At 45.6% G+C, this 64,924-nt stretch overlaps 3 protein-coding genes across 5 annotated transcripts; 1 reads left to right on the top strand and 2 right to left on the bottom strand.

Moving 5' to 3' along the window:
- Positions 1-4,829: 4,829 nt before the first annotated feature.
- Positions 4,830-50,323, bottom strand: LOC144132254 (uncharacterized). 2 transcript variants are annotated; one of them, XR_013314735.1, is made up of 5 exons: positions 49,974-50,323; positions 44,623-44,731; positions 39,677-39,732; positions 38,816-38,919; positions 4,830-7,270 (listed from the first exon to the last, which is right to left on the bottom strand). XR_013314735.1 is itself a non-coding variant. In XM_077664512.1 (4 exons), the coding sequence occupies exons 1-4, from the start codon at positions 50,171-50,173 to the stop codon at positions 7,231-7,233; spliced, it is 405 nt and encodes a 134-aa protein (XP_077520638.1). In that variant the 5' UTR covers positions 50,174-50,323; the 3' UTR covers positions 4,831-7,230. The 2 variants fall into 2 exon arrangements, 1 of the variants encoding a protein (XP_077520638.1); XM_077664512.1 differs by lacking the exon at positions 38,816-38,919 and having other exon boundaries at positions 4,831-7,270.
- Positions 50,324-54,068: 3,745 nt separating this feature from the next.
- LOC144132252 (uncharacterized) lies at positions 54,069-57,081 on the top strand. 2 transcript variants are annotated; one of them, XM_077664509.1, is made up of 6 exons: positions 54,069-54,577; positions 54,644-54,787; positions 56,315-56,362; positions 56,433-56,477; positions 56,551-56,607; positions 56,693-57,081. In XM_077664509.1, the coding sequence occupies exons 1-6, from the start codon at positions 54,376-54,378 to the stop codon at positions 57,064-57,066; spliced, it is 870 nt and encodes a 289-aa protein (XP_077520635.1). In that variant the 5' UTR covers positions 54,069-54,375; the 3' UTR covers positions 57,067-57,081. The 2 variants fall into 2 exon arrangements, with proteins under 2 accessions (XP_077520635.1, XP_077520634.1); XM_077664508.1 differs by having other exon boundaries at positions 54,069-54,787.
- Positions 57,082-57,157: 76 nt separating this feature from the next.
- On the bottom strand, positions 57,158-64,757 carry LOC144132251 (uncharacterized). Its single transcript, XM_077664507.1, has 5 exons — positions 64,337-64,757; positions 62,571-62,686; positions 62,301-62,506; positions 62,007-62,064; positions 57,158-61,047 (listed from the first exon to the last, which is right to left on the bottom strand). The coding sequence occupies exons 1-5, from the start codon at positions 64,681-64,683 to the stop codon at positions 60,290-60,292; spliced, it is 1,485 nt and encodes a 494-aa protein (XP_077520633.1). The 5' UTR covers positions 64,684-64,757; the 3' UTR covers positions 57,158-60,289.
- Between the last annotated feature and the right edge of the window lie 167 nt (positions 64,758-64,924).

Raw genomic sequence — 64,924 nt, 5'->3', positions numbered from 1 at the left:
TTTGCTTGACCTGAACTGGCTTACTTTGGTTGATATATCACATGATGTAAGTTTGCGTGGTATTGCATCATTTTAAACTTGTACTGTGATAGAATTGGTCATTCCCTACATTCACAGATCCCTGGAGTCTTTTTTTTCCCTTGCTGGCGCAAAGGTGCAGCGGTTAAAAAGCTATGCACCACTGCCCAGTTATGGCAGGTGCTGCCACTGATGGGGTTTGTGAAGACCCACGTTGTTCCTGAGGAAACTCTCGCGACTTATCATAATTGAACTGCCATGGTGGGCTCACAGTCCGATGGGAAGCTTGTGATGAAGTCACAACATCACGTGACCAAGGTGGCCCACGAGCTAGAAGCAGGCTTCTGACAGACAACTGCTTTTCTGTGGAGTGAAAGCACTAATGCACTAAAATGGCAACCACAGGAATCGTTCACTCTAGACTTCGGGAGTTAGTGGTTACCATTAATCAGCCCAAATTCTGCATTTTAGCGACCCGTTTGATATTCAAGTGTCCTGAATAATGCTTTATTTTAAGCGACTGCATAAGGGCCTCACTGCACCGGAAAGTCGGCATCGCACCAAGGGAAGACACTGAAGAAATTAAAAACTTCACAGCTGGGGGAGCGGGATCCGAACACACGGGAGTGCTAAAAAATCAGTTCCTCTGGCTGCTGCTTCAGACCACTATGCCATCGCCACGGATTTTGTTTTTAAAGCATGGTATTTATTACATTGAAAATATATTATATTTACATTAAACAAATTATTTACAAAGCTTTTAGGAAAACCACGAAACAAATCTCAAACAAGGCACAGCAGCAAAGCACTAGAGTCGAGGTAAGGCTGAGCACATCACCAAGAGGGAGTGCCACTACGGTTTAAAGTCTGGCAGTTCATGCACTTTCCTCAGATGAACAGTCAGTTGGGAGTTATCTTAATATCCTGCCTGTATGGACTGCCAAGCTCTCGAGTTGTGCTTGCGATGTTGCCATCTTCGTCATGTACCCGCGTTCACGCGTGTTAAACTGCCAGTCGTTGTAGTTGTTGTTTGCCTCATAAAATGGCACATACCCACAAGGGAGATTGGTCATGACCAGACAGTGACTATCTGTATTGCAAAGTCTCTCACGTTGTAGTTTGAAAGCGTTGTCTTAATCATCTTCATCCGTGAGCGTGGAAGTGTCATAAGATGAGCATGCAGCAAACCACACAAAATGGTGCAAACCACACGAATTGGTGGGAGATTAGGAGCAGTGAAATTCAGAAGACCCAGTGCTATCGCATTGTCATCGGGTAATGGTAAATAAGCGACCTACAACCTTTCCTTCTGAGTCTATTCTGTGCTTAGCACTTAATGTAATTGCCGTGGTAAGCGCTACTGCATTGTTTTCTAAATATTCTTGGTGTACATAAGTTTTCGTACATAGACACAACGCACTGACTCGTTTTAGCAGTGCATACAGATAATATAAGTGCAGGTCATATGTATGCATGCGGTGTGTGCCAGAAGTAAAGGCAGAGTGATATATTGGGGCTCAACTCCTAACTGTCTCGGTTTTGTCTCTCTTATTGGCTCAAACACACACACAATATAAGCTTCTAGCCTATCTTCCAATAGTGCACTGAGGGCTTTTAATATATGCTTATTACCGTAAAAACCCGCATATAATACGAGCTTTTCTTTCCCATAATTAGTGTCCTAAATTTCCGCCTCGTACTATTTGCAGATCCGAACAAAAATTTTCGAAGTTGCTCAGAGTTTTGGTTTCTGTATTGCAGCGTGGCTACAGCTTGGCTTCGTTACTGTCGACAAACGGGCAGTGTCTGGGCCGGCGTTAGGCTGGCGTTATTGCGACCTGGTCGTAATAACGGAAAGCCAAGCCAAATCGTTATTGTGACCCAGTCGTAATAACGGAAAGCTGGCCCAAAGCGTTCTTATCACGCAATCCAAGTTTTCACCCATGGATTGGCTTGGCGTCATTTATCATTTGTGGATCGCAGTCATGCAGGTCTTTTGCATCGTTTGCTTGTTTGATCGTCCTCTTTGGATATGTAATGTGGCACATTTTGATATCATTGTGATCGCTTAGTTCGTGTGAAAGGACGCTTGTGTGCTCGCACTTGTGCAGTGCCTGTGCCTTCGAAGGTGCTCCAGAGAAACGAAAGTCTTTTCAAAGTGGCAACCAGCCCTCTCATCAAAATTGTTTCATAATTGACCGTATGAAAATACGCTTTCATTTCGCGTAATTTATGGATTGGGCGCGTGGGCATATGTGCACTCATCCATTTCGAGCATTCATTCTGATTTGTGCAGAGGATAGGCAAGTCAATAATATGAATTCATTACAATGTGTGGCCATGGTCAGAAATACGATCTAGGTGTGGTGGTTCTGCAGTCCCCGAGGCATTCCTCAGTCGAAGCTAGCAGCGGTTTCGTACATACTACATGCAGGGTTGTCCACCCTGAACATGCGAGTGCGTGGCTGCACTGTCTGGAGGGCCACTTCGTCCGGCACGGCCGCTCATCGCAGCCAAGTGGCGCAGGAGAAGTTGGACCTGGACGTGGTGCTTCGCATCATCTGCCACTTCGCTTCGACGCGCGGCCGTGTCTGACACAGTGGCCCTCTAAAGAGCACAACCATGCGCTCGCGCATTCGTACTAAGAGTGGATGGCTCTGTACAGACATAACCGAAGGGCACGAGTCTTCACAAAGCACTAGGTGAATATTTCCCATGTGCTAACTAGTAAATTGCACGGGGATCTTGCAAATGAAAGATGCTCTGCCTCATTCGAAGTTCCGCAGAATCGTTTACAATATACCCTGCGACGATTGTAACTCAGTCTACATCGGGAAGACAGGAAATCAACCAAGACGGCTGGAAGAGCACTGCAGTGATGTCGGCAGGAATCGAACAGCCTCAAGTGCTGTGGCAGAACATGCGCAAACAGGGCATGAAATTGCTCGGGAAAGCGTGGAAATTGTTGCCACTGAAAAATTCATAAACGTGGCTGGATCTGGAGTCCTTAATAATAGACACTATGCTGAATACAGCAATAAAATTTCAATAAGGAAGGGCGTCAGGCAAGAAGACACGATCTCTCCAGTGCTACCCACCGCATGTTTACAGGAGGTATTCCGAGACATAAATTGGGAGCAGTTGGGAATAAGAGTAAATAGAGAATACCTAAATAACCTGTCATTCGCTGAAAACATTGCCTTGCTGAGTCACTCAGGAGGTGAACTGCAAAGCATGATCAATGAGTCAGGCAGCCAGAGCAGAACGTTGGGTCTAAAATTTAACATGCAGAAAACCAAGGTAATGTGCAACAGTCTAGCAAGGGAACAGCAGTTTACAATTGGCAGCGAGAGCCTGGAATTTGTGACGGAATCCTTAGGGCAGGTAGTGACAGTTGATCCAGATCATGAGAGGGAAATAACTAGAAGGATAAGAATGGGGTGGAGCGCATATGGCAGGTTCTCTCAGACCATGAGTGGCATTTTACCAATTTCCCTCAAGAGAAAAGTGTACAACAGCTGTATCTTGCCGGTACTCACCTACAGGGCAGAAACATGGAGGCTAACGAAAAGAGTTCAGCTTAAGTTAAGAACAACTCAGTGAGCCATGGAAAGAAAAATGATAAGTGTAACGTTAAGAGACCAGAAGCGAGCAGAGTGGGTGAGGGAACAAAAGCGGGTTAATGACATACTAGTCGAAATCAAGAGGAAGAAATGGGCTTGGCCAGGCCATGTAATGCGAAGGCATGATAACCGCTGGTCCTAAAGGGTAACGGAGTGGACTCCAAGAGAAGGCAAGCGTGGCAGGGGGTGGCAGAAGGTTAGGTGGGCGGATTGAGGTTAAGAAGTTTGCAGGCAACGGGTGGATGCAGCTGGCAAAAGACAGGGTTAATTGGAGAGACATGGGAGAGGCCTTTGCCCTGCAGTGGGTGTAGTAAGGCTGATGCTGAATACACTCAACAGATCAAAGGGAAACCTTCACCAGGTCTATGCAAAGTCATTGCACTGGTTAGTTAAGGCTGCATAAGCTGCTTCTTTCATACAAGGAACCTATTAGGGCTCCGAAATGTAAACCAACGTGTTCGGCATGGACCCATGTTTCATTCTACTATTAACACAAAATGGAAGCTCCGCCACAAAGTGTGCCCCATGTGCCTAAGCTAGCAGAAAGTTGTTGGTTTTGACCAGTGTTGTAGGCGTTATGGAAAACAAGTAACTAAATACGTTACTCGTTATGCTAAACAAAAAGGAACGCGTTACCGCCCTACGTTAGCTACAGTAAAAAATAACGCATTACAGTTAGCGAAAAAAAGTATCGCACGTTACTTTGCCGTTAACTCCATGGCCCTAAATTTTATTCATTGCGTTTTCGCTGCAAGAACTTACCATAACAGTTTCGTAAAGCTCATATTTCACATAAAACTTCTAGCCCAAGCAACGATTTTGCCCGAAATCCTGATTTAACAAGAATGCTTTACACAAATGTGCAGGAGCTTAGCAAAGATATAGTGGCCTAAAATTGCCTGTAGAGTCACGTGTGATGGCTTCTAACTCTGTGGTACATGGTGAAGCCGTTTTCTGAATGTGACATTAAGCAAAAAATGACACTTCATCATCAATTCTAACTTCACAAAGAAAATATCGCTGAAATCTCAACAAATATACAGTAATTCCGAGAAATGTGATAATTCAAAATGCTCGGTATGCTTCCACTCTTTAGAGGGTTGTGTGTGTGAGTGGTTTGGAAAGGGGAGGTCGGTGAAGGCAAGTGTGTGAATGCATGTTCGGGCACGTGTCTCGTGCTTTATAGGTATTCCGTCTTTTTTTTTTTTTGGGCCCGTCGTCAAGGGCAGGTGATTTCGGCCATGCAACAAGGGTCGTCGAGAGCACCTGTGCATTTTGTTTATTTGCAACATCACTTTAGGTGCTCTGCATTTCCTTTTTTCTAAAAAAGGGGGCGCAGGGAGACAATTGGAATAAAAAGTAACGAGTAATGTGACACCTAACGTTACCGAAAAATGTTAACAAGTATTTTGCCCGTTACAGTTCCGAAATGATAACGAGTATGTTACTAAGTTACCGAAAAAAGCAACGTGTCACCGGTAACGCCGTTACTTGTAACTTGTTACCGCCAACACTGGTTTTGACCGAAACATACTGTTCTCACTTCGAGTTATCGATCAATTCGCTCTCGCCCCACCATAAGCTTGCCGTCCCGGTTAGCTCAGTTTTTAGAGCGACTGCTCCGGTGAAGCGGTGGTCCCGGGTTCGAACCACGGACCAGGATGAATTTTTAACTGCGAAGTTTCTGAGAAAGCTGTACAGCTTCCCTTTGTAGCCGTATGGCTGTGCTTCTCTAGATGCCAATGAGTAATTACTCCCTTATTGTAAGACGAAAAGCGCGAAAGACACACGGACGCAAAGAAAGACGAAGGACAAGCGCTAACTTCCAACTGATGTTTATTGGAAACATCGAAAGATATATAGGCACATGAAAGGGGGGAAGACAGAAACTAACCATGACAGCAGCATACAAAAAGTCATGTCACTCATACCCGCTCAGATACATCATCTCCTTTTTTGAAGGCCGATTGATGGCGTGCTTACGCAACCACTGCCCGTCCTATCAATCTCTAGCACTTCTAATATCTCCCTTGTGATTTGCGAAGGATGCCGGTCAATAATTACAGATTGTGGGAAGTCCGGAGCACAATGGCCGCCACACTCATATTGAGTCACGGCAGTGAATTGCCAAAGTTTCCCGCATTTTTTTCACATTGTTGGCATGTTCTCGGAAACGCTCGTTCACGCATCGTCCACTCTGACCGACGTAAAAATGGCCGCATCAAATTTGTATCAAAATAATTATTTTACTTCACATTGCAAAATTGTCCACAACTCTTGCTGAAATTTGGGAGTGATGTTAGGATGCCAAGATGTTTTTAACATTTCAAGTGCCCTTTGACGCCAAATTTTCATTACTTAGTATTGATATTTGTTTTCCGTTACTACAAATTTTTGCCTTTTCTTTTTTAACCTTTGAGTTTCAATACTACAGTCAGTCGTAATTTCTGTTTTACAACGTTTACTTATTTCCGCTAGTGCACTGATGTTCAGCTTTTCATGAACACTAAATCTGCCTTACATAGTATCACATAATCATCACGTGTTTAAAGTCTGCATTCATACTGATATATATTCCAATTAATTTTTTCCACACACAAGTAACGACTGGAACCACCTTTTTGCCTTCATCGCTGCGGTCGCCTTCACCTTCAAGAAAGCTGTAACTGATTTGTTGTGTTATTAATTTGTTCTGTTCACTCATTTCTTTTAATAATGGCCTTGAGTCATGAGAGCAAATAAGTAAGGTGATGAAACAAAATATTTTTATACATAGCTTTCTCAAATTCAAATTGAATTTTCTTTTGATGCAAAGAGGGTGCAGCCATAAAAAGCTATTGCTCTCAGTGGCTTGATGAGGGGACCCAACAGGTGATGACGAATGCAATGTATACACTAAAACACTAAATTAAAGCATGTGCAAGCCACCGTGATGGCTTAGTGGTTATGGTGCCTAGCTGCTGACCCAAAAGACGCGGGTTTGATTCTGTCCCTGTTGGCCTCATTTCAATGAAGATGAAATGCTACAGGCTTTTGTTGTGGGATAAGTCAGTGCATGTTAAACAACTCCAAATGATTGAAATTATCCGGAGCCCACCACTACAGCATCCCTCACACCCTGAGTCGTTTTGGGACGATAAACCCCATAAAGCCAAACCGTAGACTAGCGTGGGCTCGTTCAACTTGGACATAAACTGCACACACACTCTCATTGCTTACATATCGAACAGCAGAACAAAAGCAAGTGATCAACTGTCCTATGTACGGTACAAAAAAAGGAGTAGGTGAATGAGCAGCATTATTTAAAGTCATTAGACAAAGCAATAAATCATCCATCTAATTTATACAGAGGGAAGAAAGTTTGATAAATGGCATCCACCAAGCCAAAAAATAGACAAGCACTCCAATATAATCGCCAGTAAACAAAATATTTTGGGAGGAAAACGATGTTTCAGGCAAGTTGTTTTGATACTTTGGACGTAACTGCAGTGCAAACATCCACGCTCCAATTAAGGAAGACACGTATGGACGGATGCTGCAGCAGTCGCGCATGTGTGTCCTGGACGTCCGTGAACATTCTGTGCTAGGGTCACTGTTCAATATCAGCTTGTCCGAGGCTGTGGGTAATGCTGTAATCGAAAGGCAACGGGGCAGGAGGAGAGGGAACGTTCCTGGTTAGCATAGGGATTGGTGCTAATGGGGCATGCAGGGGTGAGAGGTGTATCGTAAATAGGCACTGAAGAATACGAAGTTGGGGGGCAGTGAGAGGTTTATCTGGAACAGGAAGGCTACAAAAGAGATCCTCTCATGTTGTCACAAGAAGATTACTTTGTGTTGTCTTTATTATTTATTTACAGATACTGCAATCCACAAGGGATTTTAGCAGGGTGGGAATATAACAAAGCACAAAAATAATCGCAGGCAACAGAACGAAGTGAAGAGCAAAGCACACTGCCTGGTCACTGCAGCAAACGTAATTTTTCAACGCAATGCACTGAAAAATAGACAAAAAATACACTGCAAAAAATAAAAAAGGCATATATGAGCTTTTGCACCATCAGCAGAGATTGGCAGTAAACAAAGAAAAGGAAAGTTGAGTCACTGTCGTATTATTTAGGTTATTTTATTCAGTTACTGTCGTGGGAAAAAAAGAATATTTAAAGTAATTATTTTTTACTCGGAATGGTGTCATAGTTGGTTGATGCCTCTGCCTTGTGGCACATCCAGAAGAAAATGTAATTATATCAGAGATATTAACGCTGTAGTGCCTGTTTACAAGCTGATACATAAGTTTTAGTCGGGAAGCTTGATTGCGCTGGGTTAGTTGCGGCAAGCTGGCTCGTTTTAAAGGTTCTGTGACTGACATGCAGGAGAAGTTGTAGATTAAGCGAACCGCATTTTTCTGCGCCCGTTCAAGCTTTTTTATCTTAGTTTATGTAAAGGGGTCCCAGTTGGGTTTCCCCTTCAGACTGCGCCAGTTGCAATCCCCTTCAGGTGGCGATGAGAGGAAAAGCCTTGTTGATAATGAAATTGGGGTTTCTTGATGACCCGGTGGTTCTAACTCGCAAACATTCATGTTATTCGAGGAAAGGAGAAGGCTAACTATTTATTTACAACATGACTAAACCATTGATCAGACGAATTCAGCCCTAGTTCAACCCAGAGCGCTTACTTTTAACCCCTCTGTCTCCGCCCTTAGCGGGGACAGCAACCAATAAGGTTACAAGCGACCCTCCTCACCAATCAATTTTTAGGGAAAGGAAAATAAGGTTTCCGCCATCTAATCCCAGACTGAGGCAAAAATATGGACTAAACAATGGTCGCGGAAAGGAAAACTCTGCAGTTCCCTCGACCAGCCATACATTTGGGAAAGGAGAGGTTGCAAACAAACAGCACAAACACCATTACCATTTCCCATTGCACAGAAGTTACATTTCCAATTTGTTTCTCTTTTGCACACGTGCATTGGAGACAAGCGTTTGCTGAGGGAACAGTCACTCAAGGCGGTCGGTTCCTCACAGAAAAAAAAAGAAGAAAGTCGTCAAGGGAATAATGGGCCTCATGGTCACTTGATCCTACCCAGAGATATCTCCTGCATTCCCGAAGTCTCCGCAACTCCTTGACCCCGCACACATGTTGATGGCCGTACCTGCATAAGCGTCTTCAAGACGGGTTATGCCCGTGATGGTGCGAAGAACATAAAGACACCCGCTGCACAGAGACGGGACAGGTGCTTTTGTCCCTTTGTTGGCAACGCACTGATCACAATACAGCCGCTGCCGAGTCCTTGTTGTGCATCCTTCTGAGTCTATCTGACTCCACAGGTGCGGAATTCCTCGCGAACAAAAGACCGACTGGCACCACGGAAAGTTCATCGAACTTCACAGTCCCAGATAATTGCCCCGTAATCGAGTACCGGAAGTATAATTGTGTTATATGCAAGTAAACTGACATTGATTGTGGACAGTTTTAAGGGTCTTCTGAGAAAAAACAATTTACGACGGGCGTTAGTGGTTACAATAAGGTGTTTGTCTGGACCAGTTGGTGCATGGTTCAGACTGAAGGCACAGCGCACGAAGGACGGGACTAAGAAAGAGACAAACACAGCGCTGACTTACGAGCCGCAACTCAGTGCTTTGTTTGTCTCTCCCGTCCTTCATGCGCTGTGCCTTCAGTTAGTGGTTACTTTATCAATGTGCAGATTCCATCTGAGTTTGTTAGTTATCCACAATCCAAGGTATTTGTATTCTGTTACTTCAGAAAGAAAAATAATGTTAGCTGAGTAATTGAAATTAAGCTTATTTTTTTTGTAAGTAATACACATATAAACAGTTTTCTCAAAATTTACCGACATCTGCCAATCCTCGCACTAGGCAACAACCTTCTGAAGTGCACTATTTAACAACACTTGATCCGAGGGACTTTCTAAGTATAGGACACAGTCGTCTGCATATAATCTTACAGGAACATCCTTAACAACATCATTGATGTAGAGGAGGAAAAGAAGAGGTCCAAGAACCGATCCCTGGGGAATGCCAAAGTCAACGGAAAGTTTTTCCGAGTCTTGAGACTTGAAACTAACAAACTGCTTAAGTGCAGTAAGGTAATCTGATATCCACTTAATGAGCTGAGGATTTTTAAGCATTTTGTTTAATTAATGCCATAGTTTATAATGAATGACTTTGTCGAAGGCTTTAGAAAAATGCATAAAAATGGCGTCTGTTTGTTTATTGTTGTTTATAGCATTTGCGAAGTCATGTATTGTTTGAACCAATTGAGTTATTGTTGAGTAGCCTTTTTGGAAACCATGCTGCTTAGTTGTTAGAAAGTGATGCTCCTCAAGGAATGCCAAAATACGTTTGTGAATTATGTGCTCCAAGATTTTACTAGTTAATGTTAAATTGGGCAGTAGTTCTGAATGTGCTGCTTATTCCCTGCTTTATGGAGTGGCTTGGCTCTGGCAGTCTTCCAGTAGCTTGGTACTTGACCAAGGCGCAAGGATTATACATACAGAACATGCAAATATTTTGATCCCCATTCCACATAGCGTTTAAGAAATACATTCGGGATATCATCTGGGCCAGAAGATTTTCGGATGTCAAGGTTAACAACCATACTGAAAAGATGCTCTTCAGTTATCTGAACAGGTATAGGAGGCAGGTATGTAACTTCAAAACATGATAAACTGCTGTTATCTTAGGTAAATACAGATTTAAAATGTGTATTAAAAAGGTTTGCTATTTCTTTGCTGTCATGAGTCAACTTGCCATTCACATTAAACACCTCACACTGCTTTGATATGGGGCTAGTACTCCTCCAAAATTTATCTGGTGCCGATGCGATGTAACCTGGCAATAAGTCGCCTTAATAGCGCTGCCGGTCTCCGCCTACTTGTTCTTTAAAGGGACTGTGAAGGGGCCTCTAATAAAGTTGCGGCATGCCTGGGATATTAAAGCACGCCGCTTCACGAATAGTCTCCAGCAAGGATTTTTTAAATCCGCTTTGTAGAATATAAGTTATCTGTAGTTAAAATTTGAATTTCAGCGCCTTCGCGCTTTTCCCTCTTCTCTTGTCACTTTTTGCACGCTGGAAGGTAGGCGCTCCTTCGCCGACCCCCCTCTGGGAGCGGAGCTTCCCTACCCGCCGGAGCTAAGTGGCTTATTGGCCGTGGCCACGGGAGCTGCCTGACGTCTGAAAGGATCTAACCAATGGCCACCCCTCGCCTTGTCTACGCAGATGCGGGGGACGGAGGAGGGTGCGAGCATGAAAAAGTCGCTGGGAAGGGCTCGCCAACTTTGACGCGTGATTGTGGGTCGCCTGCTCCGTGTAGAAGAGTATTATTTGGCTCTGGTTTTCATGGCAACACAGTGCAGTGATTGAGTTAATGTGCTCTCCTCGGAAAGCATTTCAGAGCCCCTTTAAGCTTTGAAGTTAAGTCGGAGACTTCTTTTTTGATTTTAGGCGAGGTTTTGAGTTTGATTTTTTTCTTTATTCGTTTCAACCATCTTTCTAACCTGAGTGTTTCACTAGATATCCATGGGTTTCTATGTTTCCTCTTCTTTTTGACTCACGGTAGAAAAGAATTACTACAGTCATTTACAGTATATTTAAAACGGACACAAAGCTCATTTATATCGCATTTGCTGTTTACAAACTCGTGATAATGAAACGCAAGCTTGTCAATAATTGAAGCATCATCTGCCCGAGTGAAATCAGGGAAGGATAAACGCTCTATTCTTTTGTCTAATGAAGTATTGCTGAAGGTTGGTACCACCGCATGGTGGTCTGAAATTCCTGGAAGTACCTCGCAGTCTGTCTGAGCGTTGATGGATCTGCTGACAAAAAACAAGTCCAAAACTGGTTTGGAAGATTCCTGAATTCTGGTATAGTCTTTAACAATTTGTAGCAAGTCATATGAATATGCAATGTTCAGCATTGCTTCACCATCAAGATCATGTTTTATGAGCGAGAAAGATGGTCAGTCTATATTAGGCAAATTAAAATCCTCTGCAAGGATTATTCGATCATTAGTTGTAATATTTTCATGGAAGTATTTCTCTAGCTCCTTGAACACAGAAACAGGTGAGTTAGGTTGATAACAACAAATGTCAAGAGCTTTCAACTTGACATCTTAGTAATAAGCTAATTATTTCTACTTCTATTTAATGAGAAAAGTTCAGCTTTGTGATGCCAAAGTAATCATATGACCTATATCCCGCATTACAGTTTAATCCCTACTGTATCTCTCTGCTTGATAAAATTTTCATACCTTTCAATGAAAATGAAACGGGTCTTGTATTACTACAGCACTTACTTGAAGGAGCTTTAAACCTATTTTTTTCTTTGGTCGAGAAGATATATCAGCTAGTTAAGGTGAAATATTATTTGCCTTCATTGGGTAATTGCCATCTGGATTTACATACATGCAAGGGAAGCATCCTAAATTGAGAATTTGACATAGTTGCAGCTCATATGAACCAAAATCACCCAGTCTGAACCAGAAACCTGTTGGCCACAGTTTGAAACAAAGAATCATAATTGTTTGCTAATATGTGATGGCACACCTTCTCTTCCAAAGCATTGTTCCAGCTGGAACTAAGTGAAACTATAATCAAAACAGGTGCACCTGAAACATCACGGCAAATAGTTCCAGTTAGCGACCTAATAGAAGCTGTATGCTTCTGTCTTGGACCAACAGTAGGTCAACTTCACAAGCATGGCAGGTTTCCAGTGGTCAACAGCTATGGAAACCACAGGGTTGTATATGGTCTCAGCTTGGATATGTCAGATTAAACTGTCTACATTTTCAGGTGATACCAGTCGAAAGCCTGCAGGCATGCATTGCAGCTGTGTTAAGGCTTCTGCTGTAATCTTTCTGTGCGACATGTGTCCTAGCTGGGATTAGTTCTTCTTTTATTAGGAATAGCTCTTAAAGAGATCTCCTTTGACACCGGCTGAACTTGGAAAAACAGTAACAGGGGATAAAGTGTATATATACTTTAGTGCCCGCGGCGGGAACTGCTAAAGGAGAGAGCTGGGTACGCACTTGTAGGCGTGGCTGCAAGCTCTTCTGGCCCATCTGGTTTCGCTTATTTGGGCACCGTAAATTCATTGCGCAGCAGCCGCAACGAGAATCGCATTTTAAAAAATCTAGAAACTGATGCAGATATTACGGTCAGCTATCATTAACCTTTCAATAAATAAGGCATGTTACTGTAATTGGTAAAAAATTAAATCTTATATATTAGATTGTCAGCCTGCTGGTTAAATAACACATGTTAGCTTTATTTTTACGCACTCTTTTAACACAAAAAAATCTGTTTAAAAATTATCGCATCTTCGGAGAAACACACTGTAGACCATCAATTTTGGAGTGATTATAGCATGTAGAGTACTTTCTAAAAGATAAATTAGGCTCGGCATATATATATCTTGCAACTGAAAACTCTCACATGCACCTGCTGAATGGCATTTATTTTTTGTTTTGCGCAATACATGCCTCATTTATTTTCTTCTTCCATAACTAGTACATATTTCACATCGCAGTAAAAACTAGTTCAGCTACAATTGTGAGTGCACATACTGGGATGCATTTCTCTAGTGATTATTTCTCTGTTGCAAGCGATAAACTTGCATCAGCTCGTCCTGTTACCCATTCTTCTGGCCGAAAACCTTAGCTGCAGCCATGGAGTCAGCATTCATGGGAATGCGTGACATCTGTAGTCATGTCGTCCAGATGGTGATGTACGTGATTTGCATGCATCTGGAAGAGGATGGCCCTATGGGCCATGTACACCGGGTATCTAAATATAAGATCTTTTGGTATGCTAATGTGCTGGATTGTATAGATGAAATTTGGTATTCCAAAGATGATTTGATTTCATTAGATATACAGCAGAACATTACTTATTCTATTTAAATTTCCAGAAAGAATATGAAGTTCAATTTTTGGGTTGCATCTACAACCTAAGGTGAGAGCTGAGTGTGCATTCGTGTTCATATATAATTGTTAAATGCACTAAAGCGTTGAATGCAACAGAACATTGCCGTCGCGTTTTTCATCGGACCGCGAAAGGAAAAAAAAAAAACAGAACAGCCAGGAAGCGTAGTAGATGGATGTTTAGCGTGAAAAAAATTGTGCAGCGTTGCCTGCAGTTCTTTTTATTATTGTGACATATGCACCATATATGCTTCTCTGGAATTAGCAAGGCTGTGTGCTTCTCACGATCGTTCTGCATGCGCAAAACTTCAGAAACGCACTGCGGTGAGTCTCGGTTAGCCTGAGCAGCTGTCTGTGGAAGGGAAGTAGCAGCGAAGAGGGAGCATGCCTAGAGCGTGTGAAGTTGTGGTACGCGTGCGCTTCTTCGCTGTTGTCACGGTGGCCGCATTAATCTATCATCACCTATTGGAATCTATAAATTGTGTATCTTAAGGTGTAGGTGACAAGAATAAAGCGGATGGCAGAAACAAAATCGTTGGAGCCAACCCACGCAACCGCATTTCGTACAGCGCTGCTTGTGCCGTCTACCGCGGCATAGTTTCGTTATTGCGGTTTGGTTGCTCGCGTTAGCGTCGCAGCGGTGATGGAACTGTGCCAACAGCAGAGACCGGCATCCTCACGAGGGCGAGCCCTCCTGAGGGCGTCCTCACTTCGTGAGGATTTCACACGGTGAGGTGAGGGTCAGGTAGGATGGGCACATGAAAATTCGCGAGGACGATGGTGAGGGAGGGAAGACATGGTGAGGTGAGAGCGAGGGAGGAAAGAAATGATGAGGTGAGGGAGGGCAGAATACATTGTCTGAGGGTGGCGGCCGGCACCGTTCTTTGGGCTAATATTTTTTTCTCTGTGCAGCCCGTTATGAATGCCTGTTTCAGAACACTATTTCTTAGGGTGAAGGTTCCTGGTGAAGACGTATAGTTTCTGCAGTCTAGAGGTACACGAGGGGAAGGGGAGCCGCACGTCATCTCCGTCGCCGCGATGTACTACACTGCTGTGAATACTATGCCTCAAAAAACGCTCTTATAACTCGAAAACCTTGTCTTTTTAGAAACTGTGTAAATACTTAGTGAAACACCCTTCATAGTGCGCTAACAAGGGGGCACTGGCTGGGCCGTGTGGGTGGCTGCCGTTCCAATGGGAACCATGGTACCGTAGTAAACATTTTCATTATCTGCCCCGAGTCTGTCAGATTATCGGAGTGTAGAGTAAAACATGTAAAAATTACACCTAGTAAGGCTGTTGAAATCCCAAGTTCTAAGCCTTGTTTCTCGGAACGAAGTCCGATTTCAGCTCAGTGAGGTTTCAAGGAATTGGCTGCAGCGGAAAAAATGCTCCTACGAAATTCCACTGTCAAATCAAAGCCGGTTGGCGGCATGGTTGTGGAATTTTTTATTCACACTGTGAGCAGTTAAGTACAGTAGTATCTTCTTTCTATTTTCGCTGGAATTGCGGTATAAGAAAGCGGTGCCGCAATGTGGTGGGCAAAGCCGACCATAATAGATATACTTACCATGGAAATAAAGCAGCAGCTTAACAATCTTGGTTTCAATCATCGCTCGCTTGGCCTTGCATTGTACAGCGTGCTAAAAAAGAAAAAGTTGTACTCGTCTCCAAATAACTGGAACATTTTTTGGTTTATTTCTGTCCGTGGTGAGACGTGTGACCACGTAATCGCGCTCCTGATTTTATGAACAATATTTCTTGCAGGCATGGTAGGGAATTGACACTCAACATTTGGGTAATGCGTAGACGGGCAAGCAAAAAAATGACGGGCACTTTAGCCGAGGGTTAACCATGAATTATCGTGTGCTAGCACCGTTAGTCCGTTTTTGGATGGTTTATCTTTACTTTCTATTCTTTTGCTTGACCTGAACTGGCTTACTTATGTTGATATATCATATTATGTAAGTTTGCGTGATATTACGTCATTTTAGACATGTACTGCGGTAGATTGGTCATCCTCTGCATTCACAGATCTCTGGGAGACCTGATTCCGCTCCTGAGTAGAGGTGCTACGTGCTACTGCCCTGTGATGGCAGGTGCTGTCATTGGTGGGGCTTGTGAGACCCATGTTGACCCTGAGGAATCTCGCGACAAATCATTCATTTAACTGCCACGGTCGGCAGCTTGCTAACAATCCAATGCGGTGGGCATCTGTGATGACGTCACCACGTCACGTGACTAAGGTGGCCCATGTGGCAGAAGCAGACTTCTGACAGACAGACAACCGCTTTTCAACAGAGTGGAAGCGCTGGGGCACTACAATAGCAACTACAGGTATCGTTTACTCCAGACTCTTGAGAGTTAGTGATTACCATTAATCAGCCCAAATTCCGCATTTTAGCGATCCGTTTAATATTCAAGTGGCCTGAATAATGTTTTATTTTAAGCAGCAGCATAAGAGCTTCAGCGGAAGGCCGGCGTCGCAGTGGGTGAAGACACTAAATAAATAAAAAACTTCATAGCTGAGGGAGCGGCCGCTCGCCATCGCCACAGCTTTTTTTAATGCACGCGGTATTTATTACATATTGAAAATATATCCTATTTACAATAAATTATTTACAAATGATTTAGGAAAGTACACAAAACACATGCAGATAAATGAGCCGATGCTGAGGCAGCGATCGAATATCGTGCGTTAAGACACCTAACATAGGTCCCTGGTTCGAATCCCTGCCGCCAGGTAGACCCTAACTTAAGTAGTAAATTTATGCTGCACGAAACGCCAAATCATATATCACCACCCCAAAAACTCTGTGACAAACGGTTGAGTCGCAATGGTCATATGAAGATTCCTAAAGATGTGGAATTGGGGGTACCTAGGTTGCCGGTTCGAATCCCTGCCGCTAGCTAGGCTCTAACTTAACTAGTCAGTTTATGCTGTACAAAACGCTCAATTGTATGACACCACCCGGAACATTCTGCGGCAAACGGTTGGCCCACAAATTTTACACGAATGTCGAGATCAAGTGACCTGACGCATGTTCATATTGCTCACAGCGCAACGAAGATGACACGAAGGATGAAGGAAAAGACTGACGGGATATATATACCGGATCGACATGGTTTAGTTTTGAGTTGGAGGGGTGTGCGAATATTTGGAAATTTCGAATGCCGAATCGAATATCCTCGCATTGGATTATTCGAACGAAAAACAGGAACCGTATACATGCCACATTACCATGCTGTTGCGACCGGTATGTTCGGGAAGGAGGGTTCAGCTCCTTGTGCGGTCAGTTCACGTGGCGGTGTTCGTAATTCTCATACATGGCCTCAGACATTAGACGACGCAGCAGAACCCAGGAAGATTCAGCAGTGGTGTTTACTAGCGCAAGAAGACGGACGAAGGAACACGGACAAAGACAAACGTGCGCTGAAATGGAAAACCAACTAGCCCATCAGTTGACGCTGTTCAAGCTTCAGCAAATCCAGCCTAAATTAATGCCTGACCTCGGAGGCCATGCCTCATACGTAAGACCTTGCCCATCTCATGCACTAGTATGTGGCGCTAGTTTATTATCTTCCGTTAAGAAGAGCAAAAGGTACTTTTTCTATGCGCATAACATGTCAGTGACAAAGTTAATACACTTGCTTTGTGTTGCGAACCCCCAGATTGAGATCAATGTTGCTTCCTTTAAAAGATAAGCTATAACTGCGAAGATAGCGCGTCGCTGTTCTTCACGATTGCTCATTGAATATTCGCACGAGTAGCGAATATTCATCATCATCATCAGCTTTACTACACCCACTGCAGGGCAAAGGCCTCTCCCATGTCTCTCCAATTAACCCTATCCTTTGCCAGCTGCATCTACCCTTTGCCTGCAAACTTCTTAATCTCATCCGCCCACCTAACCTTCTGTTGCCCCCTGCTACGCTTACTTTCTCTTGGAATCCACTCCATTACCCTTAAGGACCAGCGGTTATCTTGACTTCGCATTACATGCCCTACCCAAGCTCATTTCTTTCTCTTGATTTCGACTAGGATGTCATTAACCCGTGTTTGTTCCCTCACCCACTCTGCCCGCTTCCGATCTCTTAACGTTACACCTATCATTTTTCTTTCCATGGCTCGCTGCGTTGTCCTTAACTTAAGCTGAACTCTTTTCGTTAGCCTCCACGTTTTTGCCCCGTAGGTGAGTACCGGTAAGATTATGCTGTTGTACACTTTCCTCTTGAGGGAAAGTGGTAAACTTCCACTCATGATCTGTGAGAATTTGCCATATGCGCTCCACCCCATTCTTATCCTTCTAGTTATCTCCCTCTCATGATCCGGATCAGCTGTCACTACCTGCCCTAAGTAGACGTATTCCGTCACAATTTCTAGGCTCTCGCTGCCAATTGTGAACTGTTGTTCCCTTGCTAGGCTGTTGAACATTACCTTGGTTTTCTGCATGTTAATTTTTAGACCCATCGATCTGCTCTGCCTGTCTAACTCATTGATCATGATTTGCAGGCAATGTCAGCAAGGCAATGTCATCAGCAAATCGCAGATTATTTAGGTATTCTCCATTTATTCTTATTCCCAACTATTCCCAATTCAGGCCTCGAAATACCTCCTGTGAACATGCAGTGAACAGCACTGGCGAGATCGTGTCTCCTTGCCTGACGCCCTTCCTTATTGGAATTTTATTGCTGGCTTTATCGAGGACTATAGTAGCTGTGCAGTTGCTATATATATGTTCCAGTATTTTGACATAAGACTCTTCTACCCCCTGATTACGCAATGCCTGTATGACTGCTGAGGTTTCCACTGAGTCGAATGCTTTCTCGTAATCAATGAAAGCTATATATAGAGGTTGGTTATATTCTGCGCATTTCTCTATCACCTGATTGATAGTGTGAATATGATCTATTGTGGAATATCCTTTACGAAAGCCTGCCTGATCATTTGGTTGATTAAAGTCTAACGTTGCCCTCACTCTATTAGCGATTACTTTAGTAAATACTTTGTAGGCGACGGATAGTAAGCTGACCGGCGTGTAATTTTTCAAGTCCTTGGCGTCTCTCTTCTTATGAATTAAGATAATGTTTGCATTCTTCCAAGCTTCTGGTACAGTCGAGGTCATAAGGCATTGCGTATACAGGGTGGCTAGTTTTTCTAGCACGATGTCCCCTCCATCCTTCAACAGATCTGCTGTTACCTGATCCTCCCCAGCTGCTTTTCCCCTTTTCATTGCTTCTAAGGCTTTCTTTACTTCATCTTTCGTTACTGACGGGATGACGCATTGCTGTGCACTGCTGTCTTTCTCATTAACGCTCTGATTACATTGGCTACTGTACAGGTCTGTGTAGAACTCTTTGGCTACGTTAACTATCTTATCCATATTGCTAATGACATTGCCCTGCTTGTCTCTTAATGCATATTCTTCAAAATATTTGTATTCGATTTGTATTCGATTCGGTTTTCGGCCAAACTATCCGTATTCGATTTGGTAGCAGCGCTACACTACTCGTACTCGATTCGGGCTGGATAAGTACTATTTGCGCACCCCTATTGAGTTGTGATGCTCGGGCATCACGCTGCCGCCTGTTATTATTTTATTCCGTTATGTAACCACCTCGGTTACTATGGCAACCACTGGGTTGCTGTTTCCGTTGTAACGCATAACGCTAGGACCCGAAACACGAGCACTAGAACTTAACGTTCTAAAAGGCAGATTAAGGTGTATGGCTGAGCACATCAAAAGGGAGTGCCACTCCGGTTTGAAGTCGGCCGGTTCATACACTTTCCTTAGATGAACAATCAGTTGGGAGAAATCAAATCTTATCATCCTGCCTGAACGAACTGCTGAGCTCTCGAGCTGTGCTTGTAATGCCATCGCCTTCGTCACGTACCCGCGTTCACACATGTTAAACTGCCGGTCTCTCGCGCTGTAGGCTGAAAGCGTGGTCTTCGTGATCTTTTAGCCGTGTGCGTGAAAGCATGATCAGACGAGCATGCAACAAATCGCACGAAATGGCGGGAGATTAGAACCAGTCAAATTCAGAAGACCCAGTGTTGTCAAATGTCATCAGGTTGTGGTAATTAAGCGACCTACAAAATTTCTTTGTGCTCAGTCTATTATGTGTTTAACACTTATTGTAACAGTCATGGTAAACGCTACTGCATTGTTTTCTAAACATTCTTGGCGTACACCGGTTTTTTTGTACACACACACAACAATGCTTTGACTCATTTTAGCAGTGCATTTAGATAACAATGAAATGCTATAAGTGCCTGCAGGGCACACATATACATTCAGTGCATGCCAAAACTAAAGGCAGAGTGATATTTTGGGGTTCAACTCGTAACTGCCTCGGTTTTGTCTCACGTTTTAGCTCAAAAAACACATGTGCACGCACGCACACAACAATATAAGCATCTAGCCTCTCATCCAATGATGCCTTTAGGGCTTGTCTTATATGTCTATTGCTCAGTAATGTAGCCAGAAATTGTCGACTACAAAAATAACTCGATTTTTCACACGACCGTTACTGAGGGTGAGGGTGAGGGAGGGCCGATGATGTGAGGGAGGGTGAGCAAATTTTTCGAAGTGAGGGTGAGGAGTTCCGGATAACTTTTCAAAATGAGGGCGAGGGTGAGGGCCATGAATTCAAAAGTAAGGGTGAGGGACGAAAAGTGAAAATGAGGGCATTTGCCCACCTCTGGCCAACTGACGCACAAAAATCAGTCTGTAAGTGGCGTGGGCGCTTCCTTTCAGAAGTTGCCGAGTGCAGTGGCGGACATGCGCTGATATTGAGTGCATATTCTCGCTTTTTCTGGCCAGTGTCGCCTTTACGCACGCATTGAACGAATTTCAGAACAGTGTAAACAACCACCGTGAGGTGACTTTCACAACGTACGATGCGGGAATGATGCAACAATTACATTATGTAACAGATATAGGCGATCGAGTTTAAGTTGTATACGGGCTTCTGTGGCAGCTGGACTATCTGGCTTGTATGGAAAAAAAACAACAATAAACATAGCAGCGGGAAATACGCAGCAACCGCGAACGTAAAGCGGGCTTCTACTGAATGTTTGTTGTTGTTCTTCTGTGGTTGTAGGAAGGATGAAAAGTGGGAAGAAACGGACTTGTCTACTGGAGGGCTAGCCTCCACGCCCACTGCATGCACTCCACGCCCACGGTCGCACTCCTTCGGGCAGCACCTCGTAGTTCAGTTCACCGATGCGGCGAAGAACCATATACGGGCCAAAGTAGCGCTTCATGAGTTTGTCGGAGAGGCCTCGACGGTGTACCGGTGTCCACACCCAGACCTTGTCCCCGGGGTAGAAATGGATGTCACTTCAACAGAGATTGTACCGACAAGCGTCTGTATGCTGTTGGTGCTGGAGGCGGAGTCGAGCGAGTTGCCGAGCCTCCTCCGCGCGTTTGCAGACTAGACGGGCATCATCGACTACGTCGACAGACTGACTGAAAAAACTTTACTTTCAAAATATATACAGGGAGCGAGTGGAGAGGTCCTTAAGGAGCTGTCCTTTACAAACGCTAGGTGGGCTGCTCATTACAGGAGCCCATTGGCGGTAGCTGCTGCTCGGGCACAACCGTCTAGGGCCTTTTGGCTCGCCACATCAGAGCAGCCGAGCAGGGCCGCCTCCCAGTCTTCCCGGGTGGGGTTGGGGATAGGGGGAAGATGCAGGGTTGATTGGCATGCCCACACCATGTAGTAAATGTCCGAAGACTTTTCCCTACAGTGCGGGCACTCCACTGTACACGCAGGGTCGAATGTTTGATGACTGCTAGGCACAGCAGTGTTTTAGTATAAAGGTGAAGGAGTAAGCGTTCCTCTGCCTTCGTGAGGCCCTTGCAAAGCTTAGGAAAGATTGCGTAGCCGAATTGGTAGTACTGGATGATGTCCTTGAAGGTAAAAGCCGGATTAGGGTCGGAGTCCGCATCGGGGGAGGCGAGGGCAATGCCCTGAGAGTGAGCGCGCGGGCAGCAGCGTCGGCCGCTTCGTTGCCCTCGAGACCCGTATGCGCGGGAGTCCATACTATTGTCCGGGACGCGGGAGCCCTGAGATAATTGCTATGTTGAAGTATTCGGTATGCCAAATAGGGAATAAAGGCACTTTCAATGTTCTGCAGGCCCCTCGTGAGTCAGTAATGATGACCCGCGAGTCCTGATCAGTGGCGGCGAGCGCGATTGCCACCTCTTCTGCATGAGTAATGCCTTGTGCTTTGAACGTAAGGCTGTTCACTGCGGTGCTTTGGTGGACGACTGCGGCAGTGTACCAACCCCCACCCTGGTGGGGGCCGGTGGCGTCCGCGTAAAATACTCCCATGTTTGTTTCCATAGTAGCGTGCCAAGGCTTCTATCCGCGCCGGCCACTGTGGTCGTCTCATGTCATGTTGGCCTCAGTTGTCTCGTGTCATGTTGGCGTCAGTGTTGGATGGTGGATGTCAAGTCGGGCAAGCAGGCGGCGACCCGACGGCGTCTTTGAGAGTCTTGTATAATGGTTTGTCAAGTGTGCTTCTCGGAGTTCCACGAAGGTGTTGACCAGGCCCAGGAGGCGCTGGTCGGACGTGGTGACCGGGAGGTCGAGAGGACGCTTATAAATCTTACGGGGAACCACCTCAAGAGAGAGCTTTCTCGTCACATTTGCGAAGGTGGAGGTAAGCAGTCGAGTACAAGACTCGACTGGTTACGAATGTGTGCGCCAGCCGTGAGGCATCTTTGCACCGTAACCCCCCGCGGTTATTGGAAACTCGGCAGATCATGCGGCCCACCTGGTCCCCCACCTTGCGCAATTTGGTCAGTGTTGTGTCGACACGGCGGTGTTTATTGATAAAGAGACCCAGTACTCTGATCTCAGCGTGTTCTGGGATGGGTCTGCTCGCTAGGGACAGTTCGATTTTTGTAGTGCACTTCGGCGAGGGTCGAATGTGCACAAATTCCGATTTGACCGGGTAGCATTCAAGGCCACAGCGGCGGGCGTAAGCGTCCACAATCTCCGCCGCTTAGCCCCAGTGGTGATGTTGCCGGCATATAGTGCGTGCTGTATGCCTTCGACACTTTCTAATTGTGCCGGAAGTTTCATCATTGCCAAATTGAACAGTAGAGGTGAAAGGACCGCATCCTGTGGGGTACCTTTCATACCCAATTGGTAGGGTCCATGTTCATCTTGTATCCGGATATACTGATACGTGGCGGCTAGAAGCAGCAGTAGAAAGAGCAGAGGTAACCTGCTACGCAAGGAACCGATGGCTTGGAGTAGACTCTCAGCACACAAGCGCGCACCTCAGCGTCGTCTTCGTTACCAACCACTTCGTCGTCCTCCCAGCGTCCGTAGCATGACCCCTCTCGCGGCAAAAGCACCGTCCCGGTGCGCACTACACAGGCCAGCTAGACGGCGAGTTGTAAGGTTTGAGGCGGGACACATGGACGATGTCGGTGCGGGGTGCAGCGGTAGGAGATGGCGGATGTAGCGGGGTGATCTTGAACGTCACCGCAGTCACCGGACGTACGACCCGATAAGGGCCTGTATATCGGGGAAGCAGTTTTTCACAAAGGCCCACACGGCGGGAAGGGATCCAGAGTAACACAAGGGAGCCAGGAGAGTAGGTGACTTCACGACGGCGACATTCATGACGTCGTTTCTGATTGACTTGGGAGGCCGACAGCTGCTGGCGGGCGACAAGACGGGCAGCGTCGGCGCGAGCGATGGCATCCCGAGCGTAAGGACTCGTGGAGGCGGTGGCGGGCAGTACACTGTCGAAGGGCAGCAAAGGATCGCGGCCAAAGAGAAGGTAAAAAGGGGAGAAACCGGCTGTATCGTGACGCGTAGAATTGTAGGCGAATGTAACAAATGGGAGGCTAATATCCCAGTCGCGGTGATGGTCGGAGACGTACATGAAAATCATGTAGGTGAGGGTACGGTTCAGACGTTCAGTGAGGCCGTTCGTCTGCGGATGGTAGGCCGTGGCGAATTGATGACGGACGGAGCAGGAGCGGAGGAGTTCGGCGACCACTTTGGAAAGAAAGCAGCGACCGCGATCGGTGAGCAGGTGACGGGGAGCACCGTGGTGGAGTATGACGTCGTGCAGGAGAAAGTCAGCGACATCAGTTGCGCAGCTGGTTGGGATCGCTCGAGTAATAGCGTAGCGCGTGGAGTAGTCCGTCGCGACGGCGATCCATTTGTTTCCCATAGCAGACACCGGAAAAGGGCCGAGCAGGTCGAGGCCGACACGGGAAAACGTGTCTACGGGGATGGGAATCGGCTGAAGGTGCCCGGGAGGGAGAACCGAGGGCGTCTTCCGCCGTTGGCACAGTTCGCAAGCGGCCACATAACGGCGGACAGAACGGTATAGACCGGGCCAAAAGAAGTGGCGGCGCACGCTGTTGTAGGTGCGGGAGACTCCAAGATGACCGGCCGTGGGAACGTCATGAAGCTGTTCAAGGACGCTGCTGCGCAGGTGTTGAGGGACCACGAGCAAGAAGTCAGCGCCGTCAGGCCGCATATTGCGCCGGTAGAGGACGGTCTCCTGGAGCACAAATGGGGCGAGGGACACATCACAGCGGTTGGCAGTGAGGCGGTCGATGAGGGAACGTAGCGACGAATCCAAGCGCTGTTCTTGCGCAATGTTGCGGAAGGCCGAGATGGATAAGACGCAGGCGTCAGCCTCGCATTCGTTGGAGGAAGGCGGATCGACAGGGTAACGGGACAAGCAATCCGCGTCCTGGTGCAAGCGGCCGGACTTGTGGACGACACAAAATGTGTACTCTTGAAGGCGAAGAGCCCAGCGCCCCAGCCGGCCAGTAGGGTCTTTGAGCGCAGAAAGCCAGCATAAGGCATGGTGATCCGTGATAACAGAGAAAGGGTGCCCAAACAAGTAAGGGCGGAATTTTGCAATAGCCCAAACCAGAGCGAGGCATTCCCGCTCGGTGATAGAATAGTTGCGCTCTGACACAGAAAGGAGACGGCTGGCGTACGCAATAACGCGAAGCTTGTTGCGTTGCCGCTGAGCAAGTAGGGCACCAATGCCATGGCCGCTCGCATCGGTCCGAAGTTCCGTAGGGGCTGAAGGATCAAAGTGCGCCAACACAGGTGGAGCAGTGAGGGCACTGATAAGGGCTCTGAAGGCGTCAGCTTGGGGGGGTCCCCAAGAGAACGGGATGTCTTTCTTGAGGAGCGTGGTAAGAGGTCGGGCTATTTCCGCAAAGTTCTGGATGAACCGGCGGAAATAGGAACATAGGCCGAGAAAGCTGCGCACATCACCGGAGGAGCGCGGAGTAGGAAATGAACGCACGGCGCGGACTTTGTCGGGGTCGGGTTGGATCCCAGCAGAATCGACCAAGTGGCCAAGGACCTTGAGCTGACGGCGGCCGAAGGTACATTTCTTCGAGTTCAGCTGAAGACCAGCGCGGTGGAAGACGGCAAGGATGGCTGAAAGGCGATGCAGGTGGCTTTGGAATGTGGACGAAAAAATAATCACGTCATCTAAGTAGCAGAGGCATGTCGTCCACTTAAAACCGCGCAGGAGGGAGTCCATCATGCGCTCGAAGGTCGCAGGGGCATTGCACAGGCCGAAAGGCATAACTTTAAATTGGTACAGGCCGTCCGGGGTGACAAAGGCGGTTTTCTCCCGATCCCGTTCATCGACAGCGATCTGCCAGTACCCTGAGCGAAGATCGATGGAGGAAAAGTAACTGGCGCCGTGCAAGCAGTCGAGAGCGTCGTCAATTCGGGGCAAAGGGTAGACGTCTTTCCTTGTGACGGCATTCAGATGGCGGTAATCGATGCAGAATCGCCAGGTTTGATCTTTCTTTTTAACAAGCACGACAGGGGACGCCCAAGGACTACTCGAAGGCTCGATGATGTTGCGGGCCAGCATCTTGTCCACCTCTGCCTGAATAACACTGCGCTCTGCGAGGGAGACCCTATAGGGCCGTCCGTGAATAGGGCGGGCTTCGCCGGTGTCAATGTGGCGGGCGACAACAGAGGTTTGACCCAAGGGACGGTCCCCAAAGTCAAAAATATCACTGTAGGAGGACAAAAGGCTGTGAAGAGCTGTAGAATCAGCAGAGGGCAGATCGGCCACGATCATCCGGGAAATAGAGTCCTCACGGGAGGGCTGCGATGTAGGGACATTGGAGACGGCAGTCGTTGAGTCAGGAGCCAGGACAGAAACTGTGCAATCGGTCAATGGGGACAGATCAGCAAGGGAAATGCCGGTCGGAAGTACCTGAGGGGACAGGCTGAAGTTGAGGACAGGGAGGCAGGTGCAGTTGTTGGTGATGTGGACAATGGTGTGGAGAAAGAGGACATTACGATTCAGAATCAGCGGTGATAGGGCAGGCGACGTAGTCTCCATCAGGGACGGGAGGAGAAGGCGACAGAGGGATGTAGACAGCAGTTTGTGGCGGGAGACGAGCAAACTCGGTGGATTGAAGGCGAGGTGAGCTGGTGGAGTCGTCATTGCACAGGGGCAGATCCAATCGAAGAAGGCCTGAGGAACAGTCAATAAAGCTGAATGGGCGGTTAAAAAGTCAAGGCCAAGGATTATGTCCTGAGGGCACCGGGTCAGGACGGTGAACAGAACGGGTATATGACGCCCGGCAATGCTGACTCTCGCAGTGCACATTCCAATCACGGCAGCGGGGCTGCCATCGGCGACGCGAACCGTGGACATGGCGGCAGGCGTTAAAACTTTCTTCAGTTGGCGGCGCAAAGAAGAGCTCAGGACAGACACTTGGGCGCCAGTATCAATGAGGGCAAGGACCGGGACACCATCCACAAGAACATTCAAGAGATTACGTTGGGCAGCGGGGGTCAAGAGAGGATTTTCAGGCCGGGTCAATGATGCAGCGTCACCTCCGGGGGCTGCATCGGCTAGTTTTCCGAGAAATGGCGGGAGGTCGAAGGAGAAGGGCTGCAGCGTGTGGGAGGAGAACGGGAGCGGCGGCCTAATGGGGAAGGTGAGCGGCTGGACCCACGAGCGTGCGGAGCGGGCTCGTCAGGGAGCGGATCGGGTCGTGGTGTGAAGCGGTGCGGGCCGTAGTCGTTGCGGCGGTCGATGAAGGAGTAGGGGCGAGGTGGCGGGGACCAACGGCTGCGGCAGTGGCAGGAGATGTGTCCGATGCGAGAGCAGGTAAAACAGATCGGCCTGTCATCAGAGGTACGCCATTCCTCAGGATTGCGACATCGGTACCGAGGCGAGAAGCTGCGACTGTAAGTGGCAGCTGCGATCAAAGGAGGGTCCAGGCTGGCATGAGCGTTGTCCACGACGCGAGGAGAAGGGACGACCAAGTTCGCAACCTCCTGGCGAACGACGTCTTGGATGGGGGCCAAGGTGTCCGGCAGTGGCAAGGAAGAAACAGCGGGCGTCATCGCCTCCAGTTCGCGGCGCACGATACGGGTTAAGTTAGCCGGGTCGGAAGGCTGCCGCAATGTTGGCAGATCTTCACAGGAGGAGCTAGCAGCAGTGTTCGGCAGCCGGTCAAAACGGTGAGAAATGCGCCGGTGTTTGGCTTGCTCGAAACGGCGGCACACCTCAAGAACAGAAGCGACCGTGGAACAGTCTTTGCATAGAAGCAGATTAAAGGCATCGTTGGCAATGCCTTTCAGTATGTGGCCAACTCGATCTGCTTCAGACATGTCTTTATCAACTTTACGGCACAAGGCGAGAACGTCTTGTATGTAGGCTATGTATGGCTCGGAGGAAGTTTGGGCGCGGGACGCGAGTGCCTTCTTGGCGGCAAGTTGGCGGCCGATGGGTTTTTCCGAAGAGGTCGCGGAGCTTCTGCTTACATATGTCCCATGAGGTCAAGTCATCTTCGTGGGTTTCGAACCACACTCTCGCGGTGCCGGTCAGGTAAAATATCACATTAGCGAGCATCAGCGTTGGATCCCACCTGTTGTGCGTGCTGACGCGCTCGTAAAGGGCCAGCCAGTCGTCCACATCAACGTCGTCTGGGCCGCAGAACGTGCCCGGTTCGCGGTGGTGGGCGACGACGACCGCTGGCGGTGTTGACGGAGAGGGAGATGGCTCGGACTCGGTAGACATGTTGGCGAGACGGCGGCCACGACGGAGAGCCAGCTTGAGGTCGGGGATCGAATTTAGCAACCTCCACCAAATGATACGTGACAGCTAGAAACAGCAGTAGAAAGAGCAGAGGTAACCTGCTACGCAAGGAACCGATGGCTTGGAGTAGACTCTCAGCACATAAGCGCGCACCTCAGCGTCGTCTTCGTTACCAACCACTTCGTCGTCCTCCCAGCGTCCGTAGCAATACGATTGCCGGGTGGGGAGAAATTGCCTAATGTACTGAAACGTGTTGTGTCCACAGTTGGTTTGGGAGAGGTGCGTCAAAATTACGTCGTGTGTTACATTGTCGAAAGCTCCCTTCAAATCGAGGGCGAGTACTACCTTGTCATTAAAGGGGCATTCAGCGGGATTCAGAATTTTGCGGTCTAATTGAAGCAGGACATCCTGCGCGGACCGGTGCGGGCAGAACCCGACCATGGTGTCTGCGAATACAGTTTGGTTTTCCAAAAACTCGGACAGCCTGTCTCGCACCAGTCTCCATTAGCTTCCCCACACAAGATGTGAGGAAGATGGGGTGGAGGTTGTCAGTGTTTATGGTTTCGCCGGCTTTAGGAATGAAGGTGACCAGGGCGGTCTTCCATTCGATTGGGAGGGGTGCCTCACCTAGATTGAGTTTATGTATGCGAGGAGCGCCTCATAGGCCGGGTCGGGAAGGTTGGCAAGTAATTTCACAGTTATTTTGTCTTCCCGGCGCCGTTCCTTGTTTCATTTTACTCAAGACAACCTTGAGGTCGTGGAGCCGGAACGGTTTATCCAGCTCTGCGTTCTCGGAACCTGCATACGAGTACGCTGCCCCTCGGGGGTCCTGTTGGATGCAGAGGTATTGACCGCGTAGTTTGCATGCTAATTTTAAGGCATCTCCGTCTAGGCTATGGATAGCCCGTTGGAGGTGTTTTTGTGTCTCGGCTTTGGTTTTAGTCGGATCGATCAAGGCGCGAAAGAGACGGCAAGTGCTCTGAATAGACATACGTCTAGCGGCCATGTTGCACCGGTCCACCCAATTCGAGTCGGCGAGCTGGGCCGCGTACTCAGCCGCTCGCTGGGTGAGCTCGGCGATGCAAATTTTGAGTTTCCGGTTATGTTTTTGGCGGCGCCATCTGCGGACGAGGCTATGCCGCGCCTCCCAGAGGTGCAGGAGGTGGTTGTCCACCTCCGGCGTGGCCTCCGATAGTTGAACTTGAGTTTCTACCGAACGAAGGTGTGTAAATAATTCTCGGAACCACGCGTGGTAGCCTTGTTCGTTAATAGAGGCCGAATTAGTGTAGGTCTGCCGAAACTTTGTCCAGTCGGGTAGGCGGGCTTGGGCGTGGCATCTTGCCAGTGGTTTGGTTCTGACGCTGGTGTTGAGTATGCAGTGGTCACTGCCGAGTGTTTCCTCGGTGTGGCCCATTCTGCATGTCATGTTTTTGGTGAAGGTAAGGTCCGGACACGTGTCCCGAATCACGAAGTTACCCACCCGTGTTGGTTGTGCAGGGTCAGTGTGAAGGGTGAGGCCCAGCGTGGACGCAAGTTCCGCTAGCTTGCGGCCGCGCTTCTCTTCACGCACGTATCCCCAGAGTGCTACGAGCGTTGAAGTCGCCCACGATCACCAGGGGGTCCCTGCCCGCAGCCTTGAGGGCGCGACTGAAGAGGGCTGTGAAAGTTACATTTTTTATCTTGGGAGAGCAATAAACGTTAAGTATATGTAAGGTGCCTTTTTTTTTTAAGCGAAAGAATCACATAGGAATATGCAGTATTGAGGTCCAAATCAACCAAGTTGGCTATATAATATTTGTGCACGCAGATACAGGAAGAAGGGTCAGTGGGAACGGAATCCGCGGCAGTTCCACTGGGTAATTTGAATGGGGGTAGCTGCATTGGTATGAGGAGAGTGCCTAATTTGAGGCCTCTCTGCCATGGTCAGTTAAGTGAGAGGGCGATTGCAGGGATGCTGCTCCGGAGCCGGCACTCGGGGTGAGGGGCCATCCTCTATTCCAGAGAGCGAGCAGCTGTCATCGTCTTCTACTAAAGTTTCCATGGCGCGACGCGACATTTTGGGATAGCAGCCAGACCCGTCTTTGATTAGACCGCCGACTCGTCGGACGCCACGCGAATATTGTGCGATGTGCTGTGCGACGATTGTGGGCACAATTTCGGTCATTTTTGCGATTGCGGAAGCGGCTGCCGCGGAAATTTGACTTTTTAGGGCATTGAAACGGGCGTCCATGCGGGCCTCAAGCGCAGCTTCCGCGTTCAGTGCGGCGTTCGGTGCTGCGGGCTCTCTCTCCATTGCCTCGGTAGCGGGGCGAGAGAGAGGAGTGATAGGCTGTTTTGACTGCGATTCTAGGAGCCAAATTTTCTGGAGGAGCATCTTAATTTTGTCTTCAAGAGCTGCTATATTGGTTTTCTCTGCACTGCGTGCCGCAGGGGGGCAGGAGGGAGGGGAGGAGGAGGCAGCCCTGTCCGTACCGCTCACCTGCGTTCCATGTTTCACGACGTTGACCCATGTGTGTGTTTCCCAGCGCCTCCTTTATAAAACTATGCCTGTCAAAAGGGCCCCTCTTGCTGAATCACACTCTTTCCCATTTGCCAGCGCTTGCCGCTGGTGTCAACGTGCGCAGGAATATGCCGTGACATTTGGTTTTCTTCCGTTTGTGTACTGACAGCGTCCATAATGAGGTACTGCTGTGTGCCTATATATGTGCACATCAAGTCCAAAAAGAAAGACACCGGGGTATCATTCCACAAGGGTATCATTCCACAAGATTCATGCCGGCCTCGAGTTGCACCAGCGATGGCTAAAGGTTGCAATGACTGAATTCCTTGAATAGAACGAAAGACTGAGAAAGGGCAGCTACTCTGACAAAATTTCTGTACCAATGAGACAAACACAGCACTGGTCCTGATAACAACATCGAATGTAACATGCATTCGTTACCTTCTGAAAGAAAAGAAGTTCATATTTGTTCCGATGGAGGCACTGTTCGTGTTTCTTCGAAGGACAGCAGGTTGCGATGATGATGCTATGGGTGTGAAGAATCCCACGAAACACAAGAAGGGCTACGCAACGCGTAACAAACGTCTACAAAAGTATACGGTATAATGTCTAAAAGAAATCTATTTTCAGATGTTCTGTAGACAATGAGGCAAAAGGAGGTGTTATATGCCTGCTAATGCTCCGCCAAAAAAGATCTAGAAAACTTCGTCATAAGAACTCGTTAAGAACATAGACATTTTTATTTTTGGAAATGGCTCCTTATATGAAGCCTATAGACCCAAGATCAGTGTACTATATATTTAGATCCTCTAAAATCAACCAGTGGGATCCCAACTAAAAAAAAAAAACCCGGTGGGTCCAGTTGGAAAATTTCCAGTTGAAACCAGTGGGTCGAAACTCGTGTGTTTTCGGCACCCATTGGGCTCAACCAATTGAGTCCAACTGGTGCTTCCAATTAGAAATAATTGGCCACCCAATCAGACGAAATGGCCCACCAATTGAACTCAGTTGGCATACCTATTCGACTCTAATGGTTTTAACTGGTCAGGAAAAAAAATTAGAATTGCATTGGAATAAATTGGCCTTCTGACTGCTGTGAGACTGCTGCCAACATTTCTACAAGGGAACTGAAATTATAAATACACGTCGTTATGAAAATCAAGAGAGAGCAACAAGCATGCATTACACACAGAGTCAAACACTGTATACCAACTCAAGTTCTCAACGTATATCCACAGAGCGCACTTTTGCAGTCACTTATATATACCGTCTAGCTGGAGCCAGTGGCGGGTGAACGTTAAGCGAAGCTAATTTAAGAACGCCCGCAGTGATGATGGAAGTGATGAAAAGAATTCAAGAAATTAAGCTGCTACTATCTCTTTTACAAGAACTTAATTAGCCTAGTTTTCTGTTTTATAGCCAGCTAAACATATATTCAGCACGATAGCAAGGCGGACGAGTTGGTGATACATATTTAAAAATTAACAGCGCGGAAAAAGGGGACTTCAAAGGTAGAAAACACAGGACAAGAGCCGACTCTCAGCTAAAGTTTAATCACAGCAAACAGGCAAATATAAGCGAACAGGCAACAACCAAACAATAAAACCACAAGGCACGTGCACTATGTTGGGTCAAGATAGGCAACCTGTCACACAGGAGCAGGGATGGTTTGCTGATGCAATCAGGCGATGATCAGGCTAAGAGGCTTAGGGATGCAGGTTATTCAGATGAGCTCATCACTTTGGGTTGCAATAAAATAGTTACAAAGCTGAAAACCTCGGCTTTGCCGCCATCTTCACAAAATGAACAGAAACAGAAAAAGTTCGCAGTCCTTCCCTATGTACACCGCCTGTCACATGGTCTTAAAAATGTGGCCCATAAATATGAAGTTGATATAGTTTTTTCGGCACCAAATAAGCTCAATAAAATTTGTTCAATTGTTGAAAATAAGGCTCGCAATCCTAACAAATGTGTAGAGTCTTGTGGCATTAAGCATAAGAAATTTTTACCATGCTCTGAGGGCGTAGTGTACAAAATACCTCTTTCCTATAGTTAAATTTACATTGGTCAAGCAGGACGGTGTATTAACAAATGACTGAGGCAGCATCTGAACTCATTAGATTCTAACCGCTCCACAAATTTAGTTGAACATTGCCGAGAGTGTCAATCATGTTTTCCTTCCTTGTACTATAGTGACATATTGTATAAACACCCCGATCAATTGACCTGGGAAATCGTAGAAGCCTACAAAATGAGAAAGAAACCAAGATTGTGCATCAGCAAACCATCCCTGCTCCTGCGGGACAGTGAGGTTGCCTCTCTTGACCCAACATAGTGTACGTGCCTTGTGGTTTTATTTTTTGGTTGCTATCTGTTCGCTTATATTTGCCTGTTTGCTGTGATTAAACTTTAGTTGAGAGTCAGCGCTTTTCCTGTGTTTTCTGCTCTTGAAGTCCCCGTTTTCCACGCTGTTATTTTTGAAGGGCATCATTAACTTACACTTGGATCGCCCAGTTGAAACCAACTGGAGCTTCTAGTTGGGAGATCAGCTTCCAATTGGTTTTCTTAGTTCCAACTGGGAGCCCCAATTGGTTTCAAATGTTTACAGTTGGGCGATCCAACTGGGAGTGCCGAAATCAATTGGAACCTCACAAACCAGTTGGGTAATCGAGTTGGAAATGCAGAACCAATTGGAATGCCCAACTGGAACTAGGGAAACCAAATGGACTACCCAATTAGATCCATAAGCCCAACTGGCTGACCAATTAATTTGGTCCAACTGGTTCCAATTGAAACCGAATGGTATGCCCAACTGGACCCACTGTTTTTTTTTTTTACTGGGCTATTTCATTAGGTTTAGTGCATGCTCATGCTTTCTTTAGAGCTGCAGATTTTGTTTGCTCAGATATGTGTAGTAAAGGTCGAACTGCAAAGGGCAGGCAGCTGCTCTTTGCAGCATAAATACACATGCAAATGAGGCAAGAAAACCCGCTTCATCAGTCTCTGCCATAGTTTATTATATAAGTGTCCAATGAAAAAAACTAAATTACTTGGCATTAAAACTGGAAGTAGCAAGATGCTTGTTTTTTAGGGGATCGCCTTCTAAATTTCTCTTGCACTGAAAAGTGTCATACCTGCAGTTTCATACCTGCATACGTTCCCAAGTAAACTTCTCGTCAGAGAAATCTTTTGAAACCATTAGTGTAAAATGTATATTTAGAGACGTTTTCAAAACGTTTGTGAGTAAACCTCTTTTGTCGTATGTTTTTAAAACATTTGTGAATAAACCTATTTGGTCAGTACATTTTTAAAACATTTGTGGATAAACCTCCATTGCTGAGATGTTTTTTAAACATTTCAGTCTAGAGCTAGACATTGCTAGATGTTTGGAGTTGTTTGAAGACGTTTTATAGAAGTTATGTGTTTCATGCGATGTACTCTGGACTTGAGAAGATGTTGAAGACCGGTATTGTGTCTGCATCAGTTCGAAGCAATCAACAGCTCAGCCTCATTCTGTACTGATGCAGCAGTTTCCAAAGGAGACACTCAGAAATTAATGCAGCTGTACATGCAAGCAAGTGTTTTTTCCCATCAGCAGCAAAGAACAGATTGCGAGATCTTTGCACTACACCATGGTTCCAGGCCAGGGTCTTGTCAGAAAGGCTCTGCTGCGAGACCTGCATTCAACTTGTGAAAAAACCAAAGGGCAGTGCCCCTGTTGATGGGCTGATTGCACACCAAGGCCATGCATGATGGACTAAAGTATCCAACCAAGGAGTTATAGCGTCTGTTTTGATAGGTACTGGACATCAAGCGGTTTGTCGACATAATGCTGTTTCACAGGAAATCCATTTCCAAACCGCTAGAGACAAGTGTGGAACATGCTATTGATGTGCTTGTGAACATGCCCATTTTGGTGCACAAGAACGAAGAGCCAGGCCACACGGAGAACGGCTGTTGACTAACCATATGCTTTTAATATCACAGACAAGAATTCAATCGTCAAGATGTATACAAATTAAGAAACCATTGTCACTGAAGCTGCTAAAATTGCAGCATGCCATGTGACCAGTTGCAGCCAGACAAGTTGAGATAAGTACTGCAAATAAATGTTCGATTGTTAAATGTATCATATGGTTGAGTGTAAGAAAATTTGGGCCGTGGGAATGAACCGAACGCTTGTTAAAAAGCAGGGCAAATCACAAAACCGAGGAAAAGCACAGTTTTTGGCTCTTATTACGCTTTGCGTTTCTGCCCAGCCCCGTGAGCAACAGCTGAAGTGTTTGGCTAGTAGGCTAGTCGACATCAAAACAACACCTGAACGAAGAAACGAAACTGCTCGCGAGTGAATCGGCGGCTATGCCACGCAATCATATCGCTTGTATCACTTTAAATATTCGCGATAAAAGCATTTGAACAGCGCTTCGTTAGCATACTCGACGAACTAAATTAAATGTAGGACGATATACAACTCTACAACTAGCATGAGCAGCGCAAGTCGGGGGCTGCGCGCATGTTCCAGCAGCGTTCTGAACGACGGCGTAGTGGCAGCTAGCAGCGCCGCGTTCCGAGCGGCACGTGAACCGCGGCGTCCACGGCGGTCCTATTGTGTGGCGCCGGAACTGACACGCATAGTTTTATAAAGGAGGCGTTGGTGTTTCTAAAGGCCGAAAGCTGCAGCAGCGGAAGTTCGGGTTATGTCACTAAACACAAAAACACAAGCAAAACAAAACGATTATGCCGCTTACGTTTGTTCGAGCATACCATTTTTTGCACAAACTGAAAGGAATTTTTAATAAAATGGTCTGCTGCGTTAAAACTTCCTCACAGCAATCCACTCCTTACATCGCCTGTGTTTTTTGCGGCATCTCCACGTTGACTTACCGGGCAGCATAGAGAAACGTAAGTATGCTTCTCTATGGGGGCAGCTGGCGTGCTGGCTGGTTTCTATCGAAGTTTGAAGTTTCGCTGGGAAGACATGTGCATAGGACTGAGTATCTCGCTACAGCACAGCCCCAAAACCAGCACGAGCGGTGTACAGGTTGAAAAAAAAAAGAAAACCGAAGATGAGCTATGCCGAAACTCCGTCTCGATAGTTGTCGCGCGATCCTGTCGTACTCATTGGTGTGCAGTGCGTTTACTTTATTTTTGGTGATACGGGGGCTGACCCCGTCTTCTCTTATGGCCATATTTTTCCGTCCCATGCTAAACATATGCCCGCAAATATCCTAAATGGTCTTGTTGCTGATCACCTAGAGAACTTTCCCCATCGCACGGTTCTCTCCGTTGATTCCTCCGGGAGCTGCGAGAAGGCGGCGATAGGGATACATTCGCAGGAACGGCTTGGAGCTATTCCGTTTCGTATCCGAGATTACACCTATATTCTTTGCAGAGTTTATGGCTATTGGTTTGGCTGCTCTCAAAATTCCGAGACATGTAGCACGGGGTCTTATCCTTGCAGACTGCCTTTCAGTTTTACCTCTCTCCAAACTTCAGGAAAATTTCTATTATTTATTTATTTATTTATAGATACTGCTATCTAGTACAGATCATAGCAGGGTGGGAAAAAAAACAAAATACAAGCATATAAACACTCAAATTCATAATATTTGCAGGCACTGTTCAAACATCAATAAAAAATTATGATTAACAGTCTCGCTATTAAGTTTATTCCATTCATTAATTCTCCTCGGAAAAAAAAGAATACTTAAAGCAGTTATTTCGTGCGTTCAAAGTGGCTATTGTTAGTGCATGCCTTTGCCTCGTGTTATAACTTGAGGAGTAAGCAAAATAATTAGAAGTATTAACTTTATAATGACCTTTTATGAGCTGGAAGAAAAACTTTAATAGACAAACACAATTGCGCTAAACAACTGGGGGTAACCCACTTCGCCTCACGAGCTCGCTTACAGGTGTACGGCCATATGAGTTAAAAATAAATCTAACTACTTTATGCTGTTTATGCGTTCCTTTAGGTTTTTTGTTCCACTCTCCGTGAGAGAGGTCTATTTTGTCCGGGTATCTGGTCATTCGGGTGCCTATTTTAACGAGGTGGCCGATTTATTGCAAGGTCAGCTCTCAGTGCCCTTGTAATCAATCCTGTCCCTCGCCTCATTCTGGTGGAGATTTCGTTTCCTGCGTTTCCAACATAGCTCAGCCAGCTTCACTCATTCCGTTGCTTAATACCACGGGCTTTCAGCATTTAAAGTATACCCTTAATTGGAATATCTGGTCATATAGATCAAGGATGTGTGAGGTGTCAATGACGCTTCTGCGACGCACAATCCCCCACCTAAATTTGTACTATCGGTACAAAAGTGGTATGCTCCAAGCAGCGGGAGCCGGACCAACGAAAACCTAGTGTTCCTGTATATGCTGCCGCAGGGAGCATATACAGGAACTCTAGTTTTCCGTTGGTTATTCAGTAGTGTTCCTATACATGCTCCCGCAGGAAGCATATATATATATATATATATATAGGAACACTATGGAAAACTGCATCGTAACACCATCTACAGGCGGCATCTGGGATCGAGACAGCCAATTCGAGCCCTTTATTATCTGCAGGCATGTCGCTTGACTCGTTTAAATGTTTCGTGCTTTAGATGGCATTACGATGCAGTTTTCCTTTGCTCCGGCTCTTGCTGCGTGGAGTATACCAGTTTTGTCCCCGATAGTACATATCCCACGCACAGTCTGAAGTAACTTCTTGTGCGGTACCGAATAAAACAAGTCCTCGACGTCAATGGATATGGCATAAGTGGCATCAACTGGAGGGGTGGGGGTGGGGGGGGGTTGTATTGGAGATAAGCTTCACTACGCTCATTGAGGACTGGACTGAAAAGGCATCGTCAGGTGCCAAGGGGTCCAGTGAGTCTTTCAAGAATGGGCCCTCGGTGACAATGGCCCTGAGGGGACAGCCGGTCTTGTGAGTTTTGGTGGCAAACACTTTCAGGACATCAGTCTTCTCTTTCCTGCTCACTTCTTTCAGCATACCATTGAGATTCAGGTTCTTCAAGAGTTGAAGAGCGCGGCATTTTACCTTTGATAGCTTAGCAGTCACCGGCTTGAAGTTTTGTCATGTGGCGAGGCCTATATCAGCCAGACTGGCCAATGCATTAATGACCAGAAAAGACAGCATCGCACATCACTGCAAACGGATAATACAGTCAATCTCCCAAAAAATTGTAACCAATGCCAAAACTGTACACCCCTGTTTAGCAGTGTAAAAATGATCGGCCGAGGTAAAATGCAGACAGAACGTGAAATCTTGGAAGCTTTTAAAATAAAAAAATCGGCACTGATTGTGTCAGCAAAACATCAGTCAAATTTTCTTCCAAAAAATACCGGTTCATGAATGGGACATAGTCTCCACTCACAAGATAGCAGTATTTTTAATGACTGACCTTTATTTTGCTTTCGTTTTCTTCCTTTTGTCGACGTGCCCTGCTCATGCGCATGTGCACCGTGCTCTGCTCGATTCCTTAATCAAGTAAAGATTTTCAGTTGTGTCTCCAGCGTCGTCCGTGTGAACTCCTTCTATTGTGTATGCGTCCTCTTCTGCTTGTTTTTCTACCTGGTACCATGCACCAACTGGCTGGCCCAACAAGCTACACATTAAGTACGGTTTGTGGATACCTTCACAATTACATTATTGCAACTGGTATGTTACCTTGCTAACTTTCTTCCGCATTCCAAAAATGTGTATTTTTTCTATTCCTGGTACTTCAAAACTGTTTAATTTATTTCAGTTTTTCAACAAACAATTATTACTATTTTCTTCCTATCTTCTGTCATTCCACTATTCTACTTTCTTCACCTCATGCTTTTCTGCTCAAATGCTATATGATTTTCCTTGGCATTCACCGCCATACTTCGGCCAATCCCGGCGCATAAGTATGTGCCATGTTTACCAAGGTAAACAACATCTTCATTCTTTGCGCAAGTTTCTTCAGCGTTGGAAGCCTCACAATGCGACAAGTGCTTGATTAAATTCGGCCAGTCGCGCCCTATATTTCAATGTGATTGCCACAAAGGAACTGCATTTTAGGGCTCGTGTCCATGAGCTGTAATGCAGGCACACCCTGCCAAGCTAGTGCACTTCTTAAATTTTTGCCGTTCTGTTCAGTGCTTCTAGAGATGCACGAGAAAACACACTGCCAGCACATACGAAATGCTTTTTCCTTGAAGTCAGCATTTGTGCTCGTGATATTAGTTTCCACAGGAACAAAAACGAATAAATGTAACATTCGCGCATATAGATGCAACCTGCCAGAATGATTGTTGTTGGACCAGCGCCTGGTTGGACCCACATTGCTCGGGGTGTTTGTGATTGAAGCGGTTGAATAATTCAGCACAAATGGTTTCTGTTACATGTGTATACGAGAAGGTTATAGCTTTGTGCCATAGGCATTACAAAATGTATGTGGGATCTTAAATTAGTTCTTTTGCTTCTCCCAGGTTGCTGTGCCATAAAAAATGGCGATGTCGCCATGCCAGCGGGAGCTGACGCAACACGAAGTGCAAGGCCATGGTAGTTGTTAAGGCTAAGAAGGAGAACAAAAGCACCGAAAAGAATGACAGATCCCTTTGCTGAGCCTATTTCTCTGTGTGCAATCACAAGCTGAGCCATCTAGTATGAGCATGATTACCCAGTTGAAAGTGCTGATGCGCTGCGCTTTTAGCTCTGGAACAGTGAAGGCATGCTTCAGCAAGTATTGAACTTGGGGCTTTCTGTGACCTGAAACCGGTGTACCTGCATGAAAGCAGACTGCATGTTGAAGAGGGCACTTCAGGCTCAGGGTGACTTCTAGTGATTTTTTAAACCTGATGAAGAGTACCATGTACTACATCTGTTAAGTGCAGCTACAAAAACACGTCGGCACCGTTGTCAGCCTGCTCAAAAAGCTGCAAGAGAAGCTTCTGAAATGCTCAGTTTGCAGTTTGAAAATCAGCCGCTGGTTTCAACCCGGTCCCCACTCACGACAGGTAGCTCTGACATAAGCCACATATCCTCGCATTGTTAGACCTGAGCAAAGCTTCCCTTGTTAAGAACTAATTTGGTGTTATTTGGGGCTTGGAGTGGGAAGCTGGTTTAGATAAAGCAACACACTTGGAAGGATGCCCAGAGGGGCCCTGTAGCTACACATTCCTGAAAAGGTGACTGCGTGGGAGCACAGGGAGCACTCTCCCACTTCCAGTGTCACTTCAGCTACAGAACTGATGTGTCTTTTAAATGAAAATTGCTATAAAAGTCTTTCAGTGAAATGTGTCCAGGGTCTTGCGTGAAGGACATATCGAAATATAATGCCAGCGCAGTGCAGGTTGTTGTATTGCAGTTCCTTGGATTCATCTCAATCTAGCAAGGTTGTCTGGTGTGTTTTAAAATGTGCTGACTGGAGCTTCTGTGCTTAGTCTGGATCAGAAATGCGCCTCCTCTGATCAAAAATCAAGCCTTTAACGTGGTTTGTGAGGCAGGACAGCTTTACTGCTGCATCACCACAGGAACTCACTCGCATTTGTTGATTCTTTCTCTCATCAGCCACGACCACGTCGCTAGCTTTTCAAGCTGCAAAGAAAACGATCTTTTCAGTTTATTTGTAACCATGGAGGAGGTGGGAAAAGTTTAGTAATTAGAATGGGAATTGGAAGATTCCACTTGGTGACATCAATGAAGCAAACATAGTAAATGAATATATGCCAGTATAGGCAAGCATAGAACAGAAAAAGTAGCAAGGAAAATTGTGAAGTTTATATTGGTGTTGCAAAGACAGCTTAATAGGGAAGCCACTGACACCATCATGGAGTAATGTGTGACTTCCAGACTTTTACGTAATGCATTACAAGTAATTGATCACTTGAAATAAATTACAATGTGTTCAAATTCTTTAATGCATTGATTGCTCTTTGTAAAGTGACAGTAATCCAATTATTTGTTTCTGTAAAAGATGAATAGTAATCTGTTGAGTTTTGTTTGTTTTGTACATAGCAGTATAACTTCTGAGAACCAGAACTCAGTGGCAAACACTGGTGTAGCACGGAATTCCCCCGCATTAGAAGGACAATGATTGAGCTGCGGAGAAGCTAGAAGCTACATGCGAGAGGATTTCAGCACATGCAAGCCCGAGTGGTCTGCATTTGACTAGCCCCGTGTTGCGAGTTTCACATTTCACCTCGACACCAAAACAGATTGTCACTAAAGCTTGGGCTTGGTCCGGTATTGTTTATAAGATTCCTCTCAGGTGTAGACATTTGTACATAGGCCAAACGTATCAGAGAGCACAAAAATAATCTTTGCACATGCAAAGGTTGCTGGCCCATCGTTTTCAAAACAGTTATCTTGTTTCGCCATTCACAGCACTACCAAGGGACACAATGGAGACATTTTGTATCTGCTCAGGTACGAAATGTGTAACCAAGCTGTCACTCACGCTCCGGCAGAAAAAGACTATCTCCAGAGATTTTAACACTCATGATTTTGTGAGCTGGTACTGATACAGGAGCAGTGTGTTTCTTGTTGTCTTAATTTTTCATTCACTTTCCTAATAAACCAGTTGCAAGAATGAAGCATGTTTTAGCTGTCTTGCCTTCCTGTGTCATCGGGTTTGTGCCTACTTATCTTCAGCAACCGCCATTTCGTCCAGTTTTCTGTTTTGCTGAAGCAGAGAACAGGTTTTCTTCTAAATGGCATAGCCAATTTTAAAACAGAACAGCGCGCACTTTGACAGGGACTACGAGGAAGACACGACACTGACGAGCGCTGACTTTCAACTGATGTTTATTGCTTGGAACGAGGAATATATACAGTTCCGACAAAAAGAAGAAAACACACAACCATTCATAGATTTGAGTCATCTAAACATGCTGCACTGAACAAGGACGATAACTAAAATCATCATTTCCCCCTCGCTAAAAATGCCAGTTCTTTGTAACCAATCGATAAAGAGGGGCGGCAGAGGCAGGCGTCTTTTGGCCAGGCGATGTGTGCTGCTTCAATTATTTCACGTGTTAGTTGGTTACTGTGCTTGCTTAAAACTTGTGTGCGAGTGAAGTGCCAGTGGCAAAGCCAACCTTCACATAACTATTTTTCACTGATATATGCCGCCACTTATATAAAAAAGAAGGGTGGCTGGCGTTTCGTATAGACGGAACAGCCTCCTAAAGTTCTGTCCAAAGGCAGCATTTACTGGCACTGCAGTTATGGCCACACCAGACCCTCCTTTCCCCTTGGGACTGATCCTCAGTGCTGAATGTCCTTTCAGGTCCTGACCAGGCCAGCACCAGAACATAGCATCACAAGTATGCTATCTACATTGCTGCATAGTTTTGTTTTCATACTTATTGCACCTCAAGCGGTTATGTTTTGCTTGGTTCGTTGTCACAGAAGTGGCAGTTACTGTTCTTTCTGGACATAATTCTGAGAGCAGTTATAATTTTTCTTTTTTTCAGAATGCCTAAGATTCCACCGAGACGGAACAATATAACACCTGTGGAGTTCCGTCCCGATGAACGGCATCACAAAATGTGCCAATATTGTGACGAAGAAGACGAACTGTGCAGTGGCACTGGCAGGAGCGCTCGCGCTAGGCCAGCAGTCATTAAATCATCTCATTGCCATCGATAATCGTGTCTCCTTCTTTGGCTGGCTGCCATGTAACAATATCTACTGCTGAGTGGTTTTTGCTTTGCAGGTTTTTTGTTGTCATAGGGGGCTTAATTTAGTAACAGTCATTGTTCCGTGTGGATGTAACTGAGAGCGATTTATATTACGCCTGGACGGAACACTAGCACAAGTTATTGTACCGTCTGGTCGGAACTATAGGCATAGAAAAGAAAAAAAACATGGTCAAATTAGAATTTCGAATCATTTGAAATGCTCGTTGGTGAAAGCGCTAGTAGTAAGCTGCACTTGAGCTGCTTGACCCGGTGGTGCACAACTTAGTAAAACTAGTGCAGCCAAACAGAACACGCCTGAAGAAAGATACGTTTGGCTAGCGGCAGCAGTGGGCCACGTCAGCAAAATTTGAATGCCTGTAGAGCTACACAATAATCTGAACGGTGCATTCCCTACTGAACGAAAGTATTTGCGGTGACTGAAAGGTAAACTAAACCTGTCCTGGGAATAGCAGTCTTCAAAAAGCAAGCGTGAGAAAAACACCATGACTAAAAAAAGGCATTGCACGAAAACTGTGAACATGCAGCACAGATATTTCCACACAAATGTTAAAGAAAACCGTTCTCTAACCTGGGAGGAAACAAAACCCCCGAGTTATTGCCCATGGACGCAGCCATCTTAGAAACCATATCAGAAACCAAAGCCTCCTGAAGAACATGCCTGAAGCGTCAGCTCGATTTCATTGGGCACCGAGATCGCTACGGCAGTGCGCAGACTGGCCGCGAGGCGGCGCTAAAAGATGGCCCTGGATAGAAATGGCGCAGTGTATAGAAATTGCGGAAAAGGAACATAGGCCCTTATTGCTAGCATTTCTGGATATTAGGGGAGCCTATGACAACGTTACTCAGGAGCATTTGTGGGACATATTGGGCACATTGGATGTGGAAAATGGAGTAATTAATCTTTTAAAAGATATATATAGAGGTAACAGAGTGCTCATAAAATGGGAAAAAAATGTATCAGGGCCTGTAGAGATACAGCGGGGGCTTAGACAAGGATGTCCTCTGTCCCCTTTGTTGTTCATGTTGTACCTGCAAGGTTTGGAGGCCAAGCTAGAGGGGAGCGGACTAGGTTTCAACGTATCTTTTTTCAAGCAAGGGGAATTGATTAAACAGACATTACCGGGACTAATATATGCGGACGATATAGTGATAATGGCTGACAACAAGGAAGACCTGCAGAAGTTGTTAGACATATGCAGTACAGAGGGAGATAGATTAGGCTTCAAGTATAGTAAGGAAAAATCTGCAGTCATGACATTTAATGAAGAGGGCGGCGAGCATAGAATACAGGAGTTCGTGCTAAAGGTAGTGAATGAGTACAAGTATCTTGGGGTGTGGATAAATAACAGTGTTGAGTATCTGACAGAGCATGAAAAATATGTAATGAATAAAGCTAGTAGGAATGCAGCTGTCATGAAAAATAGGGCACTGTGGAATTACAATAGGTATGAGGTGGTAAGAGGGATCTGGAAAGGGGTGATGGTCCCTAGCCTGACCTTCGGGAATGCGGTCCTGTGTATGAGGCCAGATGTTCAAGCAAGGCTGGAAATTAGGCAACGGGGAGTAGGGAGGTTAGCTTTGGGAGCACATGGCAATACACCAAATCAGGGGGTACAGGGTGATATGGGATGGGCGTCTTTCGAGAGCAGAGAGGCTAGCAGTAAGATAGCATTTGAGGAACGATTGAGAAGGATGGAGGAAAAGCGGTGGGCTAGGAAAGTTTTCAGATACCTGTATATAAAGAATGTTGACACGAAATGGAGAAAGCGAACTAGAAAATTGACAAGCAAATATCTAGACAGCAGTAAGGGGGCAAATCAGCAATTATCGGTTAAGAAAAAGGTTAAAGGAACAGAGAGAGCTTTGTGGAAAACAGGGATGCTGACGAAATCGGCACTAGAAACATACCGGACCTTTAAACAGGAAATTGTCAAAGAAAATATCTATGATAATTGTAGGGGAAGTTCTTTGTTGTTTGAGGCCAGGACTGGAGTTTTGCGGACTAAGAAGTATAGAGTCAGGTACCAGGAGATAGACACTTTGTGCAGTGCGTGCGGAGAGGAGGATGAAACGGCTGAACACTTGATACTTTTCTGTAAAGGGCTTCACCCTACAGTGGAAGGCAGCGGGGCTGACTTACCCAAGGCATTGGGGTTTAGGGATAGTGAAGGGAAAGTGAATTTTAAGAGGTTAGAAGTAACCAAGCGAAGGTTATCTGATTGGTGGCTAAAAGCAAGACAGGAGTAAAATTTCACAAGACATGGCTAGGTGGCTTGAGCCACCGCCCGATGTAAAGGGTTCAGCCGTATCCATCCATCCATCGATTTCGGTTTCAATGGCTGGGATGCTGTGATGCGTGGCTCCCGATCATGCTGTTTCATTCTTTTCTCGGGCTTCGAGCAAGAACTTTTAGTTCGTTAACGACAAAAAACATGTTTTTAAATGTCTCGGAGTGCAGCAAATGCTTAAAATGTCTAAGCTGACTTCCTGAAAGAGGATCATCAGTTTCGATTTCGAAATCTAAAAGCGTGCTGTGCACCCTGTTATATCATGCCGTTAGGACCTTTTGTCTGCTGCATAAAAGGAACATGTGCGAAAAATTCATATTGCAACGAGTGCTTCAAATGGTGAGAAATGCCTCAAAATAAGTATTTACACTGCATGGTGCGTGGTTGTATATTGTACTGCTGCCAATGGCAAAAAATCAATAACTACTTCGGACAAGCAAAAAGAGAAAATAATCCATGAGATAGAATAAGGACAGGAGGAAGTCCGGAATTACCTCAGCTCTCAACTGTAGCCAGGTGACCCATGGCAAAGGAGAACTGCATATGGCGCTCAATGAATGGAAGCTGGAGACGTGGCGGTAACTTGCCTGGGGAGTCGCTGGCCTGCAGGGGGCACATTCGTCATATCTAATGTTCTTAGAACTTTGCGAAGCGCACGTCTGTTACAGTCTTGCTGTGGAGCATTGCGAGAGATGTTTCGGTCGGGTGAAGCAGATCTTGGAAGGCCCAGTCTGCGCTGTTTCTTTTTTTTATTTGGAACATACTGCTAGCCTCTTTCGAGGCTGTTGCAGGAATGGGAACAGGTTTGTTTTCTTTTTAGGTACGTCACAAAATAAAAAAATCACAAAGAAGGTTCATCCAACTGATATAACATTGTAAAATGAATAATCATGGGAGAAAGCTTCAAAATACATGGCACAATATTAAGCAACACAAAAGCACGTGCAATGCTTCACTAAAAGTTCAAATAAACCATTATGACAGGTTACAAAGAAAACTGCTCAAAGATTCAGAATTAACATTTCCTGGTAACATATTCCATTCCCTGATCGCTTGCGGAAAAAATGAATAACAAAAGGTGTCAGTATTAAACTTATACTCTGTTAAGTGCAGTGAATGTTTCGTTCTGGTGTTGCGTTTTGGTGAAGGAACTAAGTAGAGGTCAGAATCTATTTTTAGGGCACCGTTTAAGAGGAGAAAGATGAATTTAAGGCGTGAGATTCGGGCATGGTTACTAATAGTGGAGAGATTTGCCTTGTTTAAGAGTTCAGTTGGGGAGTCGTTACGTTGATATTTGTTAAAAATAAACCTTACTGCTTTCCGCTGCACGCTTTCTACCTTATTTATGCATTTCTGTGTGTGCGGAAACCAGCACAGGATGTTGTACTCAAGCACAGGAAGGACGAGAGAACGGTATGCCAGTAGCTTGGTGTCGGGAGATGCAGATGGTATAGATCGCTTAAGAGAAAAGAGTGCGGAAAGTGCTTTTGACGATATATATTCTACATGATTATCCCATTTCAGGTCAGAGGCGATGACAGCACCTAGGTATTTGTATTTTTGGACTGATTTTAAAGGTTTATTTTCGACTTCATACGAGAAAACGAGCGAGTTCTTTTTTCTTGATAGAGTCATGCACACTGATTTCTCGAGACTCAGGGTCATCTGCCACTCTCGACACCATTTTGCAATTCGACCAATTGCATTGTTTAGTGTGACTTTATCTCGTGTGATTTAATTTCTTTATAAATAATGCAATCGTCTGCGAACATTCGGACTGGTGCGTTAAGATTGAACGCTAGATCGTTTATGTAAAGTAGAAGCAATATGTGTGCTAATACCGTTCCTTGAGGTACGCCAGACATTACTTTGACATGGTGCGTTGCGTGGCCGTCATATTGCACATACTGGTATTTTTTTATTTTTTATTTATTTACAATACCCCTAAGGGCCCTCGTGCGAGGGTATTTCATAGGGGGGGGCGATACAAGCATAAAAATATGGCACAGGCATTAGAAACAAAATACACGTAATAATTACTTAAAAACTAGTAATGTACACAAATAACAACAACAAACAACGCAGAAGAAAATACTCAGTAAATGCACATAATACAACAAAAATACCAAATCTGTTAGTCCATGGTTTGTTTTAACGAATGCTGAAACGATTGTGGGTTAACCTCAGTAGCTATGTGTGATGGCAAGTTATTCCAATCTATTATAGTGCGAGGAATGAATGATTTCGAGTAGAGCAATGAACGGCATGTGACGCGTTTTATTTTGTTAACGTGGTCGCGGCGAGGAAAGACTGCAGGGTGTGGCAAAAAGAAGTCGTCGTGGAGGGTGGGATGGTGATACAGTTTGTGAAGCAAGGTTAGGCGAGCGAAATGGCGTCGACATGATAGCGGTTCCAACTCGGCACGTTGTTTTAATGCTGTGACACTGGTGAAGCGTGAATAATCTGAAAAGAGGAAGCGAACAGCACGGTTTTGCAGGGATTCAAGGTTGTTTATGATGTAAGCTTGATGAGGGTCCCATATGGCAGACGCATACTCAACTTTCGGGCGGATTAGCGTGATGTAAGCAAGTTTTTTTAAGTGTGAAGGCGCGTGTTTGAGATTACGCCTAAGAAGGCCGAGTGCGCGATTTGCTGATGCTAAGATTGTGTTAATATGGTAATGCCAAGTTAGGTCAGACTGAAAGTGAACTCCTAGGTACTTGTAAGTTGTTGTAAGTTCAACTTTATCGTTATTGAGGAAGTATGTTGTAGCAATTCGAGTGGAACGGTTAGTAAACGACATTAACTTTGTTTTAGATGCATTTAGAGACATTAGCCAGGAAGAACACCAAGCCGTTACAGCGTCAAGATCAGTTTGAAGTGATTGGCGGTCGGTTTCATTAGTAATATTACGATATATTACACAATCGTCCGCGAATAACCTAATTTGAGACGATACACACTTGGGTAGATCGTTAATAAAAATTAAAAAGAGCAGAGGGCCAAGTACACTTCCCTGGGGGACTCCAGATGTTACGGGGACAGAAGACGAGTTAAAGCCGTTGACAGAGGTGAATTGTTTTCTGTTATCGAGGAATTGTTTTATCCATGAAATAACGCTGGGATGGAGATTTAAGTTTGTCAATTTGGTTAGGAGCCTGTGATGGGGAACGCGATCAAAAGCTTTAGAATAGTCTAAAAATACTGCGTCAACCTGTAAGCCAGCGTCTACTGCGGAAAATATGTCGTTAGTAAATCCAGTGAGTTGTGTGTCGCATGAATAACCCCTGCGAAAACCGTGCTGGTATTTGAAAATGATATCGTGCTCCTCTAGATAATTAATTACTTGAGTATGAATTATGTGTTCCAGGAGTTTACAGATGTTGCTGGTTAATGAGATAGGGCGATAGTTAAGTGGAATGGTGCGGTCTCCGGATTTGAAAATGGGTATTACTTTCGCTGTACGCCAGTCGTCAGGAATTGTACCAGATGATAATGATTGTGAAAAAAGTGATGTCAATACTTGATAGAGGTTTAGAGAGGCATTCTTTAGTATTTTGTTATTAAATCCAAGGTGATCAGAGCTAGTAGTAACTTTGAGGTTATTCAAAAGGGCTAGAATTCCTGATTCGTTAATGATAATTTCTGGCATGGAAGTGACGGAAGATGACTGTAACATGGGCGAGGAAGTGGTATCTTCATGGGTGAACACTGAGACGAATGCGTCGTTAAGAAGCTGTGCACACTCAGTTTCAGTTACAGGATCACCGTCAGGATTAGTTAGTACGATTTCGGGGTGGGAACTCGGATTGATGACGCGCCAAAATCTATGACAGTTATTGGTTAACATGGTGGACAGGTCGTGACTGAAGAAATGATGACGAGTTGTATTAAGCAGTGACTGATATTCATGATCGCAATGCCTGTACTTTGTCCATGATGATGGAAGACCTGTTTTGACTGCTTGGCGGTACAAGCGTTTTTTCTTATTAAGACGACGAAGGCGATTTGTGAACCATGGTGCATTTTTATGATATCTGATGGTGATGACCGGCACAAACTTGTCAACAAGATTAGTTAATGTGTCTTTAAGTGATTTCCAATTTGTTTCGACAGAGCGAGATGAACAGTGAGCTAGGAAGTCCTCCGAAAATGATTGCAGTGCAGAGTTAATCCCATCGAAATTAGCGCGGTTGTAGCAATGAATTCGCTTAGTGGATGTTTTCTTTCTACCAAATGGACGAGTGATGTACCCGGTGATGATTTCATGATCGGATAGGCCTTGTAAATGCAAGATATCGAAACAAACCTCAGGGTTATTTGTTAGGACGAGATCAAGAATATTAGCCGTTGTGGCGGAGCGGCGGGTAGGATCAGTGATAAGTTGAACAAGCGAAAAATCTAAGCAAGTATGAAGGAACATGTGGGCTTCCTGGTCACTGGGGTTAACCGTAAGATTAGGCCAATCAATGTTTGGGAAGTTAAAATCACCAAATACAAGGAAAATGGAGTTAGGAAAACGCACGTATAAGTCACTCAATATTCTATGAAATTCACCTGAAAATGTGGCAGTCATATCTGGCGGTCGGTAGAAGGCAGCAATAACAACATCAGCAATACCAATTTTGCATCGTATCCAAACACATTCAAGAAAAGTAGTGACAGTGATCGGGACAGCAGATATTTGTTTCTTTGTAGCAATAGGGACGCCACCCCCTTTTCTATTTTTTCTATCACAACGAAAAAAGCAAAATTCGGATTCACTGAGAAGAACGTTAGCATCCGGAATAGTATCGTCCAACCAAGTTTCAGTTAATATCAGAAGTGAAGCGCACGTTGAATCGACGAGGGAAGAAAGGGCAACAGATTTTGAAAGTACACTTCGGATATTAGTGAAAAGGAAACTACTGCTATTCTCTGAATTAAGACGAGTGTTCAACGAGCATGAAGACGCTGGAAAAGATGAGGTGGCCGTTGGAACCGGTCAGTCGGTCGTGGAAAGACTAACTGGCACCGCTCGGCCACTGGCGACATCCCACAGATACGTGTCCTTATTGATATGCAATTTATCGAAAGCCAAACGCACGCGGTCACCATCTTTTTTAATCGTTTTCGAGAACTGCAGCAGCTGTCGACGTTTGTTACGGACAGCAAGCGAATAATCACGTCCGATGCTAAAGTTTGTTTCCTTTAGCTTGCGGCCGTTACTTAGAATGGCTTCAATTTCTTTATCGTTGATAAACTTCGCTATAATTGGCCGTGCCTTCTCGGTCGAGAAACGGCCCACACGATGCGCCCTAGCAACGGAAGTAACAGTGACTCCAAGCTTATCGAGGCAGAAGTCGTTGACAAGTTGCTCTGACGTCTCCCAACTTTCAGACGAGTCACTATCGGCGATACCATAAAACAGAACATTTGAACGGCGCGACCGGTTTTCTAAGTCATCAATTTTATTGACGATGTTAGATAACCCACTTTCGTGATTTGCAGAAGTACTAACAGATGAAGCCAATTCAAGTTTTGTTTCAAGTTCTTGAACACGTTTGGTTAGATTTTCAAGGTCTGTTTTCAGTGTCGCATGAATGTTTAGCACTTTTGTTACCGCTTCAATAAGAGTGGCGTTGCTCGCTTCAAGTCCTAATACGGTTTCTGCCACGGTGTCTAATTTCTCTTCCTGCGCCTTTGTCATGGGCCCTGGGTTTACTTCTACGTCCCCACTGAGAAGCAACAAGCGCAGAACACAAACAATAGCAGAGCAAGCACGCTTGAAAGGGCTGGGCGGCCACGACACTGCCAAAAGGCAAACATCATTGCATCGGTAACACCGAGTTTGGAGATAACTAACCTGTAGAAATACAGATGATGAGCGACGAGACATTGTGGCAGCGTCGTGGCCCAGAGCGTCGTCCAAGCGTGCGCGCTTTTCAAGGGGCGGAGTAGGTAGCATCGTCCCACGTTGCCCGACGAGCAAAGTGAACGTGTCCAGAAACGGCGGCGGTCGGAGCAGCAGACTCGAAGATAAGTCGCAGCAGATTGGCGGTTCATCCAGGCCACGGAATTTGCGCACGCACGGTTCTTCGTCACGGGTATCAGCTAGCTGTACTGCGGGCAGCGACAACAGCTGTCCCAGGAGTGGCAGCAGCAAAACCTGTAGAAATACAGATGATGAGCGACGAGACATTGTGGCAGCGTCGTGGCCCCTGAAAGGTAATTTTGTATTCAGTTTGTTATTTTATTACAGCCAAGGAAGTGTTGAAGTTTAAACATCAACTTTGGGTGTGATACACGATTGAACGCTTTCGAGAAATCTAAAAATAAGACTTGGTTGCGTTTGTCCAGTGCGGATGCGAGATCGTGGATCGTTTCCAGCAGTTGAGTTGTAGTTGATAGCCCTTTCCTAAAGCCGTGCTGGTTAGGACTCAGTAGATTATTTTCTTCAAGAAATTTTACGATTTGCTTAAGAATGATATGTTCAAATATCTTGGATGCAACACACGTGAGTGAAACAGGGCAATAGTTAGACACATTTGTAGTGTCTCCAGATTTATGAACAGGAACAACCTTAGCGATTTTCCAATCTTTCGGGACTTCTGCATTTTCTAGGAATTTTTTATAAACAAGGAGCAAATATTTCGATGCCCACTCTGCGTATCTTTTGAGGAATGTATTCGGAATATTATCTGGGCCAGTAGATTTCTTCTCGTCAAGAGTAAGTAAAAGAGCAAAAATTCCTGATTCGTTTTAGACGAGCTTTCGCCGAACGGTACCTCCTTGAATAACGTACAGTGACAAATTTCAAATAAACCCATGCCCCTCTTGTCTATTATTTCCACAAGAAACACAGCTCACTAGGTTCCTGCGTGATGCTCCTAGGTTCCTTCTCAGAAACCACACGAGCTATGAAGCCCCAATAAGCCTGATAGCTGCCATTTCCGGAGTCGGCAGGAAAAGCTCCGATGACATACACGTCTTGGAGTGCGTTTGTAGCCAGAGCCAGTATAGTTTCGTTTTCAGCAGCAATGGAGGTCCCAGCTTCAGTTAAATTGTCAGTGGCACGGGATGAGACAAAGGAAGGGGAGCTTCTGACGTTGCTGTTCTCTGAGGCTGCAACAATGCCTGTACGCAGCATTTTCTCCAACCCGCTCAAAACACTTCTCACATCTAACATGTCATTACATCCTGCTGAACGCCGCAGAGAGCCGAAGAGAGACTCAGTGGGGTCACTTGAAAATTTGCGCGTCAAGATGAACTTAAAGTTGCACTCATTTAGCAAGAATCGGATGCAGTGCACATTTGACAGTGTTGTGAACATGAGGACGTGGTAGGTCTCTTTAGTTAAAAATTTCTCTTGGGAGCTCACATTTTTCAGGCCTTCCATGTACTCAACGAATTCGTGCTTCAGCCAATGCAGCCTTCGATCACCAATGTCCGAAAATTCTTTTGTGTCCGGGTAGTTCTGATGAATGTGCTGGCTACGGTTACTGACGTCCATGGTTACAAACCACTTGTTCATCTTGCACATGAACTCAACTCTCGGGCCTACGTTTAAAAACTTAGCATCGCATGTGTGCCCAGCTTGTTCTTTCATAAAGCTCAAAGCAGCGGTCACAGGAGGTGAAAATAGCTCAATCGCTGGTTTTACTGCCATTTTCTCTATGGTGGATGGGTAGACGTGTTTTCTAGTGAGAAATTGCACTGGCTTCACGGTGGACCCCTTTTGCATGTTGTACAATTCTCTGACATAGAGTGATGAGATTTCTTTCTTTGCTCCCATTTCCTTCGACAGGAACTGCGAACATACGTTTTTGATTATGTGACTTTTGTCCAAAGCCAACATGAGGTGCCTAGACTGGTCGGCAGGATGTGGCACTCGTATTTGTGGCTGCCCTTGTGAAAGGAACTCCATTGCAGTCACATTGGCCTTGTGGTTGTCTGTGACGAGTCTGACCATTTTATATCCAATTTCTTCCGTCTCCTTTATCACATGCCTGATAGCTTCTGCCAGCACTTCACCTGTGCACCCCTTGGTGAAGAAATACCCCACTGTAATTTTGAACCTGGCGTGCAGCCCGCAGAGCAGGAAACACAACGAAGAATTGGCGAGTTCACCCCTTTCCTGCACTGGCAGGAGATGGCCAAAATCTGAGCTGATATCAATGTCTCCCAGAAAAACGTCCCTCTGCCTGTGATATTCCAGCTTGTGTTTGATGTGCATCTCGTCTATGACTAGGCTACACACCCTTGATTGTGAGGTGACTAAGCAATCTAGCTCTGTGCTCAACCTTCTCTTGACCAGGCTACTGAACCCAACTTCTTCTGAGCAGGTCCCCGTGTATTTGTTAAGTGTGGTTCTACTAGGCAGGACAAGGAGTTGTTCTGCTCTGAGATGCTCATAGGACCTGAGAGAAATTTTGCACAGAATGATGCAGTGTCGGACGGTGGTCTCACTCCACACTGTTTTTTTTTTGCCATATAGTTAACAACCTGATCTAGTAATAGCCTGGCTTTCTTGTCGTGTTCGGAGTCTGCCACAATCCGAAGGAGCGTTTTTACGTGGCATTTTTCCTTGAGGCGTTCCAGTTCCATTTTGTACGCGTCAACAGTGCATTTGAGCCTTTCATTTTGTGACTTCCATGTACATTCTTTATCGCGCCACTTCTTTCGGTCAAGGAAAGCCGCTGGTGTTTTTTGTTTGTTTGGGTGCCCGACGAGAGTAAGACAGACGCGGTCTGACGGACGGGAACAGGACTTACTGTGCCAGCTGCATCACTTGATTCGCAAGCCGCCTCTACGGCGGTCACGCCCGATGGTCCAGGTTCAGGACTATAGACGGTGCCCACAGGCGAGTCTTCGCGTTTTCGCTTTTTTATACTGCTGTCGTCGCGGGATTTCGCTGGTGCCAGCCTTAGATACGACGGGTACTGATTGAAGATGCTTGGCACGACGCCCTTTTTCAACATCGTCAACTTGGTGCCTTCCCGAAAGTCACTTGGCTGGAAATGCAAGCTACAAGCTACAGAATAATTTGATGTGGTGTTTTTCTTTCTAATTACCTTGAGCCATCTTTCCCGGAGTTCTAAGTCGGCAGGAATTTCATGGAGCGAAACGCCGGGCTTCTTGTTTCGCTGACTGGACGTGCAAAACAGAACGCAACAGCAACGCATTTTCGCTCGCTACTCCCTCCAGCAACTGCAGTCATCAACGCGTCACTTGTTAAACGGTAACACTGAACACACCACACAAATAATATAAGAAACAGCGCGCCAGAAGGCATACTTTTTGAAGCAACGGCAGTCGCAAGAAAATTCTGTGCTGCCTGCGTGTCGTCTGCTAGATGGATGGATGGGGATGAATAAGGCTGAACCCTTTAAATCGGGCGGTGGCTCCTAGCCATGACTTGTCAAATTTTACTCCTGTCTTGCTTTTAGCCACCAATCATATAACCTTCGCTTGGTTACTTCTACCCGCTTAAAATCAGCTGACCCGCTAGATGGATGGTTGGATGGATACGGCTGAACCATTTAAACCGGGCGGTGGCTCAAGCCACCTAGCCATGACATGAAATTTTACTCTTCTCTTTATTTTAGCCACCAATCAGATAACCTCCGCTTGGTTACTTCTACCCGCTTAAAATCTACTTTCCCTTCACTGTAGGTAAACCCCGATGCCTTGCAGCTGCTTTCCACTGTAGGGTGATGCCCTTTACAGGAAAGTATCAAGTGTTCAGGATGGATGGATACGGCTGAACCCTTTAAATCGGGCGGTGGCTCAAGCCAACTAGCCATGCCTTGTGAAATTTTACTCCTGTCTTGCTTTTAGCCAACAATCGTATAACCTTCGCTTGGTTACTTCTAACCTCTTAAAATCCACTTTCCCTTCACTATCCCTAAGCTTCAATGCCTTGAGTAAGTCAGCCCCGCTGCTTTCCACTGTAGGGTGAAGCCCTTTACAGAAAAGTATGAAGTGTTCAGCAGTTTCCTCCTCTCCGCACGCAATGCACAAAGTGTCTATCTCATGGTACCTGACTCTATATGTCTTAGTCCCCAAAACTCCAGTCCTGGCCTCAAACAACAAAGAGCTTCCCCTACAATCCGCCTTTTTCACGACGCGACTGCGCATGCGCGTATCCCCTGGCGGCGGTGTCGCGAAACATATTGGTAGTGTAAACAAACCGCTTCCTGCGCAGAGTCAGCGTTGGCGGGGTGCGTTGCTGCAGCTGTCGGGCGTTCAGCGCGACGCATTTGGCGATGCCTACGACATGTGTTGCATACGGCTGCAATGCCCAATATGAAAAGGGAAGCAAACTTGGATTTTTTCGCTTTCCGAACGCTTCCCGGGACCACAGACGACGCGAAGCGTGGATAAAAGCAGTTCGCCGGCTCGACGATCATGGCCGCCCTTGGGCACCGTCAAGCGGTTCAAGACTGTGTGGGAATCACTTTGAGACAGGTACGGACGAGGTACTGTGTTTAAATGCGTGTGCAGTCTATCACGAATTGTTTTGTTCATGGACAGGGAGGCCTCGGATGTCACCGCGGCACCCAGACTTCGTTCCATCGCTTTTTTCTTTCTCATGCAAGAATGCAAAACGGGCAAGTGCTGTGATCCGCTTTCAACGCGCGATGGAGCGGACAAAGAAAAAGAAGCTACGAGAGCAAGGTGCGTCCAACATATTTCAGCCACTTTGAGTGATCCGTTGCTGAATACCGTGGACTTTCAACACCTAAAGTACCCATGGAATATCCGGTGGTGTAAGTCAAGGCTTTGTGAAGTGTCCATGACGCTCCTGCGATGTAGAATCCCTCACTTAAACTTGTACTTATGCAGGTGCGGGTTCGCTGCGACAAACCTTTGTGTATCATGTGGGCAAGTTGAATCAATCGATCATTTTCTCCTCTCTTGCCGGCGGTTCGCGGTTCAGAGAAAGCAATATCTGGAGGTTCCTCTTTCGAGACTAGGACTGCCTCTGTCTCTTACAGTTCTTCTATCGTTCGGTGCGAGTGCCAAGGGATTCCCGTTAAGCAGTGTATGCGGCTACCTTCACGATTACATAAGTGCAACTAATCGATTATCCTGTTAGCTATACACAAAATTCTTTCGCATGTCCAAAAAAGGCTACATTGATTCTATTCCGGATGACTCATACCTCTTGAATTCATTTTATTTTTCCCAATTTTTTTTATCTTGATTCAGTCTTCTGACGTTTCCTTCCCCGCGCAAATGCTTCATTGGCATTCTACCCTATACCTTGGCCAATCCCCCCACGTGGGTATGTGCCATATTACTTGAGGAGAAGAAGAAGAAGAAGAAGGTGCGTTTCGTGTGTTCGCATCCATGAAGAGCTGTGCGTGGTATCACCAGGATGGCTTTATGTGCGCCTCTCGCCCTCGTCTTTATGGACGCGCATGCTTGTTTAACCTAGGTAGCGGTGTGCTGTGAGAAAATACAGTGAAATGATAGCAGAGCTTCTTTGTTGCGAGTACGCTTGTGCTTTTATAGCTCGTGTAGCTATTCGGCAGCGCTTGAGCACAACGATTGCTTGCGAAAACTGTTGCCGCTTGCATGAAAACTTCGCATCGCTAGCTGAGCCGGCCACAGCTCGGGCACGCCTGCACATATCGCAAGCATGACAGCCAATGCACCTATTCGTGCAGCCCGTTGTGCTTGCCTGTCCTTTTGTTTTCATGGCATGCGCACCCGTGCCTCAGCAGGCGCGGCGGCCACGCATTGAGCCGTGCCATCGATTAAGCGTTGAGCAGAATCGTTATGTTATAAACCTGTCCAGATATGACACGCATATCCGCGTAATGCAGTCGAGATAGTAATAAAAAAACTGTTAGGATAGTGCTGTTACCGTGGTCTCACTCAAAGCTTATTACTTCAGTTAAGTACTAAGATTGTCACATTAAAGCTGCCGTGAGCAGTTTACTACTGCGTAAACATGTCCCAAATATTGCATGACGCGTTGTGTGCCGACTGTCTTCCACGCTCAGTTGATTAGACTTGTGCATGGGTTTTGTGCTGTCGCATTCACTACTTGGTATCACAGCACTAGTGCCGCGGTAGGATGCATCTGCTGCATGGGTTTCTTGGTACACGCTTCTTCCGTGACATCTTTATTCTTTCGCTGTTGTGTCCCCTCATAGCACCTTCATTATTATCAATCCAGGCCTTCATTTTTTTTAGGTAGCATACCATCTGGCACTCTTGCTTCTGCAGTACAGGGCGGTGGAGGTAGGTTTAGTTGTATTAGCTTTGCAGCTGTGTTAAGCTCAGTATTGTTCATGACTTGTTATTTCTCCAGATGACGACATGGACATGGATGGTGACAGTGAAGGAGACTTGCATGGTTTGTGCTCTGTAACCAAAGTGACATTGCCTGGTTGGCAGCTTTATTAACACGTTGGGCTTTTCTTTTTTAGGTACTCAGAGCCAACAGTCTTCTGATTATGCGGCAGCTGGCGCTTCTTCAAACAGAAGTTAGTGGTTTCTAATTTGTAAAGGGTGCAGTGGTGTGCTTTGTGTAGTTCATATAAGCTGCATTTGGTAAACTATTGCTTGCAGGCCAAAATGAGTGTGATGCTGCGCATGGCCTGCTGCTTCTGCAGACGGCAGCAACAGAGACAAGCGACATCAATGACATACAGGCGTCAGAAGAAAGGTGCCCTCAAAGTAGCGCAACACTACTTCAAGAAAACCTAGCTCTTAAAAAGGAAGTACAAAAATGGAAAGTTAAATATAAAAAACTGGAAAGGCGGACACTCTCTGTTGACAACATTGACCCAACTTCATTCAAGTTCTATACTGGTCTTGCAAATAGAGGACTGTTTGATGCCTTGTACAATCATGTTCTGAATAATGCAAACATAATGCAGTACTGGGACTGTGCAGAAAAAAAAGGGAAGGAAATAGAAGTGAACATGGAGACAAACAGCTGACAAAAAAAGAGGAGCTTTTTATGGTGCTATACCGACTGCGCACGGGAACATGCACAAAAGAAATAGCCAGAAACTTTGGAGTTTCCGAGTCCACAGTGAGTAGGACATTTTGCACATGGGTGAACTTTCTAGACAAGGAACTGACCTCACTGAACAGCTTTCCCACACTGGAGCAGATAAAACAAAATATGCCAGAGGCATTCAGGCCGTTTCCCGAGACCAGGATTGTGCTGGATTGCACTGAAGTCAGAATTCAGAAGCCGTCTCGCCTCGGTGCCCAAAAGCAGACGTTTTCTTCTTACAAGCACTACAACACATTTAAGGCACTAATAGGAGTTACGCCAGACGGCTATGTATCCTTCATCCCTGACCTCTGGGGAGGTCACGTAAGCGACACAGAAATTGTTGTTACAAGCGGTTTGCTTGAACTCTTGCAGCCAGGAGATGGAGTGATGGCTGACAAGGGCTTTCGCTTAGAAAGCAGCCTTCCTGCAGGTGTAACACTTTACATGCCTCCCTTCAAAAGAGCACCTCAGTTTTCTGTTGAAGAGGTGAGAACAACAAGAAAGGTTGCGAGTGCCCGCATTCATGTAGAAAGAGTTATAAGGCGAATCAAGGAGTTTCATTTCTTTGATAAGCCCATCCCGATAAACATGCTGGACATAGCAAGTAGTCTGTTTAGGGTTTGTGCATTGCTGTGTAACTTCCAGCCGCCTATTATGGAAGTGCGCCAATAACTACTACTTCTTTCAAGTCACATTTGGCTCGTGGGCACCTCCACTATATACATAGGGCCCTTAAATCTATGGTAAAACCTACTTTGCATCTGAAAATGCCTTTTAGGGAATGCTAGTTTCCCAGTGCGCAAAGCTGAAGACAGCAGAAAATATTTGATATGTTAATATGCTTATTGTAAAGGAAAGTGTTAGTATGGTAGTTAAAAAATCTCTTGAGCACTTATTGTTTTTGACACAGATTAATTTGAGGATAAACTAAGCCAAGGTTTAATGTTCCAAAGCAACACATCGATGATGAGTGACACTGGTGGGGGTCCTTTAAGGAGGGCTGGCATTGCACGCACAGCATGAGTGTTTTAATACCTAGTGTCCATCGATATAGACCCGCCATTTTTTACAAATTAGCCCGAAAAGTGCTCTGCTTGCTATTCATCCTTTGCAGGTCTTTTGTGGTAAACACTTTGTGACATCTTGCCTTGTGCAGTGGCTGCATAACTGAGTGTTTTTTCACTTTTGTAATCTGTGAAATCCATGTAATGTGTTGGGAATCTGATTCTAAGAGGCCGGATTTGAAACAATGTGAGCTATTCAGCAATGTCTCAACCATGACACTGCTTGCTTTCTCTACAGAACTGCCCTGTTACTCTATGTTCCACAGCCATTTCTACCATTGTATTATACCATTTTTGCTGTATAATGCTCTACTACAATTGTTGTACCTAGTTGTTTTGAACAGGCTTTTTATTTTCTCCTTTTGCATGGTAGTAGCCACTCTCAAGAGTTCATCAAGCCTTCTGTTAATAATAGTAGACTATGAATTGCACTGTGTATTATTTTTTTCCTTGTCAAGTGCTTTCGCTCGTCCCTGCAATAGGAATATCCAGAACAGTGCACCTGACAAATGTTCCCTGTTAATATTGCTGTCATATGTTGTGCGAACTGTATTATGTGCTACACCTATAGATGTTGCGTATTATGCTGTCGTTCCTTGCGCATTTTCATTCTAACCTACAACGTAAGAGTATCTGTGATAATTTTGCACGTAATGAACATTCTCTGTTAATATTGCATATTGTGTGCGCATTGCAGTATGTGCTGCACCTGCATTGTGTTGTATATTACGGGGTGGAATCGAAAAGTTATGCTACTCGCATATAAAGAAAACAACAGGATTTTGAAAAGACATTTATTTCCCAACAGAATGTGCCCATACACTAATTCACTGTACCCATTTGCCTAAAGAAAGCTTGCAAAAAAAAACGTGTTGCTGCTCATCGACCCACCAAGGTTTGAAATGTGTTCAAGTCATCGAACCTTGTCTTCTGGAAGCAATTATTCAGGTTCGAAAATAAAAAAAAATGACTGGTGGCCAGATCGGGGCTGTAAGGTGGGTGGCCGGGCTCTTGGAAAGCACACTTTCACAGGAGGGCCCTTGAAATTCTAATGGCGATTCGCTGCCACCACTGAGTTGATCCCCATCAAGTTGAGCATTCATTTAAAAGTGCCGAGGGACACTGGACGATCTACCATTGGCTCCAAGGGCATTGAAGCTGCCCAGGTGATGGGTGTTGTTGCATTATATAAAGGACATTCACTGTCATATACTCATTGTTATACTGTTAATTTGTTTTGCAGAAAAGCTTTATCACATTCCACTATTCAAGTTCAGAATTGTGAGAGGGCGCCATGTTTAACTAACTGATGCAGACTAAGAGAGGATCCAGAAGGCTTGATACTGAAACCATGCTTTGCTAGAGAGATGACCGCAACAAAGGGCATTAAGAGATTACTGTCAGATGTTTCCTCATCTGTGCCTGTATGTTGCTATTGTGCACATTCACACCTGCGTCAAGCAGTAGTCATAACAGTGCCTCTGAGAGATGTCAAGTGCTTGTTTAATACAACAAAAGTGCGGAATGGTTCAGTCGCTTTAACCCTTTCACACGCTATGTACACAATTGTGTACAAACACAATTAGCAAGTTTTTCTGGCAGTGTGCTGCACCTAGCATTGATGTCCTCGTTTCGGGTGAATTGCGCTTCTTTCATGACTAAAATAAGGTGGTTTATTGTGCGAAAAAGAGAATGGAGTTAATAACATTTCGTGCAACAGTTAGGGGGTAACATGTCGCTCGCCATTTTTATGCATACTCATTATGCCCCGAGTAGAAGAATCAGTTTTTTTAGCACATTTTCAAATGTAATGTACATTTTTGAAGTAGAAATTGATTTCACGCTGCTTCAGGTGTTTTCCAGATAGGCCACGAAGTTTGGATGTCACGATTTCGGAATTATGACACTTCACACAAAATATTGCACGTCCCTATAAAAAAATTAACTGCTAAGATTTGGCACCGCAAAACCAACCAGCTGTCTTTCTTATCACCTCTAAATGCTATTTACGTGGAAAAATATGTTTTTGAGGGAAACAGAATGGCGTGTGAAAGGGTTATACTCCAATAAAGCAAGCAGTTAATCCATATTCAATTAAGTGCATTCACTTTGCAGTGCAGGGTACAGATACTCGATAAACAATTTTTGTGCTGCCTGAAGGAACTCATTAAATCCTGCGGCATCATATTTTATGGTTACTGTTGCTACTTCGTCTTTGTTGCAGTAGACAATGAAGTCGCACTCGGGAATATTCAGAATACCCATTGTGACGTTCATCTGAGTTTGGTATATCAGCTTTGGCTTCTTTTCATTCGAGTCTTTAAATGAATTTTTCAATTGCAATGGGCACTTCACTTCAAGTACTCGAACAGTACCCATACAACATTCACAGTTAAATGTGACTATACCATCAGGTGATGCCCCAACTATAGGCACTTCCCTGAATATGGTGAGTCCCACATCTGCAATAGATGCAGTATGGCCACTTTTCTCAAGGTTAGATATATAAAAAGCCTTGGCCTCTGCTTCTTTGCGAAGTCCCTCGTTCATGGCAGAGCTCTTGAATGTTGCTGACTGTAGGACTAGGTTGACAATCCCACGTAGGTTGTGAGGCCGTGGTTCCTTGTCCAAGCTTCGTGTACGCGTTAGGCATGCACGGGCTCTACTCGCAGTGACCATGCCTCGCCTGTAGACCATCCACTGTGATGAGAGGGACTGCAGTTTTGTTTTCTCCTCGATTTGAGAAATGTCCTCTCCTGTGTAGGCTTGCTTAATGTAAGCCAGAAATTCGGGCCCTGTAAGTTGGCAGTGCTCTTTAATTAGGTCCATGAGGGCTGGGACACCCTGGTGTGCTGCAGCAAAGAGAAACAAACAAGAGCTGATGCAAAATGTGCACTGTACAGCAACACAAAAATATGGATATTCTTTGCGTACACACTGCTGTTTTAAGCAGAGCTCATGTGCAGCCATTCTGAAATGTAAAGACCCTCAGGAGTTCTCTTTTAAGTCATGTAATCGGATGGTTAAAGCTTCGCAAGAACTCCAAAGTATTGGAGGTGCAAGGACACAAGTCTTCTCGGCTTCAAGAGATTTGGACCCTTCGCAATACACGACGAGCCATACAGAGTGGCTCACAAGCAATTCCCTAGGGCCGCTTCCTTCTGACAAAGGCTTCCCATATAGGCATTGCTAGCAAAATGATGCGTTACTACAGATAACGTTATCTGCTACTTGCTGCCCCAGTGGTTTTAAAATTTTGCATGAACAAGTAATGAGACTAACATCTGCAGCAGGCTATACACTTCAGTTGCTTACTCAATGCTATATGTGATACTGCAACCAGACCTTGCTCTCACTGAAAAGCAAAAGGCAGAAAAGTGCATGTCTGCCATGCTATCGATTCCTGGAATCTATACAGCTGCATTTACCATGTTCACCTTACTTTTGGGAGGTGGAGATCGAGGTAGTGCTGCATACAAAAAAAAATGTACGGAAAACTTCTCTCTCACATAGGTAATATATTGCAAGAAGTTTAATGGGCAGACAAAGGAAGGGAAACAAGGGGCTCTTCATGGTAGCTATATGAAAGAAGCCATCAGTCACTGAAGCAAAGGAGTGCGTACCAAAATTTTTCTATGTATATTAATTTCTGTTGTCATTAGATGTTATAATGAAGTGGCATATTTGTTTATAACTGTGCATAGAATAAAAGTCTCAACTTGTCTGGTTGTCACATTTTTGCTTCCATGGCGTGTAACCACGCGTGCCTGAATGCTGGGCTACCAGTCACCACATATGAATATAAACGTACCTGATGTGACCTCTGCTGTGGGCTGCTCGTTTTCATTTGCTTCGAGCGAAACTGAAGGCTGAAAACAAATATCACCATAAATAAGGAACCCTGCTTTCTTAAAAGAAAAAAAGCTAATAAGTCATGTAAATAATGGATGTTCCACTCTGCCAACCATGAAAATGATTTTCACTGCAGATTCAATCAACTACATCAGACTGTTAAAAGCTGGTCATGAAATAATTCACCACATGACACGTTGCAGCTTTAAGTGATGATCTGCACGAATATTTGCAAAACCATAGGAAAGAAAACCTGTTCGGTTGCTTCTTTGTTGTATCGGAGCCACAGTGCACGAGGAAAAGCATTTTGCAGCTTCCGTCTGAAGCAGCCAGCATCAGATGGCATTCCATTGGGGCAAGGGTCGTATGACCTCTTGCGCTTGAAGCCTTGCCTTCCATTAGGATCGGTTGTCTTGAAAGTGATGTCACTGAGGGGCTTGGCCACTTCCACCTTTTTGGCTACAAGAAAATGGCGTGATCAGCACGTTTTTGTTGCACTCTGGTGACTTCTATGACTGATTACCTGAAGACGGCACAATCCAAGCACAGGGCAAATCTGTACATGTCGGCTCTGGTTCAGCAGCAGCACCAACTACAGCCAGCAGCAAACCTACTACGTGCTGGCAAGTTCCGCTTAAGCTGCAAATACATTAAGGCAGCACATTAGTCTTGAAAATACTGCTTCAGCACAAATATAATTTATAGCCTACATCAAGCACTGTTTATGGATACCATTCCTGACCGCACAAGTATACTAATGCAACAACTTATACGTTTGGTTTATAAGGTGCAAGTGTAACTGTGAGGGCGTTAATATGCTGTTTGAGGTATCCACGAAACCGCAGACACTAGCATGAGTGACAGAAATTTCCTTTTAAGGTTGAACACTATAGTCGATGAATGTAACAAGATTCTGCAAACGTTTGGCCTTCGAGCATTTTTGCTCTGTAGTGAACTCCAAATGCCTCGGGACATGCTCAGATCTCTACCAGAAACCGTCTTTTGTTGCATGCATACAAACCACGCACTCAGTAAACATAACTAGCCACATAACTTATTTAGCCACAGCTATGAATCAAGCGAAAATGCAGTAGATGCAGCTGCCACTTGTGGCGGTCAGCGGGAGTGGCCTGTCAGCTACTGTAATGTCGGGAAGTTCACTTATGAACCCTTGTAGTAACCACAGCGTTTGGTTGGCATCGAGGTCAAAGCTCTTGAAAATGATGAGCACGTGGTGAACAGTACAGCTCCGGTGTACTGAACACTGGCATGAACTTGAAACCTTTGATATTTGAGCTGATGACCCAATTTTCCGCATTAACTGCTATCACCCTCTTTCCTTTCGTTTTAGTTCTCCCTCTGTCATCAATGAAGAAGACTTTTTCATAGTTTACTCTCGCCCCTTCTGGTTCCTCTTTCAGCGATGTGGCAAAAAAAAAAGTTTTTTCGTGGTTCATGCATCATCCATCGTGCCTATCGGTGTGTCATTCTGTTCTTTGTTTGTGCGCAATGCTTTCCTGCTGTGAAGACATCGCTTACCTACGCTCACTCGCCGTGGTGGCTTTGGCGTCCGGTCGCTGATCTCAAGATCGCGGTTTCGATGCAGACCACGACAGCCGCATTTCAGTGGAGGCGAAATACAAAAGCACTCGTGTGCTGTGTATGTCAGTGCACGTGAAGTAATTCCAGCTCGCATATATTAATACGGAGCCCTCCACTGCAGCGTCCCGCACAGCCCTTGTGTCAGACGTTTAAGTCCACGTATCAATATCGTGGCGTGCGCTCATCGCAGGCAACCGTTTTTGCAGAAATAAGCAAAGGTGCACTGCGGCGGTAGCCGAGCTGTATACTGCGCCTCACGCTTCCATTTCGTTACCAAAAATGGGTTTAGGTCTGTATCCCAGTAGGGCAAAAACTGCATGAATCGGGCATATTTAAGTTATCTCCAAAAGTTTTGCAGCGCGCACATCCGTACGGACGGGCGGACTGTTGAAAGGAAGAAAAATAGCGGACACTCGAGGGAAAAATGTGGCCATTTCATCAGTTCCTATATTAAAACACTGCAAACTGGAATCGCACAGCAGCAAGCACATACGGGGCTGCACATTCAGTATCGCGACGACTGTATGCAGATCGGCCTCCATGCAACTAGGCTCGGCACGATTTGATAAAGCTAAACAGCACTACCGCCAACAAATGCGAAATGATGCAAATAATGTAGATTGCAAATTAAGCAGAAGCAAATTCCTAGTCGGCAATGACCATACGATACCAGGAAAATTCACTTACCCGGCCGGACAATGGCAGTGAGCCTCGGTGATGTCCCCAGTCGTTTTCTCTGCTACGGCGTGCACGATGTAGTATCCACCTTTCATGGATGGCAGGCATATACAGCGAAAAACGCCAACCTCACTGACCGGGGATATTTCATTGAACATTATGTTCCGAATGTAGCCTTCATCTCTGAAGCGGCGGCCCTTGCTCAGCTGGCGATCGCATCGCATGCCGGATGATTGGAGATACTGAAGAATTTGCTCTTCAGTGGGCACAGCAGCCTGCCTCGGACTTCGCACCCAGCCATCAGTCAACCCTAGAAATCCTCCAGGTACCAGGTGCTGCCAAGGACACGCCATCATCGACTGATTCAAACAAAACGTGCTCCAGAGCGGCACTCAGTCCGGCAGGGATGGGCGCGCAGTACCCTACCAATGAGCTTTCAGCTTTCTACGCGAGGTGGCAGCACAGGAAAATGAAAAAGGCGGATTATCATAGATATTTTCTTTGACAATTTCCTGTTTAAAGGTCTGGTATGTTCCAGTGTCGATTTCGTCAGCATCCCTGTTTTCCACAGAGCTCTCTCTGTTTCTTTAACCTTTT

This window comes from Amblyomma americanum, chromosome 5 (genome assembly GCF_052857255.1).
Source record: "Amblyomma americanum isolate KBUSLIRL-KWMA chromosome 5, ASM5285725v1, whole genome shotgun sequence".
Lineage (NCBI taxonomy): Eukaryota > Metazoa > Arthropoda > Arachnida > Ixodida > Ixodidae > Amblyomma > Amblyomma americanum.
Note: the sequence above shows the minus strand (reverse complement) of the source record. Positions and strands in the feature narration are given on the sequence as shown.

Coding starts and splice junctions, on each gene's coding strand:
- LOC144132254 (XM_077664512.1), bottom strand. CDS start 50,173: ATGAACCGCCAATCTGCTGCGACTTATCTTCGAGTCTGCTGCTCCGAC. Junction 39,733..44,622: donor GGCTACAGTTGAGAGCTGAG/GTAATTCCGGAC, acceptor TTTTCTTTGCAG/CTTGAAAAGCTAGCGACGTG. Junction 7,271..39,676: donor GAAAGAATCAACAAATGCGA/GTGAGTTCCTGT, acceptor TTTCGATTACAG/CATTACCCACAGCCTCGGAC.
- LOC144132252 (XM_077664508.1), top strand. CDS start 54,376: ATGCCTACGACATGTGTTGCATACGGCTGCAATGCCCAATATGAAAAG. Junction 56,363..56,432: donor TGCAGTACAGGGCGGTGGAG/GTAGGTTTAGTT, acceptor TTATTTCTCCAG/ATGACGACATGGACATGGAT. Junction 56,608..56,692: donor TGGCGCTTCTTCAAACAGAA/GTTAGTGGTTTC, acceptor TATTGCTTGCAG/GCCAAAATGAGTGTGATGCT.
- LOC144132251 (XM_077664507.1), bottom strand. CDS start 64,683: ATGATGGCGTGTCCTTGGCAGCACCTGGTACCTGGAGGATTTCTAGGG. Junction 62,687..64,336: donor CACTGCCATTGTCCGGCCGG/GTAAGTGAATTT, acceptor ATGTATTTGCAG/CTTAAGCGGAACTTGCCAGC. Junction 62,065..62,300: donor ACAAAGAAGCAACCGAACAG/GTTTTCTTTCCT, acceptor ATTTGTTTTCAG/CCTTCAGTTTCGCTCGAAGC.